The sequence below is a fragment of the Capricornis sumatraensis genome, chromosome 5 (genome assembly GCF_032405125.1).
Source record: "Capricornis sumatraensis isolate serow.1 chromosome 5, serow.2, whole genome shotgun sequence".
Taxonomy (NCBI): Eukaryota; Metazoa; Chordata; class Mammalia; order Artiodactyla; family Bovidae; genus Capricornis; species Capricornis sumatraensis.
The window spans coordinates 116,476,499-116,538,867 of record NC_091073.1 but is presented as its reverse complement, the minus strand read 5'-3'; the positions used below and the strand labels follow the sequence as shown (position 1 = coordinate 116,538,867).

At 48.3% G+C, this 62,369-nt stretch overlaps 2 protein-coding genes and 1 non-coding gene across 3 annotated transcripts; 2 read left to right on the top strand and 1 right to left on the bottom strand.

Moving 5' to 3' along the window:
- Positions 1 to 11,491: 11,491 nt before the first annotated feature.
- Positions 11,492 to 15,664, bottom strand: LOC138079764 (basic salivary proline-rich protein 1-like). Its single transcript, XM_068972447.1, has 3 exons — positions 15,621 to 15,664; positions 11,956 to 12,880; positions 11,492 to 11,917 (listed from the first exon to the last, which is right to left on the bottom strand). The coding sequence occupies exons 1-3, from the start codon at positions 15,662 to 15,664 to the stop codon at positions 11,492 to 11,494; spliced, it is 1,395 nt and encodes a 464-aa protein (XP_068828548.1).
- ZNF777 (zinc finger protein 777) lies at positions 12,076 to 44,153 on the top strand. Its single transcript, XM_068973017.1, has 6 exons — positions 12,076 to 12,144; positions 16,542 to 17,402; positions 18,637 to 18,763; positions 23,746 to 23,859; positions 39,847 to 40,098; positions 42,994 to 44,153. Exons 2-6 carry the CDS (start codon positions 16,557 to 16,559, stop codon positions 44,151 to 44,153), a joined length of 2,499 nt encoding a protein of 832 aa, XP_068829118.1. The 5' UTR covers positions 12,076 to 12,144; positions 16,542 to 16,556.
- Positions 44,154 to 60,483: 16,330 nt separating this feature from the next.
- On the top strand, positions 60,484 to 60,555 carry TRNAC-GCA (transfer RNA cysteine (anticodon GCA)). The gene has a single exon. It is a non-coding gene; the product is annotated as a tRNA-Cys (tRNA).
- Positions 60,556 to 62,369: the final 1,814 nt, after the last annotated feature.

Genomic DNA, 62,369 nt, shown 5'->3' with positions numbered 1-62,369 from the left:
TCATCTTCAGAAAATGTATGGATCAGAAAAAAATGCATCCTAACCCAAAAAGACAACATGTTATTTTGGGCCTTAGAAAGTGGGTGCTGAGACATAGTTTGAAGTACAAGAGAATTATCGGAGAATGATGCCTATCAAGGTAAAAGGAGGAGGAAACGGGGTTTTGCAGGCAACATCTCAGACCAGGACACAGATCCAGCATCTGTGAAAGGAAAGTGAAGAAGCAGTTTTGGGCAGCAGGAATAGACCATGAGGCAGCCTTGACAAAGTTTCAGCCCACAGAACAAAGGATTCTAGAGCAAATATTGCCCATTAGAGGAGTCCTGTGTTGGGCAGAAATGATGCTTTCGAACTGTGATGTTGGAGAAGATTCTTGAGAGACCCCTGGATGGCAAAGAGATCAAACCAGTCAATCCTAAAGGAAATCAGTCCTGAATATTCATTGTAAGGACTGATGCTGAAGCTGAAGCTCCAATACTTTGACCATATGTTGCCAACAGCCGACTCATCGGAATATACCTTGATTCTGGGAAAGATTGAAGGCAGGAGAAGGGGACAACAGAGGACAAGATGGTTAGATGGCATCATCAATTCAATGGACATGAGTTTGAGCAAACTCCAGAAGATGGTGAAGGGCAGGGAAGTCTGGCATGCTGCAGGCCATGAGCCATGACTGAGTGACTGAACAACAACATTAGTAACTGGTCAGTTAACTGCACTTCTTATAGCTGAATAGTAAGTAAGCTCTTGAACAGAGATCTCAGTGGCATGACTCCATGGCTGCCAGAGATGACAAAAGGCTTTCTATCTCAAGCTAAGCTCTGAGCTTAGCTGATGGTTGGATGGCATCATCGACTCAATGGACATGAGTCTGAGTAAACTCAGGGAGTTGGTGATGGACAGGGAGGCCTGGTGTGCTGCAGTCCATGGGGTCACAAAGAGTTGGACACAACTGAGCAACTGAACTGAACTGAACTAAAGCTCTGAGTGATGGTAACGGATGGGGCGATATCTTCCTTGAGAATCCAAAACCACAGCTAGTACATTATGGAGACTGGGATTCAGGTTTATATTACCCTCAGGGCTGATAAATTGACATTAAAATTGGACCTAGGCCAGTGAAAGCACTTGAGGTTTCTGGCTGAAAGAAAGAAAAAGAGGAGGAAACTACCCCACAGTCCAGACCACAAACCTGGCTCAATATAAGCTCACAATCAGAAATTCCAAAATCCACAAGGAAACAAAAGAGCAAGTGTAAGTATGCAAGAACTTGAATTTAGGTAAAATAATTCAAAATAGACTAGAATGTTACTATTTTTATACTTTATAAAAACTAAGGACAGGGAATTCACTGGCCACCCACTGGTTAGGACTCTGCACTTTCACTGCAGAGGATGCAGGTTCAATCCCTAATTGGGAAAATAAGATCCTGAAAGCTGTATAACTAAAAGTAAAGAAACTTCTTACATTGTTATCAAAAAAAAAAAAAAAACAAGGGCAAAAAGGAAGCAGCATAGAAAAAGCAAGGTTAATAGAAATCAACAAACCTTAAGAAAAAACAAGATACTGTTAAAAAGAAACATTTTAAAAAGAAAACAAGAGAAGAAAATAGAGCCACTGAAAACTGAAAAATCAATGGACTTGTTAAGGTTAAGCAGCATATCTAGACACAGATTGGAAGAATTAGTTAAATGAAAGATAGCTGAAGAAAGTACCCAGAATGAAAGCCAGATATAATGATGGACGGAAACACAGCATATGTTGAGAACACAGACTAGGAACATCTACCATACATCTATCAGATCAGATTTTCTCACCTAGAAAGAGATAATTGGGAAATTAGAAGGAAATAAATATTTTCAAGAGAATAACTAACATTCTTCAAGAATTAATGAAAGACATACATCCTCAAATCTAAGAGACACAAACGTAAATCCACATGTATAAACACTGTGGTGAAAAGAGAGCACCAAAAGCAAACCAGAAATCCTAAAAGCAGCCAGAGAAAAAGGCAGAGTGACATCAAAGAGAGAACTATTTATTAGATTGACAATAGGCTCTTCTATGATGAAAGCAGAGGTCAGAAGACAATGGACAAACACCTACAAGAGTGGTGAGGGAAAATAACTGTCAACCTAGATTTCACACCCTGATCAATTTATCACACACAAGCAAAGCCAAATAAAGACATTTTCGGAAGACAAAAATTGGAAATATACCATTTATAAAACCTCACTGAAAAACTACTGAGGACTATACTTTGAGAAGAGGAAACCTGAATGCAGTAAGGACACAAGAAAACTGATGAGCAAAATAAATTTAGTAGTCATGAGTAAATCTCATCATGCATTGACTTTATAAGACAATAATAAAGACAAGTCTAGGAGATACAAAACAAATGGAACTATAACACCAGACAACATGTAAGGAGGATGGAGCATAACTTCAATGAAAGCCCTGGTGATCTCATGAGAAGGGCAGAGAGAGAGACTACATTTAGACTTTCTAAGTCAAACACACATATTTATTATGTTCATAATAGCTGCTAAAGGAAAGAGGCAGAATGGCTCATAGCAGAGAGAGAACAGGTGACTAAAGAAAATCTGATTAATTTAACAGAAGGTAGAGAAAGGGGGGAAGAATCAAAGTTAAGGTAAAATAAAGATCACAAAACAAAATGACAGAAAAAAAAATCCAAATATATCTATATTCACTATAAAGAAAATAAGCTCTTCATTTGAAAGACAAATTGTCAGGGACTTCCCTAGCTTCCCTGGTGGCTCAGGGGGTAACGTGTCTGCCTGCAATGTGGGAGACTGGGGTTTGATCCCTGGGTCGGGAAGATCCCCTGGAGAAGGAAATGGCAACCCACTCCAGTATTCTTGCCTGGAAAATCCCATGGACAGAACAGCCTGGTGGGCTATAGTCCATGGGGTCACAAAGAGTCAGACACGACTGAGCGACTTCACTTTCCCTAGTGGTACAGTGACTAGAACTCCACACTTCTAATGCAGGGGTCCTGGGGTCCATTACTGGTCAGGAAACTATATTCCGCAAGCCACAGCTGAAGAGTTCCATGCCACAGCTAAGAGTTCACATGCTGCAACTAAAGATCCAGCATACTGCAATGAAGATCAAAGGTCCCACGTGCCAAACCTACGACCTGGTGTAGCCAAATAAATAAATGTCAAAGAGACATACTATCAGATTATAAAGCTATGCAAAAATCCAGCTCTATGCTTTGAAGTTTTATGAGAAATATTAACTCACTGGGGGCCTAAACATGAAATAGTTTCCCTTTTTCCAGTGACTGCCCCATAATTGTGTTATGTCAGCCCTTCTTTCCTTACTGGTTATTCAGTACAATAATGACATTTTTTTGAGATTCCAAAATGTTTTAAAAACTTTCTGTTGTCAGAAAGTCTCATTCCAGCCTCCGGTGTAAACCATGTTTGAACTCAGAGCCAGGGCCCCTACTGCTCCAGTTCAGGCTACATCTGTCTGGGGCACTAGTGAGTGGCTTGAAGTGAGGAGAGCACATGTTCTGCTCATCAAACCCTTCCTCCTTTCTCTGTCCTGTCTTCCAGGCTTCCTTTACCCACACTCTAGGTTGCATGTGTGCGTGACAAATCGCTTCAGTCATGTGTGATTCTGTGTGACACCATGGACTGTAGCCGGCCAGGCTCCTCAGTCCGAGGGAATCCCCAGGCAAGAATACTAGAGTGGGTTGCTGTGCCCTCCTCCAGGGGATCCTCCCAACCCAGGGATCGAACCCAGGTCTCTTACATCTCCTGCATTGACAGGAGGGTTCTTACCACGAGCACCACCTGGGAAGCCCACACTCTAGCTTAGACCTTTGCAAAGCCTCACTTTGGGCCAAGGCATGGTGCATTCGGAAGGGAGCTGAAGGAGAACGTGGCTGTGTGTACTGACCAGAGCCCTCCCTCCCCTGGGTTCCACCTGGAGGCCACAGGCCTGTGCTGCTACGGTGGCTTCTAGGGACGCGATAGGGGAGGTTATCTTGGGGCAGGGCTCAGCTTCACCCTGTCCTTCTCTCGCACTGAGACTCACTCCCAGAGGGGTAACTAGAAACGTCTGCCCCTAATTCTTCCAAGGGCCAGGTGCCCGTTACTTGGTCTGTGGCCCTGTGTAGATGTGGACAGTGGCAGGGTCCCTGTCCCACCCCGTCTAACCTCTGCGCTCTACAAGAAGGCGAGGAAGCTGCTTGGGTCTACACTGCACCATCAGGGATTGAGGGGAACTTGAACCAGGTGGGAGTGGCCGCATGTCTTCCTGGTGATGTAGAAAGCCTTCAGAAATTGCTACATTAAACTGTCTGCTTCCACGTTCCACCATTCCCACAGATTTCAGGAAACAGGCATCACCTCCTCACCTTGTCCTCCCTGTAATGGGAGAGAGCCCTGAGACACACTTCCGGGCTCCACAAAAGGGGACCCAGATCTCTCTTACACGGTGGAAGGGGAGGGACGGCCCAGAAACCCCTTCTCTTGCAGTCCTGTTTATGCTGGGGGGCAGGGGAAGGGAGCTGCAGGAGGGACAGGGTCAGTTCGAAAGTGGTGCCTCCTCATAAGTTCTGTAGGTAAGTGACCGTCCCCGTGCCTTCAGGCAGCACAATATCAAAATGTGGGGTGTTTTAATGCCTTTTGTCCTCAGCTCTGGGCCTTAGCCTTGATTCCCAGACAAGGGTAAAACACACTTGATATTATGTAAACAGCATGTGACTAAATACCTAAAGCCTAAGGACACAGTATAGTGCAGAGTAAAGAACTGGGAAGGAAGAAAGGCACATCACCAAACACTGATCAAAAGAAAGCTGGCATAGCGATACGACTGGATAAAGCAGGCTTTAAAGCAAAAACCAGTGCTAGAATAAAAAGGTCACTGTGTTGTGAAATAGTGGCAGGCTTTATTTTGGGGGACTCCTAAAATCACTGCAGATGGTGACTGCAGCCAGGAAATTAAAAGACGTTACTCCTTGGAAGAAAAGCTATGACCAACCTAGACAGCATAGTAAAAAGCAGAGACATTACTATGCCAACAAGGTCTGTCTAGTCAAGGCTATGGTTTTTCCAATAGTCATGTATGGATGTGAGAGTTGGACTGTAGAAGGCTGAGCGCTGAACAATTGATGCTTTTGAACTGTGGTGTTGGAGAAGACTCTTGAGAGTGCCTTGAACTGCAGGGAGATCCAACCAGTCCATCCTAAAGGAAATCAGTCCTGAATATTCATTGGAAGGACTGATGTTGAAGCTGAAACTCCAATGCTTTGGCCATCTGATGTGAAGAACTGACTCATTTGAAAAGACTCTGATCCTGGGAAAGATTGAAGGCAGGAGGAGAAGGGGACGACAGAGGATGAGATGGTTAGATGGCATCACCGACTCACTGGACATGAATTTGAGTAAACTCCGGTAGCTGGTGATGGACAGGGAGGCCTGGCATGCTGCAGTCCATGGGGTCACAAAGAGTCGAACACAATGGAGTAACTGAACTGAACTGATGTTGTGAAAAAAGTAAGGTACAATGTACCTTGGAGAAGGAAATGGCAACCCACTCCAGTACTCTTGCCTGGAGAATCCCATGGATGGAGGACCTTGGTAGGCTGCAGTCCATGGGGTCACAAAGAGTCAGAAAGGACTGAGTGACTACACTTCACTCACTTCATACTTTATCACTGGAGAAGGAAATGGCAACCCACTCCAGAGTTCTTGCCTGGAGAATCCCACGGACAGAGGAGCCTGGCTGGCCATGGTCCACGGGGTCGCAGAGTCGGACACGACTGAAGTGACTAAGCACGCACAATGTACCTAACAGCATGAACTCAAAACACAAAAAGCAAAGAATGAGAGAATGAGGGAAAAATAGGAAAAAAATCACAATGGCGTGTTTCTACATACCTCTTTCTCTACAATTGATAAAACAGACAAAAATTAGTAAGAATATAGAAAACCTGAAAAACAACTAGATATTTTATATTCTTTTTAAATATACATAGAATATTTACAAAAATTGGCTACAAAGCAAATTACAACAAATTCCAAATAATTTTATTCAGATCACTGTTTATAATCACAATGGAATAAAATAAGAAATAAATAATAAAATGATATACAAAATACATATTTTTAAAGATTAACCACTTAAGAAAAAACAGAGACTTCCCTGGTGGTCCAGTGGCTAAGACTCCAAGCTCCCAATGCAGGGAACTTGAGTTTGATCCCTGGTCAGGGAACCAGATCCCACAGGCCACAGCTAAAAGATCCCCTGTGCTACAACTAAGACCCCACATAGTCAAATACATAAACATTTTTAAAGAAGAAAAGCAAAACACATTTTGCTGACATTTTAATACTGCCTTACATGTTTGTTTTTTGGAACAATTCCTATTGTAATAAGTTCATAGCAAAAAACTTCAACTGATTACACAATATTTACTATTAATGTGTCAAATATACAACTGTTAATCTCGAGAGAGAAAATATAGCAGAAGTTTATACAATTATAGAACTAAATTCACAGTGAAAAATATGTGTGTTAGTCGCTCAGTTGTGCCCGACTCTTTCCCACGCCAGGGACTGTAGCCCACCAGGCTCCTCTGTCCATGGGATTTCCCAGGCAAGAACACTGGAGTGGGTTGCCATTCCCTTCTCCAGGGAATCTTCACAACCCGGGGATTGAACCCAGGTCTCCTACATCGCAGGCAGATTCTTTATCATCTGAGCCACCAGGGAAGCAGGGGAATGCAAATCAAAAGCACCATCAGATACCACCTCATACCTGATAGAATGGCTACTATCAAAACAAAACAGAAGATGATTAGTGTTGGCGAGGATGCATAGAAACTGGACCCCTTGTGCACTGTTGATAGGAAAGTACAACGGCGCAGCTGCGATGGAAAACATTACGGTGGTTCCTCAAAATATCAAAAATGGAACCCATATGATCTAACAGTTCAGCTTTGAGTACATACCCCACAGGATTGAAAGCTGCGTCTCAGAGATATTTATACAACCATGTTCATAGCAGCATTATTCACAATAGCCACGGAGGAACGGACGAGCAAAATATGACCTACATATACAGTGAAATATCATTCACCCCTAAAACGGAAGAAAACTGTGACATATGCTCCAACATGGATAAATCTTTTTTTTTAATTTTTGGTCATATGTAGGACCTTAGTCCCTGGAGCAAGGATCAAACACTCAGTCCCTGCATTGGAAGGTAGAGTCTTAACCGCTGGACTATGGGGGATATCCCCAAGGAGTCTGTGCTTATATATTTATTTTTGGCTGCACCTGGCTGTTGGTAGGAGCTTAGTTCCCTGACCAGAGATGGAACCTGGACCCACAGCAGTGAAAGCCTATGTCTCAACCACTGGACCACCAGAGAATTCCCAACAAGGATGAATCTTGATGACGGACATTGTGTTAAGTAAAATAAGCCAACCACAAAAAGACAAATAATGTATGATTCTACTTACATGAGGCACCTAGAATAGTCAGATTCATAGAGACAAAAAGAAGAAAGGTAGTTGCCTAGAGCTGGGGCTGGGGGAAATGGCGAGTAATTGTTGGATGGGTATGATGTGTTAGTTTTGCAAGATAAAAAGGGTTTTGGAGATTGGCTACACAACAGTGTGAATGTACTAAATACTACTGACTTTGAAATGTACACTTTAAAATGGTTAAAATGCTAAATTTTATATCATGTGTATTTCACAGGAATTAAAAAAAAATTTAATGGGCAAAGATTCTGAACAGACACAGCTCCAAAGAAGACGTACAAATGACCAACATGCACATAAAAAGATGCTCAATATCATTAGTCACTAAAGAAATGGAAATCTAAACTACTGCTGAAGGGCTTCCCTGGTGGCTCAGTGGTAAAGAATTCACCTGCCAGTGCAGGGGACACAGGTTCCAGCCCTGGTCCAGGAAAATCCCACATGGCGTGGAGCAATGATGCCCGAGTGTCACAACCGCTGAGCCTGTGCTCCAGAGCCCACACGCTGCAACTACTGAAGCCCGCCTGCCCTGGAGCTCACGCCCCAAACGAAACAAGAGAAGCCACTGCAACGAGAAGCCTGCGACAATGAAGAGCAGCCCCCAGTCGGCACAGCTAGAGAAAAGCCCAAGCAGCCACAGAGACCCAGAACACCTAAAAATAAATTAAAATTATTTTTTAAAAAAGCTAAGTGAGATACCACTCTGCACCCAGAGATCGCTATAATAAGAACGATAATTAAGTATTGGTGAGGATATGGAGAAGTTGGGACCCTCTTACACCGGCTGGTGGGAATATAGAGTGCAGCTTCTTTGGAAAACAATTTAGCAGTTCCTGAAAATATTAAGTAGTTGGTCCAAGTAAGAGTAATCCTACTCTCGGGTTTATACCCAAGAGAAATAAGAATATCCGTCCATACAAAAATTTGTCCACAAATATTCACAGCAGCGTTTTTGATAACAAAGAGTAGAAACAATCTAAAAACCTAGCAAGTGATGAACTGATAACTGAAATTGGGTCTATCCATACAACACAGTATTATTTGGCAATAACAAGGAATGATATACTCTCATGCTACAATGTGGATGAACCTTAAAAACATTCAGTTCAGTTCAGTCACTCAGTCGTGTCCGACTCTGCAAGTATAAAAAGCTAGTAAACACTGACCACATATTACATGATTCTATTTATTTGAAATGTCCATATAGGCAAATCTACAGAGACGGACAGTGGATTAGTTGTTACCCAGGACTGAGTGGGAGTGGTAGGGGCAAACGGAGAATGATTGCTTTTGGGTACAGGGTTTCTTTTTAGAGTAATGAAAATATTCTACACTTGGGCCATGGTGATGGGGGCATAACTCTGTGAGCATAATAAACCACCGAATTGTACACTTTACACGAAGGGATTTAATGCTATGTGAATTATATCTCAGTAGAGATGCAATTTTTATTAAAAGCTAAAAGAATCGATTCTAGATTAAAGGCCTGTATACAAGTTAAACTGTAAACAATTTAGAATAAAAAATTGAGACATATCCTTAAGGCATTGGATAGGGAAGAAAATAAACAAAAATTTAATTATATTTAAATGTAAATATTTGTGTAACATATATAACCATGAAAAATGTTAACAGAAAAGACAGGGACTTCCGAGGTGGTCCAGTGGTTAAGACTCCCAGCTCCCAGTGGAGGGTGCCTGAGTTCCATTCCTGGTCAGGGAACTAGATCCCACATGCCCAAACTGAGTTCACATGCCACAACTAAAGAGTCAGCATTCTGCAGAAGACCCGGCGCAGCCAAATAAATACTTTTTAAAAAGAAAGAAATTTCTTTTCTGAACAATTTAAAAAGGAAAGACAGAGACTGGGAGAAGATATTTGCTATGTGCACGACCAACAATGTAGTATGCTGGTTATAACGTCTAAGAACAACAGCCCAAGGGATGGTGGATAAACTATAAGGTTAAGCACACAGGTGCGGTGGTATAATTTATGTGAAGCAGGCTGTTGAAACTTAAAGATGTATATTGTAAAATGTAGGGCAACCATTAAAAATGATGTATAACTACTTAGTGACTGATGAAAACAGAATTACTAAGAAAAATACTCTGCAAACACAGGGAAAAGAAAAGGAAAAAATATGATTGAATGCATGGAACACAGAAAACAACTATGGTGAGTAAGTAGTAAGATGGAAAACTTAAATGCATCACCTTAAGTGTTTGGTGATAGAATTAATATTCAGAATATGTGTTTTTATTTTTAAGCCTGTAAACCAATAAGACTTTACAACAGAAATTTTGGCAAAGGATATGAAGAGAAAATTCAGAGGAAGAAACCAAATATCTAGCAAACATGAAAAGATGCTCAACTTCCTTACTAATCAGGGAAGTATAAATAAGTAAAATAATGAACTGCCATTCCACACTCATCCTTGCTGGCAAAGGTTTAACGTCCATTATCAGCAAGTGTTGGTGAGGATGTGGACCTAGGCACTGCTGGTAGGTGTGTCACTGGGCCCCCCTCTCTTTGGTGAGCGCTCTGGGGAGTCCGAGGAAGATGAAAGCGCTCCGGGGAGTCCGAGGAAGATGAAAGCGCTCCTGTCCCCAGCCCCGAGTATCTGTGTCCCTCCAAGAGCCACTCTGCCCAGTGGGCAAAGAGACATTTACGGGGATTCCCCTGTGGGGAGTGGAAGGTGAACAAGGTTATTTAGTCAATGAACTACTATACAGTGGTTAAAACGGATGACCCAGGCACGCTTGTTCAAGCATGACTCAATCTCAGAAACATAAGATGCATGGAAATCAAGCAAGCTCCAACAGGATATGGACTGACCTACATTTTCAAGTTAAAGTCCTGGATAGGAAACCAGTGCACGCACTGTTTACTGACACATGGTAGGAAGAGCACCGGGGAAGGGAAGGGAGAAAAAGGATTTCGTGGCCCTGGCCTTCTCTCCACCGGTTATTTTTCCATTTTTTAAAGAGAGATCTGACAGCCGACCAAGTCTGGCTCTTGTTGTCTCTCAGGGCAAGCCCACCGGCCCTGACCACCCCTTCCCCCACCCGGGGTCCCTTTAGGTAAACAAATAGACTCTACTTTTCTCTCTCCTTCAGTTACTTCGAGTTGGGTTTTCATCGTCTGCCTGTACTTTCTTTTCCGTGTCATTTCCCGCCCTTGCTACCTCTGTAGGTACTTTACAAATACGTGTGTGTGTAGGTGAACCTGTCCAGGAAAGAGGGAGTCGCCAAGTCCACGCTCTCCCCCCATTCCTCTTGGGATCGCTCTCCCCCACCCTTCGAAAGAGCATTCCTCCCAGGGACGGAAAGAGGCCCTGGAGGTAAACAAGTCACGTCCCGCCACCCGGCCTCAGTTTCCTCCCAGACGCCGGCTCGGGCCCCCCGCCGCCGCCCGCCAGCCCCCAGGCCCTCTCGATCCTCCCTCCGCATTCCGTCCTTTCAGGTCGAAAACAAACACCCCAGACGCGTCTCACAAAAAAAGCACCCAACCCCCTGGCTCCCCGGGAACCCCGGCTGCACAGAGCCCGGTCACATGAACTCCGGGCTTTTTTTTTTTTCTTTGGTGTGACGGGCTTCTCAGATCCCTTTGTGAGGCGCAGGTTTTTGAAAAGGGAACGACCCGGGTTCTGGGTTTGAGAGGAGCCGGGGGGGACCCGGCGGGAGGAAGGCTGTCGGAGCCAATCAAGCCGCCTCCAGACCCCAGCACGTCGCCTCTCGGCCGCGCGCGGTTATTCCTCCTCCGCTCTCCCGCCTCCGGGTCTCGCCCTAGGGTGGCCGGCAAGGCGAGGACCCCAGGTGAGAGGCCGGGGGGCGAGGGGGCGGCCCACGGGGGTCGGGGAGGCGGGAGGCCCGAGCGGTTCGGCCCGGGCGGCACGACGGGCTGGCCCCGGGGCTCAGGGCGTGTCCGTCGCCGCCCCGGCTGCTCGCTCGACACTGTTCGCTCCTACCGGCTGTAGATGGAGCTGTCTGGGTTCCTGCAGCCTCCGACGAGCCTCGGAGTGTTTCTCTTTAAACGGCCTGAGAGGGACATGCCTCCCAGGATGCAGTTTGTATCAACATGGCAGCTGCTGTGCAGCTCCCCTGCTGAAGAGGCGCCGGGACGGCAGCGCAGCTCGCAGCCCGGGGCCGGGGCCGGAGCCGGGGGGTCGCAGCCGCGGCCGCTGAGGGGCCGCGCGCGCGCGGGCCGGTGCTGAGGGCCGGGGCCCAGCTCGCGGCCGGGGCGCAGCCCGCCGGGGCCACCCGCACCGCCGCGCGCCCCGCTCCGACGCCGCCGCCGGGCTCGGCCGCTCCGTCCCCGCCCGCCCCGAGCAGGCCGGGCCCGACGGCCGCGAGAGCTCGGGCGGGGAAGGCCGGGCCGGGCGGGCGCCGCCTGCGGAGAGGCCGGGGGGTGGGGTGGGGGGGTCCGGCCTGCGTGGGGCCGCGCGGCGGCGGCGGCGGCGGCGGCGGCGACTCCGGCTCCGGGCCGGACAGCGCAGGGCCATGGCCGAGGCGGCCCCGGCTCCGGCGAGGGCGGCCCGCGCTCGCACGGACGCGCGGACTCGGGGCCCTGGGGACGGCCTGCGCGTCCCGGGCTCGGCGGCCCGGCCTGGGGTCTCGGTAAGGGACGGAAGCGCCGCGACGTGGGGGCGGGGGGCCAGGAGGGCTCGCGCGCCCCTGCTCGGGAAGGCGGGGGGCTAGGGGGGCGGCTGCGGGCGCGGAGCCGGGCCGGGAAGCCGGCGGCCGTCCGGGCGCGCCTGCGGGGACGCCCGGGGCCTGGCACGCACGCGGGCCCGGAGGCGGGCGCCGAGGCGGCGCGCCTCGTTCCCTGCGGAGCCGGCGCCGCGTCCGTCGGGGTTGCCGCCGCACGTTTTCCGCAGAGCTCGGCCCCGCCGAGCCTCCCGCGGCCGGAGCGCGGCGCTGACGCGGCTCTCCCCATTTCGCAGAGCGGAGACACTGAGGCACGGACTTCTGGCGGCGACCGGCCCTGCCTGCCCCCAAGGTCACGTAGCGAGTCATCCGTGGCTCGGCGCCCGCGTCCGCAGAAATACCTGCCTCCGGGCCGCCGCGGGCCTGGACGGGGAGGGGGCGGCCCTGGCGGCGGCCTCCTCTGGGGCGGGGGCCTGGGCCGGCGCGCTGGGGCCGCGGCCCGTCGAGGGCGGGGGGAGGTGATGGCCGGGGGGGAGGCCGGGCAGCGCCCACCCGAGCGTCTCCGGCGTGGGGAGCAGGTGACCCTCGGGCTCGGGCGCCTCGGCCTCCAGCCTCCCTGCGTCCGGAGGCCCGGTCGAACTCTGGGTGTCCGGACGGTTGGGGTCTGGGGAAGCGAGCTACTAAGGGTTTGGGGGTTGGTGTGCCCCTATCAGGGGGCCGTTCTTAAAAATCAGTCTCCAGAGCTCCCCGCAGACCTGCTCTTTAAAATGCAGTAGTCGTGCTGGGAGGAGGATTGCTGCATGGGAGGCAGAGCCCTGAGCCTCAGTTTCCTGTTGGGTACAGGAAGGGGTCGGGATATAGGGCTTTTCTGAAGAGCCTCAGGTCTTAAAATAATAATAATGATAATAAAAGCGACGCTATGAAAAATAAAACAAAATGGTTGTTAAGTGCCTAGGTCTCCAGGACTCTTGAATAGTATATAATTCTGGGTGAACCACATTGGGTCATAGGAGACAATGGCACGGCTTTATAAGATAGGTATGATGAATTTTTCTAATGAATGAATCCTGGAGACCCCATCCGTTTAGGATACATGGGGTTGGGAGGGTGGGGTTAAATCCTATGAAATAAGAACCAGAGGAATTCTCTCCCTGTCCCTAACAGTTTGAAAATGTAAGCTTGTTAATCTTACATATCATATTTACAAGCTCCGTTTCCCCCTTTGGCCATTTCTTTTTGCTTAGCGTAATAGCAAGCCACAGGTTTACTGGGACTGATGAAAACAGAGCCCGGGGCTTTTATTTGGGGGCAGTGGAGAGGATGTGCTTCTGTGGCCCCTCATGGCTCTACAGTGCTCAGAATCCGGAAATGGATAGAGACACTCTAATAATAGAGAGCAAATAACTGGTATTTTCCTTTGAGCTCTGATTAGACTACTTAGTAAAGATGCCTTGCTCTAATGGCTTTATATACTGTCCTGAAGCTTTTCTTCATTGTTCCCAGTTAAACCCCTGGATCACACCTGAGAGACTCACTTTGCCCCTGGGGATTTTCCCTTTTTCCTACTAGTTGTAGGCAAATACCCTAAACCCCCGTGAGGACAGGGCCATACCTGTACCTATTGTGTTGTGTTAGGCTCCTCACTTTCCCTGTGTCTGAGACTCCTATCTCAGATGGTTGTCTAGTCACTCCCTCGCCTGTGAAGAGTTGAGAGGTGGCTTAGTTGTTGATGAGCCTTCGGGTTCAGGGGTCTGTGATGCCCTTGAGAGTGCTTGCTGAATTTTGGGTATGTGCTCATGTGTGTTTTTGAGGGGGAGAATCCTCAAAAGAGGAGCTTTTTGAAGGGGTCCCTGACCCCACCATTAAATCGGAATGTCCATGGGCAGGGCCTTCCCACAAGTCTTTGTTTAATCTCCAAGCCTTCAAATTTTAGAGGTAAAAAGGATTCAGAACACACACTGACCAGCTGTCTCAGTTGGTACATGAGGCCCAGAGGCAACCTACAGCTTAGCCTGCAACTCAGACTTTGGAGCCAGACGGCTGTGTGACCTTGGGCCAGTTCCTTAGCTTCTCCAAACCTCCACGCCGTCCTGTGCTAAGTGCGGATAAGAATTCTAATTGTCCCTGTTTATAGGGTTTTGTCGGAGAAGGCAATGGCACCCCACTCCAGTGTTCTTGCCTGGAGAATCCCAGGGATGGGGGACCCTGGTGGGCTGCCGTCTATGGGGTCACACAGAGTCAGACATGACTGAAGTGACTTAGCAGCTTAGCAGCAACATAGGGTTTTGTGAAGAATAAATTAGATAAACCCTGTAAAACACAGTTCATGGCACACAATAAAGGCCAAATAATTGTCAGCTTTTACCTGACTAATTAGCCATCACATCTGGTTCCCTGCGAAGCTGTTGGATTGTACTACCTCAGAAACCTTTTGCCTGAACAAGGTCTTAAATCTTCAGTCCTTGTCTTAAAAGCCTGATGCTGTCTCAGTTACACTACACATGAATGAATGAACAAATGAAAGAAAGCATTAGAAAGTGTAAATAGGTTTAGATGAATCATCTTTGATGATTCAAAGAACTTCATTATTAACTCTGTTTTTCCTACTTTATACTGTACAGTCCATGGAATTCTCCAGGCCAGAACACTGGAGTCGGTAGCCTTTCCATTCTCCAGGGGATCTTCCCAACCCAGGGATCGAACCCAGGTCTCCCATTTTGTGGGCGGTTTCTTTACCAGCTGAGCTGCAAGGGAAGCCCAAGAATACAGTAGTGGGTAGCCTATCCCTTCTCCAAGGGGTCTTCCCGACCCAGGAATCAAACTGGGGTCTCCTGCATTGCAGGTGGATTCCTTACCAACTGAGCTATTACAGAAACCCCCTCATTGTTAACTCTAGTAACATTTTGTAACCCTGTCATTTATACTTTTCATTCAGCAGACATGTGTTGAGCACATACTGTGTTTCAGACTGGACACCAGGGATATGCTAATTTTCAAATGAAGAAAAAAGGAATTTCAGTTACTTTAAAGATAACTTCTATCTGGCACATAATAACTGGCCTTTCAGCAGATTCATTGAAAGAAGAGTGTGCTTGACAAACATAGATAAAGAAGAAATTCTTTTCAGTTCCAATAAACATATTGATTGTCTGGATAGATAGAAACAGCGCTGGTCACTCAGAAGACCTTGGTTTCACCTCCATGATGATACACGCTTTCCTTGAACATGGACATAGCAAGGCAGGGAATGGGGGAGAGTGTGAATAATTGAAACCCCCTTCAAGTAATTGAAGGATCTTTATTTTGGCTCCAGTCCCTACCAACCACGACACAGGTCACGGAACTGGCTGACTTCAGCTCCGTTTCCCATCCTGCCAGGCCTCCGTTTTTCCTCCTTCCCACCTCATGAACCATGGGGAGGACCCCACCAGCCAGGGTCCACCTACCGCTGGGGACCCTCTGCCTGGGAACCTTGGCTCTGAATTGCCATGCCCACACCTGTGTCAGTGTCTTCTCTGCATGTCACAGGAGCCAGCCCGCGTGCCCAGTAGCCCATTCAGCCTCTCCAGCAGGGGCTGGGTCCACAGTGTTTCAAAGGCACACCTATACTGTATCAACTCTGAGAAATGTTATTAAGTCAACAACTCAGCTATTATCAAAAGGTCTGGGAAGCTTAAGGTAATTGTGTGTCCTTACCGTTGGACAAAACAAGGGAAAGGACATGGGTGCCATGACTGCCTGATGATACAAATAGAAGCAGCAGTGGGGCTGGATGTCGAGTTCACCTTGGAGGCAAGTTCCTTTGCAGAACCAGCCCCGCCTTGCTGGCAGTTTTCGGCTGCCCGGCGTTGACAAGAGCCTGCTCTGTTGCTTTTCAGAGCTTTACTCTATATCTAGTGCTCACTGCTTGAAGAACTCAGTGAGGTAGCAGGCGGGTGAGATATGATGACCCTTTCTAATGGCTGAGGGCTCTGAGAACACAGAAGTCAAATAGCCGGGCCAGGGAAACCCAGACAGCGTTGGTATAGACAGGGGCTGAAAACCAAATGTGCCAGTTCAAGGCCAGTATCCTTTTTCCTCTCCCACACCTCTACTCGCAGGATGCCTCCTGCATAGTGTGTGTTGTGAAAAGGAGACGGCTCTATGGAAGCAGAGGTGGTGTTACCATCTTTTATCTGTTGTTAATGTAGTTGTATCATCCACACGTAGATCAGCATGAGGGTCTCAAGAAGAGACTCATGTCCATGGAGCGTATCGTATTGTTACAAAGCCTGAAGCCCCTTTAATGTGGGTGTTTATCTTCGGAATTGATTTGCCTACTGGAGACTCTTGGCCTTCAACACTGTCCTTTCTCTCCTTGAACACAGGTCCAGCAGTTGGACATGGAGACCCAACGCTCCTCCCCTCTGTCATTCCCCAACGTCCTGCAGGAAGAAACTCCGCGTCAGGCCCCGGCCGGACTCCCTCGAGAAACTCTGTTCCAATCCCACGTGCTTCCCCCCAAAGAACTCCCTTCTTTGTCTCCCGCTATCTCCCGGCAAGGCTGCCTACCCCAGACTCCCGGCGCCCCCAAGCAAGAGACTTCTGGCCGAATGCCACCCGTGCTCCAGAAGGGACCCTCACTCCTGTATCCTGGCGCTTCCGAGCAAGAGACTCGGATCCAGGGCCCCTTGACTTCCCCAGAAGAGCCCCCATATCCGCCCCCCACCACTGCTGAACAAGAGATGTCCCTTCTCTCCCACTCCACCCACCATCAAGAAGCCCCGCTCCACTCCCCCGAAGTTCCTGAGAGAGACCCCCTGACCCTGTCCCCCACCGTGCCCGAGACCGACATGGACCCCCTGCTCCAGAGCCCGGTTTCCCAAAAGGACACCCCCTTCCAGATCTCTGCTGCGGCCCAGAAGGACACCCCACTCCCAACGGCGGAGATCACCCGCTTGGCCGTGTGGGCTGCCGTCCAAGCGGTGGAGAGGAAACTGGAGGCCCAAGCCATGCGGCTCTTGACACTGGAGGGCAGGACTGGCACGAATGAGAAGAAGATAGCTGACTGCGAGAAGACGGCAGTGGAGTTTGCCAATCACCTGGAGAGCAAGTGGGTCGTGCTGGGGACCCTGCTGCAGGAGTATGGGCTGCTGCAGAGGCGGCTGGAGAACATGGAGAACCTGCTGAAGAACAGAAACTTCTGGATCCTGCGACTGCCTCCGGGCAGCAATGGGGAAGTTCCCAAGGTAACCTTATCCCAGCTGAGGCTTCCCAAGGAGTGACCAGGACTGGAATGGATTTTAGGAATTTAGTATCAAAGAAAGGGAAAGCCGTGGGTAAGAAGGAAAAGAATCTGATGATGTCTGGTCCCCAACTCCACTAAGAACACGACACACCCAGACCAAATGATTCCTCCTGTTGATGTAAAGCATAGGTTATAGATCAGAGAGACGTCCTAGTGACGGGAGCTGTCAGGGTAGAAGGAAGTTCAGTCGTGACGTCTGGGGATAAAAGACACGTTGAAGGCCAAGTGGTTGAGCTGTGGACAAGTGTGGACCAGTGTGGTTTCCCGTCAGGGTGGAGGGAAGACTTTGTGAAATGTTACAGGGCCCTGTTGTGTGCAACATTTGTATCAGTTAACTTATAAGTCATGTTAATGCCAGTACAAATGTGATTTTCAGAGATGTTCGAAAACACCAGAGGACAGTTAGGTTTTAATATTGTTTCCCAGAAGAGAGCACTTGAACGTGGACTGGTTTTCTTTCTGGTTTTTGTTGTTTTTTTTTATGCTACTGCCTCTCTGTGCAGCCTCAAGGCAGGGCCGGTGTGGGGACTGGGGACAATGCATGGACTGTGTTGTGTACATGAATCACCTGGAAGTGTGTGTCTTAGTCACTCAGTCATGTCCAGCTCTTTACGACCCCATGGACTATGGCCTCCTGGGCCTCCTCTGTCCATGGGATTCTCCAGACAAGAATACTGGAGTGGGTTGCCATTCCCTTCTCCAGGGGATCTTCCCGAGCCAGGGATCGAACCCAGGTCTCCTGCATTGCAGGCAGATTCTTTGCCATCTGAGCCACCAGGGTAAGTGGCTGAATCACCTGGGGATCTTACTAAATGCCGAGTCTGAATCAGCTGGTCTGGCGTAGGGCCCGAGAGTCTGCATTTCCAGCATGTTCTCTGGTGGTGCCATTGCTGGTCTGCAGACCACGCTTTACAGCAGCAGGGTTATCCTGTCAGAGGAGAAGGGGACCAGACAGCCTGGGGCCCTGACTGTCTCAGGCCACGACAGTGGCTGAAGCCTTCTGATTTCTAGAGAGGTCCCTGGTGAAAACTCATAGCTGGGCCTTTTCTGCTCCAGGCCTGAGAGTTTTGACCCAAGCCCAGGGGGCCGGAGCTGTTCTTGGCTTTGGGATCTGGCAGCCCCAGGCCCTATGACGCCTTCCAGTGGGTCCACACTGAGCAGTTGTGTGGTTTCAGGTCCCTGTGACGTTCGACGACGTGGCCGTCCATTTCTCGGAGCAGGAGTGGGGGAACCTGTCTGAGTGGCAGAAGGAGCTGTACAAGAATGTGATGCGCGGCAACTACGAGTCTCTGGTTTCCATGGGTAAGAAGACGGCTGTCTGCCCACGGCTTCCTGCTAGCCTGCTGGGGGCTCGTTAGGAACCTTTGGGGCCTCTGAACGCCCAGAAGTAATTTTTAAGAGCCCAACAAAAAATAACAGGCACCCATATACCCATACACACCAGTGCAGCGTAGATCAGCACAGTTTGTAAACAGAGAAACCACACTGTGGAGAAGCCACAGGGGTCGGGGGACAAATTTGGACATCAGCGGTGTGTGTATACGTATATATATAAACCTTAAAATTAGTTTGTCCAGCAGACCCTTACTGAACAAAGTGTGAGGTGCCTTGTGAGAATGGCACTTAAACAGCACATCCTTCCTGCTCGGGAGTTAGGACAGCCCTGAATACAGCCGTTGATTGAGAGCTCTTGTCCCCCTTGTGCAGAGATGAGGTGTGACCCCGGGGGTTAAAGGAACATCCTAGGTCCCCACCGGGAGGTCACAATTTCACCGAGATCTCTCCTCCCCCCAAATCTGTGTATTCTTGTTATCTTTGTTAATAAGAGTATTTGAGGATGAAGACTTAGGAAGATAAGCTTTACAATTATATGTGTCCTTTTCTCTGATGTGGGGAACTCTTCGGACACACGCCCACACCCACACACAAATGCACACATACAAAATTAGAAAAACATTAAATATGCTGTTGCATAGAAAATTTAATCCTTGCTGGAACTGTTACTTTTATCCATCTATACCTCTCCATGGGGTACCTTTTTTTTCCCCACTTTTCTTTTTCAAGTATGTGCATCCTTGTGTGAAGGCAACAATTTAGGTTTGTATGATAATGATCAGCCGCCACCCTCTAGTCAGTGCCGCTCCCCCAAGGGAACCACCGTGGACCCTGGGGCCTATACTGTTTCTCATCATTTTGTGCACTCATGCACGTGTGGTTTGTGGTTTGCACAAATGGGATCCCTCACTTATTTTACCAACGGTAGTGAGAGACAGCTCCTGTGTCAGCCCACAGGCCCGCTTGAAGGGCAGTGCGGTGTTGCTGGTGAACCATTGTGCTGTTGATATTGAACTATTGATGAGCGGCAGCCTGGATCTGTCTTCTCACTGCTGCAGAAGGTTGCAGTCGGGCTCTCTCTGTGTTTGTGCACTTCTGAGAGTATTTCAACAGGATGGATTCGGGGAGGTGGGCTTGCCAAGGAAAGGTGCTTGTGTACAGCGTCACAGGCGCTTCCATGGGCCGTCCCCAGGGCTGTGTGTGTTCACCTAGCAGTGTGACAGCGCCATCTCCACACCCTTAGCCCAACCAAGGTTCTCCTATTGTAAAGATTTGTCTTTTCTGATGAACAAAATATGATACTGACTTGTATCGGTATGGGAACTTGTGCATCTTTTTATGTGTTTATGAATTACCTATACGTAACTTTGATATTTTTATTTCAGTACCCGTAGAGGTTATATCGGAGAAGGCAATGGCACCCCACTCCAGGACTCTTGCCTGGAAAATCCCATGGACGGCGGAGCCTGGTGGGCTGCAGTCCATGGGGTTGCACAGAGTCGGACATGACTGAGTGACTTTACTTTCACTTTTCACTTTCATGCATTGGAGAAGGAAATGGCAACCCACTCCAGTGTTCTTGCCTGGAGAATCCCGAGGACGAGGGAGCCTGGTAGGCTGCCGTCTATGGGGTTGCACAGAGTCGAACACGACTGAAGTGACTTCAGTTCAGTTGAGTTCAGTTCAGTCGCTCAGTCGTGTCCGACTATTTGCGACCCCATGAATCGCAGCATGCCAGGCCTCCCTGTCCATCACCAACTCCCGGAGTTCACTCAGACTCACGTCCATAGAGGCAATGATGTCATCCAGCCATCATCTTCTTTCGTCCCCTTCTCCTCCTGCCCCAAATCCCTCCCAGCATCAGAGTCTTTTACCAGTGAGTCAACTCTTCACATGAGGTGGCCAAAGTACTGGAGTTTCAGCTTTAGCATCATTTCTTCCAAAGAAATCCCAGGGTTGATCTCCTTCAGAATGGACTGGTTGGATCTCCTTGCAGTCCAAGGGACTCTCAAGAGTCTTCTCCAACACCACAGTTCAAAAGCATCAATTCTTCGGCACTCAGCTTTCTTCACAGTTCAACTCTCACATCCATACATGACTACTGGAAAAACCATAGCCTTGACTAGACGGACCTTAGTTGGCAAAGTAATGTCTCTGCTTTTGAATATGCTGTCTAGGTTGGTCATAACTTTTCTTCCAAGGAGTAAGCATCTTTTAATTTCCTGGCTGCAGTCACCATCTGCAGTGATTTTGGAGCCCCCCAAAATAAAGTCTGACACTGTTTCCACTGTTTCTCCATCTATTTCCCATGGAGTGATGGGACCAGATACCATGATCTTCGTTTTCTGAATGTTGAGCTTTAAGCCAACTTTTTTACTCTCCTCTTTTACTTTCATCAAGAGGCTTTTTAGTTCCTCTTCACTTTCTGCCATAAGGGTGGTGTCATCTGCATATCTGAGGTTATTGATATTTCTCTCGGCAATCTTGATTCCAACTTGTGTTTCTTCCAGCCCAGCGTTTCTCATGATGTACTCTGCATAGAAGTTAAATAAGCAGGGTGACAATAGACACCCTTGACGTACTCCTTTTCCTATTTGGAACCAGTCTGTTGTTCCATGTCCAGTTCTAACTGTTGCTTCCTGACCTGCATACAGATTTCTCAAGAGGCAGGTCAGGTGGTCTGGTATTCCCATCTCTTGAAGAATTTCCATAGTTTCTTGTGATCCACACAGTCAAAGGCTTTGGCACAGTCAATAAAGCAGATATAGATGTTTTTCTGGAACTCTCTTGCTTTTTCCCTAATCCAGTGGATGTTGGCAATTTGATCTCTGGTTCTTCTGCCTTTTCGAAAACCAGCTAGAACATCAGGAAGTTCACGGTTCATGGATTGCTGAAGCCTGGTTGGAGAATTTTGAGCATTCCTTTACTAGCGTGTGAGATGAGTGCAATTGTGCAGTAGTTTGAGCATTCTTTGGCATTGCCTTTCTTTGGGGTTGGAATGAAAACTGACCTTTTCCAGTCCTGTGGCCACTGCTGAGTTTTCCAAATTTGCTGGCATATTGAGTGCAGCACTTTCACAGCATCATCTTTCAGGATTTGGAACAGCTCAACTGGAATGCCATCACCTCCACTAGCTTTGTTCGTAGTGATGCTTTCTAAGGCCCACTTGACTTCACATTCTAGGATGTCTGGCTCTAGATGAGTGATCACACCATCGTGATTATCCGGGTCGTGAAGATCCTTTTTGTACAGCTCTTCTAGGTATTCTTGCCACCTCTTCTTAATACCTTCTGCTTCTGTTAGGTCCATACCATTTCTGTCCTTTATTGAGCCCATCTTTGCATGAAGTGTTCCCTTGGTATCTCTCATTTTCTTGAAGAGATCTCTAGTCTTTCCCATTCTGTTCTTTTCCTCTATTTCTTTGCACTGATCGCTGAGGAAGGCTTTCTTATCTCTTCTTGCTTTTCTTTGGAACTCTGCATTCAGATGCTTTTATCTTTCCTTTTCTCCTTGGCTTTCTGCTTCTCTTCTTTTCACAGCTATTTGTAAGCCTCCCCAGACAGCCATTTTGCTTTTTTGCATTTCTTTTCCATGGGGATGGTCTTGATCCCCGTCTCCTGTACAGTGTCACGAACCTCATTCCATAGTTCATCAGGCATTCTATCTATCAGATGTAGTCCCTTAAATCTATTTCTCACTTCCACTGTATGATCATAAGGGATTTGATTTAGGTCATACCTGAATGGTCTAGCAGTTTTCCCTACTTTCTTCAATTTCAATCTGAATTTGGTAATAAGGAGTTCATGATCTGAGCCACAGTCAGCTCCTGGTCTTGTTTTTGTTGACTGTATAGAGCTTCTCCATCTTTGGCTGCAAAGAATATAATCAGTCTGATTTCGGTGTTGACCATCTGGTAATGTCCATGTGTAGAGTCTTCTCTTGTGTTGTTGAAAAAGGGTGTTTGCTATGACCAGTGCATTTTCTTGGCAAAACTCTATTAGTCTTTGCCCTGCTTCATTCCGTATTCCAAGGCCAAATTTGCCTGTTACTCCAGGTGTTTCTTGGCTTCCTACTTTTGCATTCCAGTCCCCTATAATGAAAAGGACATCTTTTTTGGGTGTTAGTTCTAAAAGGTCTTGTAGGTCTTCATAGAACCATTCAACTTCAGCTTCTTCAGCATTACTGGTTGGGGCATAGACTTGGATTACTGTGATATTGAATGGTTTGCCTTGGAAACGAACAGAGATCATTCTGTCGTTTTTGAGATTGCATCCAAGTACTGCATTTCGGACTCTTCTGTTGACCATGATGGCTACTCCATTCCTTCTGAGGTATTCCTGCCCACAGTAGTAGATATAATGGTCATCTGAGTTAAAGTGACTTAGCAGAGATTTTATATATATATATAATTGTGGATGTTAACCCTTGGCCTTATATTTTACTAATGTATGTGAGATACTATTTTCTTCAAGTTTCATTATCTTTTGACTTTATTTCCAAAGAACTTGAAACTTTTTGTAATGAAAAAAAACCTGTCAGTGTTTTATTTCATGACCTCTAGATTTTATTAAGGTCAGTTTTTTCATTTATAAAACTTTATATGTCTTCTGCCTTTGTCATGAAAATCCGAGCAGGCATTGGCCACCTGAGAGCCACAGATGACCAAGGGCCGGTTTCCATCGGTCGGCAAGTGCGCCCCATTGCTGGTCCCGCCAGGAGGACCTGAGATGGGTTCAGCACACACACACACGCACACACACACATGCGTGCACATGTGCACACTCAGCATGCCCTGAGGAGAAGCGCTGGAAACTTGGCCCTTCTGTTTGCAGCACTCCGGCCTCAAGTAGGGCAGCTGCTCCTGGTGTCACATGCACACAGGTGACAGTTTTGTAGCATCCAGTGCGACCTCACCCCATAGAATATCTTCTTTTCTTCCTCCTGCCCAGACTATGCAATTTCCAAACCAGACCTCATGTCACAGATGGAACGAGGGGAGAGGCCGGCCATGCAGGAGCAGGATGACTCTGAGGAGGGCGAGGCGCCTGCTGATCCCAGTGCTGGTGAGTGGCTGCAGGCGATAGTGGCCTTGGCGCCCGGGAGGCCCGGCGTGGGGTGTGTGGCCCACAGGAGACCCCCGCGGGCTATGTCAGCAGGCCAGTGCAGGAGGGCGGCCCAGAGGCCCTGGGGCCTCCGGGTCACCAGCAGCCCCGGTGGCGGAACTAGGAACACTGTGGTCTCGGGGAGCTTTTGACCTGACTGAGCGTCACCTCACTCTCTACCGGAAACAAAACCAGAACTGACAGAAAGGCGTTCCCTTGTCAGGATGCTGACGCTGGTGCAGCCTCGAGCTCCCCAGAGAAGGGCCACGTCCCTGGGCCTGCGGCCGGTGAGTGGAGGGACTTGACCTGAACGTCCTCCAGTGTGCGGGCGGGGTCCAGACGAGGCGGCGAGGTGGCGGCGGCAGGGAGGTGTAGGCAGGACCACCGTGAGCTCGGGAGCAGAGCCTGCCCCTGAACCCTGGCCTTGATGCGTCCTTGCCATGGTTTCAGTTGCTTAGCCTTCTGGAGGTCTGCTTTCTCATCTGTGAAACAGGACGGGTGCTGAGAGCCAGGGCCCAGTGTGCCGACCTGCAGGGGCCAGCAGCCTGGGCCGCCAGGCACTGTCTATCCTCATGGGGAGCAGTTCATTACACAGAGGTCACTCAGAAGCCCCCACACTGGCACTGCGGTGTTCTTGGGGTACAGGTGGTTTCGGAGCCCCTTCTTCGGCATTGCTCTTGGGCTTGTGTCACTCACCTGAAGGTCTTCTGTGGGGGCAGTCCTTGTCTTTTGTAGCCAGATGTCATTAGTGATCCTGTCTTTTGCAAAAGGAGGATAATCTGGCTGAAGAGCCCACTGGGGTCAAAAGCCGGGTCTTGTATGAAGGAATGTCCCTGGCTCTGGGACCAGTAGGAGGTGGCCACGTGGAGTAAGAGCTGAAGTAACTTCAGGAAGAGGCGGGACCCCGAGGAAAAATAAATGCTGGCGTGTTTCAGAGAAACCCTAAAGCATCGATACTTTCTAGAGATTTGCCTAGAGATTTAAATGGAGGGAAGGGGCTAGTCCTGAGTTCATTCTGGCAGGCAGAAAGATGGATTTAAAAGTAGATGAGGTGAGAGAGGGGTTTGGGGACAAGGTGGGACATTTGTTTGGAGGAAAATAAGTCTGGATGTCAAAGGTTTGAGTGGCCGCATCCAAAACCAGTGTCACTGCAATGGGGAGATGCAAAAGAGGGGAAATCAGAACGAGGACTTGGGAGGCAGAAGACGAGAGGGGAGAGGCGGTCTGCAGTAAAGATCCTAGAACGCCGTTGATGTCTCCGTGGGGTTTTGTAGTCCGGGTGCTGCCTTTCTAGCATCTTCTTTAGAAGTGCTGGGACGGGCACATGGACCCTGTCCACGATCGGCCTGTTCACACCCTCATCACAGGTGGGCCTCCCACTGAGTGGGGCCAGAATCAAGAGCAAATAACTAACCTCAACTGGCTCGGCCCCAGGTGGGGTTGGTTCTGGCACAAGGGCATCCAAGCCGGAGCGTCTGTGGGCAGCGGTGGCCTCACAGAGGCTGCCTTGTGTGGCTGGAATGTGCCATTTGTTCCACTAACCGTCTTCAGCCACCAGGAGCCCGACTGGAGTGGAGGACAGGAGCAGAACAGGAAGCACTGCCCACAGGGCACCCCTGTGTGTGGGGCCCTGGCCTCGGGGCTGCAGGCTTGTCCTATGAGTTCAGTTATCAGAACCCCAAACATGCCAGCAGTTACCTCTTATTCACGTGTCCTCTCCCTCAGAAGGGCGGCCACAAGGCCAGCCCTGGGCTAGACCTGAAAGTGTGATACCAAGGAGGAAACAGCTTGAAGACAGAACTGTCATGGTTCTGAATACACCGAACATCACCATTTTATGAATTGGTTGAATAAATGCAATCCATAAGCTGTCATTTATAGTTCGGATTCCTAAGGGCAAGGAGGCCTGAAGGTGACTCATATTGACCCTGCTCAAGTTCCCCCAAGCTGGGGCTCCTGTTCACAGCCCTGTAAGGGTGAATGGGGGCCGGGGGAGCCAGAGACCACTGTTGCCTGACAGATTAGCAGAGTGAAGCAAACACACCAGAAGCCATGGCTGAAATCCAGGTTCTCAGATATTGTATGTGGCTTCAGCTTTCTTACAAAGCAGTTTGATATTTTTTGGACTTAAAATATGTTTATAAATGAATATTTAAAATATTTAAATATAATAAATATTTAAAATATACATTTACTTAACCTGATAATTTCCTTTCTGAGAGTCTGTAGCCTAGAAAAATATCCCAGAATATGGACTAAGATATACAAATATCAGGGGACCTCCATGGCGGTCCAGTGGTTAAGACTTCGCCTTCCAGTGCAGGGAGTGTGGGTTTGATTCCTAGTTGGGGAGCTAAGATTCCCACATGCCTCACAGCCAAAAAACCAAGACCTAAAAGAGAAGCAGTATTGTAACAAATTCAAAGAAGACTTTTAAAATAGTCCACGTCAAAAAAAATCTTTTAAAAATAAGGATGAACAAATATTATATTACACCACGATAGACGGTCATACAGCCACTGAAATCATGTGAAGCATTTTTGCACCGTATTTTCACTTGTCTGTTTATTATTTAGTTCATCCAATACTTTTTGTACCATGTACTATGTCAAGAGAATGGTGTTAACAATCTAAACGCCCCATGTATAGAAAAATACAGTCGGCCACTATGGCAGTGCGGTGCAGAGAGGCTCTGGGGCTCTGGGACATACAGTGGTGAAGGCCTTACTGAGCCCGTGTGGTTGGCAGAAGCCTCAGCGGAGGTGGGATTTTTAGTGGAAACACAAGTGGGAGTTCCTGGAGGAGAACTCCTCATGTGGAAGAAGGACCGGAAGCCAGGAGGCTGGGACGGACATGGATGTCCGTGAAGTGTGGCTGGTGGGTGTTGAGTACGAGGACAGGGGCTCCTGAGGATGACTCCCAGGTCATGACACGAGTGAAGGGGCAGGACAATGGGAGGCTCTGACCCGGAGGAAAGACAGAACACGTTAGGTGTGAGATCTCAGGACATGTCCAGGAGCTGGTACTGAGTGACGGAGACTGGGGCTCCCAGCAGGAACCTGAGCTAGAGATGGACCTGGGGGCCTCGATCGTGTGGACAGGATCGTCTTTCCCGGCCTGGACGGGGGGAGAGGAGGAACACAGGGTGTGCCCCCAGAGTCCTGACTTTCAGAGCAGATTTGGAATATAGTGGGCCGGGTGGGGCCCAGGTGTTAGCATTTTTCAAAAAGCTTCCAAGGTGATTCTCATGTGCAGCCCAAGGTGGAAAACCACTGTTGTAGGGTTTGGGAAAAGAAGAAACCAGAGGAATCACAGGAAATAGGAAGAGTGGCCAGAAAGGTAGTCAGAAATTAGGATAGTGCGTCAACGTTCAAGAGAAGAGTGTTTCCCTGGGGAGGGAGCAGGGTGAACAGTGTTGACGCTGCATTGTGGTTTAGTAAGACAAAGCCTTCCTTCCTTCCTTCCTTATGGGCTTCCCTGATAGCTCAGTAAGTGAGAATCTGCTACGCACTCCAGTATTCCTGGGCTTCCTGTGTGCCTCAGCTGGTAAAGAATCTACCTGCAATGCAGGGGACCTGGGTTCGATCCCTGGGTTGGGAAGATCCCCTGGAGAAGGGAAAGGGTACCCACTCCAGTAGTCTGGCCTAGAGACTTCCATGGACTAAATAGGCCATGGGGTTGCAAAGAGTCGGACATGACTGAGCGACTTTCACTTTCAAGGCAAAGACTGCCAAGTGTCCGCTGGATTTGCACATTAGCAACATCAGTGGTCTTAGCAAGAGAAGCACTGGTGGTGTGGCCAGGGTAGAGGCCTGTAGAGTGGGCTGAAAGGTAGACAGATGATGAGGAAGTGGAGGTTATCCCAGTGTAGCTGTGAGTGCAGAGCAGCTGGCGGGGTGGGTGGGGTAAGGAGCCTTGTTTGCTTAAGATGAGGATTGCCCACGCCTGTTTGAAGCCAGTTGATATGAGATGTGGATATAGAAATGGATGATGTAGGGAATTCCCTGGAAGTCCAGCGGTTAGGACTCTGTGCTTTCACTGCCGAGACTCCAGGTTCGATCCCTGCTGGGGGAACCAAGATCCCAGCAGCCGGGAGGCATGGCCAAAAAAGAAGCAGATAATGTAAATGCAGTAGGAAGTCAATGATGTCGACAAAAGATAGGGGAAAAACTGGGTGGAAATATAAACCAAATCATATTTCACTATGCTTTCTAGAGTTTTCTAAAGTGAGCGTATATCACTTCTTATTCACTAAGAATAATTTTTTAAAAAAGAAAAACTCCAAGTTAAAGGTGGCAGATTGAACATGTACTTACTCCCACCTCCCCCCCTCCTCCTAAAACAAGAGTGAAGGGACTTTTTAAAGGAATGGACGAGGAGACGGCAGCAGCTGAGTTTTGGAAGGCTAAGAGCAGATGGCTAAGCGGTCACTGATTTAGAAAGCTGAATCCAAAACTGGTGTCAAGGAAGCTGGGAGGAAACCCAATCTGCAGTCTAGCCCAACCCTGCTCAAGACCCGGCAGCTAGCAGCACCAGAGATACCAGGTAGCTTTGGAAATGGGGGTAAAAGTGAGGCTAAAAGCAGAGCACTAGTCAAGCATCTTGAGAGTCCATTAAACACTGCCACTTCCCTCCATGGCCTCACCCAACCCTGCTGGGTGACCACGGCTTATTCTCTGAAGACAGAAGCATCTCTGGACATGGACACCAGGCACAATTGAGAGGATGGGTACCATGTTGAAAACAAGGGAATGAGTGAAGCTTACAGACAGATCTTGAAATCTCCAGCTTTCTTCCCTAACCTGACTCCCAAGATTATGCTCACATCCAGGTTTAACCCTCAGGGCAGGGTACTGGGAAACTCTTATCTGGAGACTGTCAGGGCCAGCCCAAAAGATTTCCCAGTGAAATGACCTAGCCAAACCATCCTGCTGGGAAACCACACCCTACCTGGATGCACCAGACTTGCAATTCACTTTTGAGTACTCAGCTTTTAATATAAATGGATAACCGAGAACCAAACTTATTTTCTTGGGCTATAAAATCACTGCAGATGGTAACTTCAGCCATGAAATTAAAAGACGCTTGCTCCTTGGAAGAGAAGCTGTGACCAACCTGCTGCTGCTGCTGCTGCTAAGTAGCTTCAGTCATGTCCAACTCTGTGCGACCCCATAGACGGCAGCCCACCAGGCTCCACCGTCCTTGGGATTCTCCAGGCAAGAACACTGGAGTGGGTTGCCATTTCCTTCTCCAATGCATGAAAATGAAAAGTGAAAGTGAAGTCTCTCAGTTGTGTCCAACTCTTCGCGACCCCACGAAATGCAGCCTACCAGGCTCCTCCATCCATGGGATTTTCCAGGCAAGAGTACTGGAGTGGGGTGCTATTGCCTTCTCCAGTGACCAACCTAGACAGCATATTAAAAAGCAGAGACATTACTTTGCCAACAAAGGTCCATTTAGTCAAAACTGTAGTTTTTCCAGTAGTCATCGAGAGTTGGACTATAAAGAAAGCTGAGTGCTGAAGAACTGATGCTTTTCAACTGGGGTGTTGGAGAAGACTCTTGAGAGTCCCTTGGACTGCAAGGAGATCCAACCAGTCCATCCTAAAGGAAATCAGTCCTGAATATTCATTGGAAGTACTGATTCTGAAGCTGAAACTCCAATACCTTAGCCACCTGATGGGAAGAGCCAACTCATTGGAAAAGACCCTGATGCTGGGAAAGATTGAAGGCAAGAGGAGAAGGGGACGACACAGGATGAGATCGTTGGATGACATCACCAACTCTATGGACATGAGTTTGAGCAAGCTCTGGGAATTGGTGATGGACAGGGGAGCCTGGCGTGCTGTGATTCATGGGGTCACAAAGAGTCGGACACAACTAAGTGAATGAACTGAACTGAGCAGTGTTTAATAAAATTGAGTATATGACCCGGGAAAATAGAACAAAACAACAGAAATGAAAATAGAGAATAAGAAAATCAAAAGATGGAAGTTCACCATCCAGATAATAGATAAATCAGAAAAAAAGAATAGCAGATTTTCAGGGAGGAGAGAATTAGTGATGAAAGATCTCAGGGAAAACTCCCAGCACTTAAAGACATAACTCTCCAGGTTGAAGAGCCACCAACTGTCCAGAACAATGGGTAAAAATTGATGTCGCCTTAAATACTTGAGCAAGGATTTGCAAAACAGCTGAGGACCCAGGAGATCTGATAAACTTCTGGGAGAAAATCCACATTCATACAAAGGAACGAGAATTAGAATGACTTTGGACATTTCAGCAGTATTGAAAACTACAAGACAGCAGAGCAATGCCTTTAAAGTTCTTTACATTTAAAAAAAATGCAAAAAAGCAAAATGGCTGTCTGAGGAGGCCTTACAAATAGCTGTGAAAAGAAGAGAAGCGAAAAGCAAAGGAGAAAAGGAAAGATATAAGCATTTGAATGCAGAGTTCCAAAGAATAGCAAGAAGAGATACGAAAGCCTTCTTCAGCGATCAATGCAAAGAAATAGAGGAAAACAACAGAATGGGAAAGACTAGAGATCTCTTCAAGAAAATTGGAGATACCAAGGGAACATTTCATACAAAGATGGGCTCAATAAAGGACAGAAATGGTATGGACCTAACAGAAACAGAAGATATTAAGAAGAGGTGACAAGAATACCTAGAAGAGCTGTACAAAAAAGAGCTTCACGACCCAGATAATCACGATGGTGTAATCACTCACCTAGAGCCAGACATCCTAGAATGTGAAGTCAAGTGGGCCTTAGAAAGCATCACTACGAACAAAGCTAGTGGAGGTGATGGCATTCCAGTTGAGCTATTTTAAATCCTGAAAGATGATGCTGTGAAAGTGCTGCACTCAATATGCCAGCAAGTTTGGAAAACTCAGCAGTGGCCACAGGACTGGAAAAGGTCAGTTTTCATTCCAATCCCACAGAAAGGCAATGCCAAAGAATGCTCAAACTACCGCACAATGGCACTCATCTCATCACACGCTAGTAAAGGAATGCTCAAAATTCTCCAAGCCAGGCTTCAGCAATACATGAACCGTGAACTTCCTGATGTTCAAGCTGGTTTTAGAAAAGGCAGAGGAACCAGAGATCAAATTGCCAACATCCGCTGGATCAGAGAAAAAGCAAGAGAGTTCCAGAAAAACATCTATTTCTGCTTTATTGACTATGCCAAAGCCTTTGACTGTGTGGATCACAAGAAACTGTGGAAATTCTTCAAGAGATGGGAATACCAGACCACCTGACCTGCCTCTTGAGAAATCTGTATGCAGGTCAGGAAGCAACAGTTAGAACTGGACATGGAACAACAGACTGGTTCCAAATAGGAAAAGGAGTACGTCAAGGCTGTATATTGTCACCCTGCTTATTTAACTTCTATGCAGAGTACATCATGAGAAACGCTGGGCTGGAAGAACCACAAGCTGGAATCAAGATTGCCGGGAGAAATATCAATAACCTCAGATATGCAGATGACCCCACCCTTATGGCAGAAAGTGAAGAGGAACTAAAAAACCTCTTGATGAAAGTAAAAGAGGAGAGTGAAAAAGTTGGCTTAAAGCTCAACATTCAGAAAACGAACATCATGGCGTCTGGTCCCATCACTTCATGGGAAATAGATGGGGAAACAGTGGAAACAGTGTCAGACTTTATTTTGGGGGGCTCCAAAATCACTGCAGATGGTGACTGCAGCCATGAAATTAAAAGATGCTTACTCCTTGGAAGGAAACTTATGACCAACCTAGACAGCATATTCAAAAGCAGAGACATTACTTTGCCAACTAAGGTCCGTCTAGTCAAAGCTATGGTTTTTCCAGTGGTCGTGTATGGATGTGAGAGTTGGACTGTGAAGAAAGCTGAGTGCCGAAGAATTGATACTTTTGCACTGTGGTGTTGGAGAAGACTTTTGAGAGTCCCTTGGACTCTCAAGGAGATCCAACCAGTCCATTCTGAAGGAGATCAGCCCTGGGATTTCTTTGGAATGAATGATGGCTAAAGCTGAAACTCCAGTACTTTGGCCACCTGATGTAAAGAGTTGACTCATTGGAAAAGACTCTGATCCTGGGAAGGATTGGGGGCAGGAGAAAAAGGGGACGACAGAGGATAAAATGGTTGCATGGCATCACTGACTCAGAGTGAACTCCGAGAGTTGATGATGGACAGGGAGGCCTGGTGTGCTGCGATTCCTGGGGTCGCAAAGAGTTGGACATGACTGAGCAACTGAACTGAACTGAACTAAACATTATAAAATTGGAAAGTATTTTCCAACCTTGTTGAATTTGATATCTAACCAGAATCATCTAATTAGATATGAGAATGAAATCAAGATATTGAGATGTTCAAGGTCTGCCACACTCCCTTCCTCAAGCTGAGGCACGTACTTTGCCAAGTGAGGAAATAAACCAAGGAAGAGGTGTAAGGAGCTCCAACACAAGACAGGTGAAGGAATCCCAAAGGGGATCCCCAAAAGACATTGTGGATCTGGAGGCACAAGTCCAGACTGGAGCATGAATTTGAAGAAAAATTTTCAAGTCGGTAAACCTGAGAAATACCCATTATGCTTGGATATTTTGAGAGGAGAGTTTTAGGAAGGGTCGGGGGAGACTTTGGAGCCGACTGAGTGGTAATTAACAGGTTAATCAAAAGAAGGGGCTTCATCAGTGGCTCAGTGGTAAGGAATCTGCCTGCAATGTAGGAGACTTGGGTTTGATCCCTGGGTCAGGAAGATCCCCAGGAGAAGGAAATGACAACTCACTCCAGTGTTCTTGCTTGGGAAATCCCACGGACAGAGGAGCCTGGCGGGCTGCAGTCCATGGGGTTGCCAAAGAGTCAGACACAACTGAGCGACTAAACACCAATAAGCAAAAGAAAAGAAAACAACCTCCAGGGAAATCGAAAAGTGTTTACAGGCATAGAAAAGTACTTATAAGTGTGCTACATGATTCAGTTTTAAACGGTATTTCATAATCCCATAACGAAAACACCCATTATTAACCCAACCAGAATTACAAACTGGGAAGAATCAGGGATTTGGACAAGATGTGGATGGATGAGGAAGAGATGGTCCTCACCTCCAGCTGTAGGAAGTCAGTAGATAATGTTTAAACTGAAAACTCAGGGAGTAGCAGTGTCATTTTGTTACAGAGAGGTATGAAGGTGAATGACAAAAGAATCAGCTAGAAGGATGGGAAGTGACTGCCTCTGGGAGCAAGTTGAAGGATGGTGGGGAGCTTTTTAAAAGTGAGTTTTTAAGAACTCTTCAACCTTCCGACCTATGTGCATATGTAAACTTTTTAAAGACGATTTTAAAAATTAATATACCAAAGTTTAAAAAATCTAACAGAAATTGTACCCATGAGAAGGTTGGACAGCCCGTGTCAGCCATCATTTCTGTGCTTTGAGCTGGTGGAGAAAGTTAACATGGCAATGCGGGTTTTCACTTTCCAATGAGCTTCTGAAGTTGCATCAACATAATTCAAGAAGAAAAAAAGCTGAAAGAGTGAAAGTTTCCATAATTCTCTCTCAAGAGTCAACAGCTCGGGACCACCCTGGAGGTCCAGTGGTTAGGACTCCACACTTTCCCTGCAGAGGGCCCAGGTTCGATCCCTGGTTGGGGAACTGAGATCCCACAAGCCACACAGCATAGCCAAAAAACGCAGCTTATCCCTTTCAGTTCATGCGCATGTAGTCAAACGCATGTACACAGAGCCTTAATTATGGAATAAATGCTTCCTCATTGTTAAAAAAGTTTTTTTCAGACAGTATAGAAGTACATTGTTTAGCAACTTGCTTTTTCCAAAAATATATCTTTGATGTCTTTATTTGAAAATTACAAAATGTAAATAATTAAATGTTTAACTGTCTCCCAGAATAACATTATACCCACTTCATTAATAATTAAATGTGTTCACAACATTTAATACCTTTGAAAACAATTTGTAGCAGAGATTTTTCCCATCTCAGAAGAGTTCTTATGAAGAAATGTAGTTGCAAGATTAAAAACCAATCACAAATTAAATATTTCTTATCACCAAACAATGTCAAGGCAAATCTACAAATTTTTTTTCCAGAAAATTTACACCAAAAGGTTATGGTTGATTGCACATTATACTAAAGATTATAGTATTGTGCATATTCAATATGTTTGGTGTAACTGACCAGGTAGCTTCTGGAAGGAATCTTTGAAGTCCCAGAGGGTCTCAGAGTAGCCAGTTCCTCAGCTCAACATTGTTTATAGAAAGGAAGGAAGAGGGGCTGGGGGAGGGGGAAAAAACTGTGCTTTTTTTCCCTAATCCTAGTGTGATTTCATTATTTATGTCTAAAGTTTTATTCATCCATAATTTATTTTGAGGTGAGATATGTGAAGATTTTTTGTTTTTTCTTCTAGTCAGGAAGCCAGTTGTCTCCACTCCACTTACCTAATCCCTTTCCAATGGTTTGAAATGCTACCTTTGGTCATAAACTATGTTCCCACAATGTATTTGTCTTTGATTAATTTTTTCTAAATGGGAGAACAGAGTACTGCTTATGAATGCAGTCTGGCTGTTGGTTGTCAGTACTGTTTCTCAAAAGTTGTTCGGTGCGGAGAGAACTTTTCAGTGGGAAGCACTGGCTTCTCTGCGCCCCAGAAAGTAGGGGAGAGGCACAGAAATGTCTACCAGCTGCTGCCCATTTCAAGGGGAAAAGAATTAGATGCCACAGAGGAGCAGACAACGGCTTGGGTTCACAGAGAGTCACACTCATGATGGGCTGAGAGCCGCCTAGGACGTCTGGTGCAGTGACCGTCTTAAAGGAGGACGTGAAAGAGGAGAGTGAAAAAGCTGGCTTAAAACTCAACATTCAAAAAATGAAGATCATGGCATCTGGTCCCATCACTTCGTGGCCAATAGAAGGGGAAAAAGTGGAAGCAGTGACAGACTTCATTTTCTTGGGCTCCAAAATCACTGCGGGTGGTGACTGCAGCCATGAAATTAAGAGACGCTTGCTCCTTGGAAGAAAAGCCATGGCCAACCTAGACAGCACGTTAAAAAGCAGAGACATCACTTTGCTGACAAAGGTCCACATACTCAAAGCTATGGTTTTTCCAGCAGTCACATACAGATGTGAGAATTGGACCATAAAGAAAGCTGAGCGCCGAACAATTGATTGTGGTGCTGTAGAAGACTCACGAGAGTCCGTTGGACAGCAAGGAGATCAAACCAGTCAATCCTAAAGGAAATCAACTCTGAATATTCATTGGAAGGACTGATGCTGAAGCTCCAGAACTTTGGTCACCTGATGTGAAGAACTGACTCACTGGAAAAGACCCTGATGCTGGGAAAGATTGAGGGCAGGAAGAGAAGGGGACAACAGAGTTTGAGATGGTTGGATCACTCAACGGCATCACTCAATGGACATGAGTTTGAGCAAACTCCAGGAGATAGTGGTGGACAGAGGAGCCTGGCATGCTGCAGTTCATGGTGTCGCAGAGAGTTAGACATGACTTCGCGACTGAACAACAAAGGGATGGGAAGGCTTTGTGGTCTTCAGGCTGGAACACCCATGCCCAGAGGGTATGAGTGGCTTTCCCAGAAGGCACAACACAGATGAATTTGTGGGTCCTGTTTCCAAGTCTTCGTCCAACTGTTCTCCTTCATAAAACGCATCATCGAGGGCGCTGGACGCTTGCGGTCCCAGCAGTGCTGTTCCTTAGCTCCTGGGTCTCCCACTATTGAAAATAAAGAACAGGCACCTCCTGCCCATCTTGCCTTACTATGGAGTGTTTCTCTGAGGTATAAAATGCCCTTGGGGTCATGAAACAAAGACACAAGCTAGACTGTGGCAGGGATGGGGACCATAAGTGCATGGCTCAGGGGTCTGGATGGTGAATTCCTTCGGAAGTCAGATATTTGGAATACCTGACTTTCAACAAAATTGAAAGAGAACCTAATTAAGTTGTCAGCTAATAGGTCATTAAAAACAGCTTTTGATGATATGTTAACCATGTGCTTTTGCAGCATTGTAATTCAGAAGTTCACAGAATAGAGGGATGATTCCATAACAAAGCTCCCGCCAGCCCATCTCCAGATCTATGCAAATGAGCTCTCCCAATGGTTATATTTATAAAAATGAAAAGTAGGAATAGAATTTATTCTGAACCCTGTCTCACTCAAGAGATAAGAATATTCACTCTCAGATAAGTGAACTAATTGGGGGAAAAGTCCTTATCCATCCTTGTAAGAGATTCACTTCCTCCAGGTTTTTGGTTTCCCATCTTGAATAATTATTTTTCATTCCACAATAGTAATAACTAAGGATGACTTAAACCAGGCAGAAAAGTAACTCTTAGAGCCCTGTGGTTATTAGAAATGAAAGCAAAATTAATCTTTCCATTTACATGCACATTTCTGTGGCAGAGTGGTAGATGAGGTGATCAGTAAAAGGCATCTGAGCACAAAAATATGTTCTATTAGGATAAAATTCTGTGGGTAAAGTGGGAACGGAAATAGAAGTCCAAGGTGAAAAGGAATGATATTAAAATTTCGAGTATCAAAGAAGAACTTGTTCATGTATTTTTTAAGTGAATAATGGTGGGTTTTAAATTGCCAGAGTTCTAAGATTCCATTGGCAACATTAAATGGCAATGGAAGAGTTTATTTTAAAATATCAATATTTACAATACTCCAGAAATTACATCTTTTGCAGCGATTGAAGCATTTTATGTATTTATTCAGGAAGGTGCAAATGAGTACCTGGTTTTAAAAAATTATCTTAGGGAGAAGGCAAGCAAAATATTTCCAGGAGTTTCTGAAGTCAGGGAAGATATTTGTCTGATGCTGGAGCCACAGTTGTGATGTAGTAGAGAGCGCAGAAGAGGGGAGGCCGGAGGAGGGACACGGGAGGCCAGGCGATGATGTCAAGCTGGAGCAGGAGGAAGCCAGGGTGTAAGTGTGGATGACTTACCTTTTTTGTAAGACAGAGAGTGGGATGAAGACTTCTCCAGCGGCTCATTTCGGAGGGAAAGCGGGCTTGGCTGCGTGGAAGGCTGTCGGGCTGGTTCCTATGCAGTGCACTCCCGTCGTTTGGGACTTAGTTAGGCGGCTGATCAGAGAGGAATTAAAGGATTGCCAGGCATCAGAAAGAACCCAGCTTTAGGCCATGTGCCATCAGTTGCTAGTATGATTAGTGGTCCACTTCATTTGGGCGGGACGAGGGGACATGGCAAAGGACAGTGAGGAGCTTCATCCACTGGGATCCTGGTCCCATTTCTTTTAACACAGCACTTACGCCTTGTAACACACCAGCTAGTTTATTAATTATGTTCATTGTCTTATGTGAGATGTAGGCAGGCAGGGAGCTCTGTTTTGTTCCCTCGTGTGTTCCAGCATTGGAACACGCATGGCACGTGGTTGGTGCTCAGTAAATAGCTATGGGATAAATGTTCAAAGAATGAGTATGTTCATGCATTGTACATTTACAATTTCCCTAATTAACACAGTGATTTGAGGGGATTTATGCTGGCATAGCTCTATCCATATGCAAGAAAATAAAGTGGAGCCCCTACCTCACACTATACACAAGATGAAAGCAAATTTCGGGTGGAATAAAGAGCTAAAGGTAAAAAATAAAATGATAAGGACCTGGGAATAAAATCTGGGAGACCAGATGAACCACCTAGGGCCAGAGGAGACCCCCTGCTTAACTCCCATAAAATAGAAAACCCACAGGCCATAAAAAGGGAAAGGGACATAACCCATGAAATGAAAACTGTAGGAAAGTTTCATGATAAAAGGTAACACAAAGGCAAAGACAAATGATGAATTTGGGAGAAATATTTGAAATGCTAGTAAGAGAAATAGGTTATCTTTAATACAGGAATCAAAGGTCTCTGACCGATTGACAGAACACAGTTCGCAAAGAATCCACTCTCAAAGACCAAGGATTGACACTCACATTACCCTCATCAGGGAAGCAGAACTATTAAAGTATCAGTAAGTTATCACTTTGTACCCATCCAACCGAGGAAAGTTAAAAAGAGCAGTGATGTCTTCTGCCGGGGACGTGGGGAAAGGGCTGGTAGAGATGTGAATTGTCACAGCCCTGTGGATAAGCAGGCTGATGACATCTGTCAGAATCGAAAATATTTTTAATTTTTGACCCTGCAGTCCCACTCCCGCCACTCTCCTAAAAATAAAAGCACTCCTTTTGGTTACAGATATAAATAAACACATGTTTACGGCAGTGCTGTTCACCAGGGCAAAAGCCTAGGAGCAAAAAGTGAATGTTGTCAATAAGGAAATGATTGAACACATTGCTGTATGATCCTCACTGTGGAATATTCTCAGCTTTTAAAAGGCTGCATTAGCTTACAGAAATTGCCGTGAAGGGATTTCTACAGTATATTTGAGTGAGAAAGGAACATAGAGGATTATGTATAAGGCAGTTTTGTTTTTTGCAGCCAATGGCTAGAAAAGAAATGTAAACGTGCTATGATAAATCATTCCATAAGCACAGAGAAAAGTGTGAGGTCCCTTACGGGAGTGACCTGAGACCTTTGTACTTGTCAAGTGAGGAACGAGGGGAAGGGGAGGCAAATTAAAAGGGGAAAAATACTGCACTGAAAACCAGAAATGTGTGCTATAATCCCATTTATGTAAAGTGATGCTTGTGTGTAACAACATTTGAAATTAGCCTACAACAGACATACAAGTAGATTTTTTTTTAAATGTCAGGGCCATGTGTGTAATCAGATGCTATTTAACTAAAAACAACTTGGCAGCCCCCTCTTGTGCCTATAAATGGAGGCTGGGAGAGGGGACTGGGGCGGGGTCGGGGGTGGGGGTGGGGGGCCTCTGGCCTGTCGGTATAGGACACCTGGTCAGGACTTGAAAGGGTGTGCAAATGACCAGATGACTGTTGTCATTGTTTAGTCATTAAGTCATGTCCGCCTCTCTAAGACTCCATGGACTGCAGCCAGGCTCCTCTGTCCATGGGATTCCCCAGGCAAGAATACTGGAGTAGGTTGCCATGTCCTCCTCCAGGGGATCTTCCCCACCCAGGGATTGAACCCAGATCTCCAGCATCGCAGCCAAATTCTTTATCACTAAGCCACCTGGGACGGAGAAGGCAATGGCAACCCACTCCAGTACTCTTGGCCTGGAAAATCCCATGGATGGAGGAGCCTGGTGGGCTGCAGTCCATGGGGTCGCTAGGAGTCGGACACGACTGAGCGACTTCACTTTCACTTTTCACTTTCATGCATTGGAGAAGGAAATGGCAACCCACTCCAGTGTTCTCGCCTGGAGAATCCCAGGGACAGGGGAGCCTGGTGGGCTGCTGTCTCTGGGGTCGCACAGAGTCAGACACGACTGAAGCAACTTAGCAGCAGCAGCAGCAAGCCACCTGGGAAGCCCAACCACATGATTAGCCTTGTCTTGATTAACTTGGTTGAGGTGGAGAGAGAGAGAGTTGGTGTTGGCTTTGTTCTGGCCTAACCTGAGCAACTTCACTTTCACTTTTCACTTTCACACACTGGAGAAGGAAATGGCAACCCACTCCAGTGTTCTTGCCTGGAGAATCTCAGGGACGGGGAAGCCTGGTGGGCTGCTGTCTGTGGGGTCGCACAGAGTCAGACACAACTGAAGCAACTTAGCAGCAGCAACCTGGGAAAAGGAATTGGGGTCTCTTTAAAAGAAACCATGACTACCTCATAAAATTACAAGGGGTCGTGGAAACAAACTGCCTCTATTTTAACTTGACTCCAGTTTATATTCAAGGCTACACGGTGTCCAGAAAATTTTATGCCTACTCACCGCCAACTCGGGATATTTCTTCAGGGTCTCTAAAATAAGGCTTTTTGAAAATATAAATTCTAGGGCTGCAAAAACCTGAGCAGGTGGAATGAACATATTCTGGATTCTTTTGTCCTCTCCCGCCCCCACCCGCCCACCTTCTCAGCTCATGATGGGATCGTGATTAAGATCGAGGTGCAGACCAACGACGAGGGCTCGGAGAGCCTAGAGACGCCAGAGCCCCTGATGGGCCAGGTGGAGGAGCACGGCTTCCAGGACTCGGAGCTAGGGGACCCGTGCGGCGAGCAGCCGGACCTGGACATGCAGGAGCCGGAAAACCCGCTGGAGGCATCCACGGAGGGCTCAGGCGAGTTCAGCGAGCTCAAGCAGATGTTGGTGCAGCAGAGGAACTGTGCGGGTGAGTGGGAGGCGCTGGTGTCGTCAGGCCTGCAGAGGGGGCAGGGTGGGGGGTCCTGGGGGAAAGCCGAGGTCTCCTTCAGAGAGGTCACTGACGCAGAGGGCTCAACAGTTGTGACCGAACCAAACAGGGCCTTAGGTCCAGGTCCCCTGCCCTGGGATTTGAAAGCATCCGTCCCTGGGCAAGGAAAGAGGGCGTTGCAGCCAAAGACCAGGTCAGACGAGGACCTCTGGGGATGGCAGAGATCATCTCTCCGCCCCCTCCCTCGGCAGGCCGAGAAGGTCACACACTGGTGGCAAGGCGAGAACTTCCGTCTCCTGATATGTCTGTCCTTGGTCATCCCTGTGTCACACTAGAAGCCTCAACTGGCTTGAAGATTTCCACCTTGGATCGCACATCTTTGCAAACGGCTGAGACCATGCTGTCTTTTTCTGGCGGAATCTAGGCCTCATTTCTGTTTATTCTCAAAGCTTCGGGGTCACCAGGCTGCACACCCTTGCTCCCTGTGAGGATGTGCGCTCTCAGGAGCACTGCCAGGACGGCTTCTGTGACGCTGACCCGTCCATGCAGGCCTGGGAAAAGCCCCGTGTGATCCTCATGGTGTATTTTTTAAATACACTACTAGACTTAGCTACTAAGTCTACTTAGCTACTGTTTTACTCGCGAATTGTACAACTATATGCATAAATGAAATGAACCTGAACTTTTCTTGAATCATTAAGATTATACTAGACTTATCAAAGTCTAGTATACTAGGAGTCATTAGCCATATCAGTTAATATTTATATGGAGAAATGATTATTTAAATTTTTTTCACTTTATTTTATTCCCTTGCAGTTTGTCTTTTTGCACACAGTAATAAAATATCATGGACATTATTCTTGGTCAAACGATGTGTATCTAACTGTTTATTTTTAAATAATTAATTGCATGATAGTCGAGAAACCTTTTTAACATACCACGGTGTCCTTCATTAGAGAATAGTGAAAGACACAAGGCAAATCGTGAGGCTACCTTGCATTGATTGCCCTGTGAACATTTCCGTTAGTTTTATTAGTACCACTTAGTAATACTCTAAGATTCTTTGTGGGATTTCAATCCCTGAATTTTAGGGCCAACTGTATCTTCTTATTTTGTTAAGAAAATACAACTTTGAAACCCAAGGAGAGTTCCAATATTCTACGGCCCGTATTTCCCTTTTGCCTTTCATAACAACCCTATTTTCAGGATCAACACCAGGGCAATGAATTGCCAACCTCCGAAGCTGCTTCCTCCTTCCTGATCTTTTAAGCATCATGTTCCAGGGATGTTCTGGGTCACTTCCTGCTGAGCGTCCTGACTGGACTGAGGCAGCATTGTCTCATAGCCGGGGAGGCCTGAGCTGGGACTCGGCACACCTGTGTTCTAATTTTAACACTGCCACTTACAGGGTGCAGAGGAGTGGCTGGAGGTGCTGTGGCCTAGCGGTCACTGACAGACTTACAAGACTTTGGCCAGCTCACGAACACTGCCGTCTTCAGTTTCCCTGTCAGTTGAGGGGACAGACTAGCTGGTCCTTCAGTTGCAAGTGCTAAAGAGGTCTCAGTTTATTTACTTTATTTGGAAACGTTACGTGACAGCGGCAAGCTTGGGTCCCGCATGTCTGTGAGACAGGGATAATTCTTGCTTGACGTCTCCTGTGATAGGATATTGGGAACATGAGAGAGTGTGGGTGGAAAGTGTTCTGGAAAAGTTTAGTTGTTTGCTCCTGAGAACTCCACAAATGTCAGACGGTCACATCTTCCCTATCACAGGCGGACTCAAAAGTGAATGCCTTTCTCATGTCACACAAAGTTGGCCACTAAGAATAGAGCTCCCCAACTCTGTTTAGAGAGGGCCAGGTAAGAACAAGGCGCTTGAGAAAATTCACACAGATGCTGGCGGACTCTCCCACTTACATTCTCCAGGAACCCTGTAAAACAGACAACCTCTTAGGCAAGAGGGCAGAGCCCCAGGAGGAGGACATCACCATTTGGGGTGTTCATGGAACACTTACCTGAGACCCCAGCCAGCTCCAGGGTCAGGACCGGTGGAGTCCGCCTGCAGTGAGCCATCCACCCATGGAGGTGAAGTGCTACCTCAGGAGGCACCCCCACGCCTGCTGTGGGCTCAGGAGGGCTTGAGGGATACAGGTTGGGAAGGCCAAGGAAGGTTTTCTGGGGGAGACAGGATTGGGGCTGGGTGTTAAGCAATGGGCAGGATTTGGAGACACCACCGCCCCCCCCCAACCCCTCCTCAGGAGGGTGGATTTGCTGGCGGAGGGGCAGTGAAGGCACCTGAGGAGAAATCTGCAGGTGAGTTCCAGAAAGGAGGCCACCAAGGCTGAGCCGAGTTCAGGCAGAGGAGACCGCAGAGGGGGAGACATTGCCAACTTGATGAGTCAGGACCCTTGCGTGGTAGAAACCCAACCCTCAAGTGGCCAAAATAAGACAGGAGTGTTGATGGGCTTGGAGCGTCGTGGGTCCTGAGGGTGCCAACCTCTGGCTCCCTGGCCCCGAGTGCCTCCAGGAGGGCTCCGCGTGCGGGCTCCTTCTTACCTGCGAGTCCCTGCCCGCTAAAGGTGCCAGGCGATGGGCACACGCAGCACCCGCGTCCCCGCAGAAAATTCCAAAACAGGGCTCCGACCGGCCAGTTTTGGGCCTGGTCTGACGGCCCGAATGGGCACTTTCCTGAGCTTAGCCCCGTGGCTAGCCCGGGTTCCCTGGGCCGTGGGGAGCGAGCAGGCGCGAAGGCTTGGGGCCGGTGGTGCACACGCAGTGTGTGTGGGCAAAGGGTCTGCCTCACCCGGGTCAGGGGCGCCAGGCGACACCTAACGGCATCTTGTCTCTCTCCCCCACCCCCCGTCCCCCGGAGCAGAGGGGATCGTGATCAAGACCGAGGAGCAGGAGGAGGAGGAGGAAGACGAGGAGGACGACGAGCTGCCGCAGCACCTGCAGTCCCTAGGGCAGCTGTCCGGGAGGTACGAGGCCAGCCTGTACCCGACACCACTGCCGGGGGAGCTGTCCCCCGAGGGCGAGGAGAGCCCCCCGCCGCTGCAGCTGGGGAACCCAGCGGTGAAGCGGCTAGCGCCCCCGTCGCACGGTGAGCGGCACCCAGGCGAGAACCGGGGCTCGGGCAGCCAGCAGCAGCGGAACCGGCGCGGCGAGCGGCCCTTCACGTGCATGGAGTGCGGGAAGAGCTTCCGGCTGAAGATCAACCTCATCATCCACCAGCGCAACCACATCAAGGAGGGCCCGTACGAGTGCGCCGAGTGCGAGGTCAGCTTCCGCCACAAGCAGCAGCTCACGCTGCACCAGCGCATCCACCGCGTCCGCGGCGGCTACGCGTCACCCGAGCGTGGCCCCAGCTTCACCCCCAAGCACTCGCTCAAGCCGCGCCCCAAGTCGCCCAGCTCCGGCGGTGGCAGCGGCGGCGGCCCCAAACCCTACAAGTGCCCCGAGTGTGACAGCAGCTTCAGCCACAAGTCCAGCCTCACCAAGCACCAGATCACACACACAGGCGAGCGGCCCTATACGTGCCCCGAGTGCAAGAAGAGCTTCCGCCTGCACATCAGCCTGGTCATCCACCAGCGTGTGCACGCGGGCAAGCACGAGGTCTCCTTCATCTGCAGCCTGTGCGGCAAGAGCTTCAGCCGCCCCTCACACCTGCTGCGCCACCAGCGGACTCACACGGGCGAGCGGCCCTTCAAGTGCCCCGAGTGCGAGAAGAGCTTCAGCGAGAAGTCCAAGCTCACCAACCACTGCCGGGTGCACTCGCGCGAGCGGCCGCACGCCTGCCCCGAGTGCGGCAAGAGCTTCATCCGAAAGCACCACCTGCTGGAGCACCGGCGCATCCACACTGGGGAGCGGCCCTACCACTGCGCCGAGTGCGGCAAGCGCTTCACGCAGAAGCACCACCTGCTGGAGCACCAGCGCGCGCACACGGGCGAGCGGCCCTACCCCTGCACGCACTGCGCCAAGTGCTTCCGCTACAAGCAGTCGCTCAAGTACCACCTGCGGACCCACACGGGCGAGTGAGCGTGGCCCGGCCCGCCGGCCCGGCCCGAGCCCAGCGGGCGGGCACGGGGCGCCCCCAGCCCGTTTGCCGTGAGCCCTCCCCCACCCCCTCTCCCTTCGTCCCTCCTCTCCCCCCTCCCCGCCCCCCCCCCCCCCCCGACACGGGGCGGCCGCGTCTCCCCCGGGGGGGCCCCAGTGCGGGGGGCGGCTAGCGCGGACCTGGGGAACCCCCTTTGGGCTGTTCATTTCCTTGACAATAAAATGGATGAAACCAATCAGCACGGGGGGCGTGATTTGGCCGCCGGCCACTCGGAGGGGCGGGGCGGGGCCACTTAGTTGGGGATAGAACTTTATAATGACATTTTGGATACTGTGGTTCTATTTGATAATAATAGAGTAATTTTTAAAAGACGAGCGTTTCCTGTTTGCCGTTTTTGTTTGGTCGTAAAAGGGGAGGGGTTGAGGAGGTGGCCGAGGGGCGTGTGCCCAGTGTCAGTGGCCAGGTTCCGTTGAGTCCTTTTCTGTGCCGCTTCCTCGTACTGGGTGGCCCAGGGGGCGCGGAGAGGCAGGCCTGATACGTGAATGAGCCGACTGGAGGGTGGAGCCCCCAGCGCACGCCATCCCTGCCCGGGCAAGGGAGGACAGTGGGGCTTAGGTGGGAGGCAGGGAGAGGGGACAGGTTTGGACGAGGCTGGAAGACCAACAGCAGAAGCTGGACGCTACCCTCAGCACGAGGCAGCTGGTGGAAGTGTGGCTGTGGCCCGGGGCTGAGGAGGGGTGTGGGTAAGGGAAGGGGTGCAGAGGCACCTGGTGCCAATTTGGGAAAACCACAAAAGGCACCAATCAGAGCACTTCTCGTGTATGTTGCATCAAAGCTGCTCTCCTCGGACGTGTTAAAGGCGCCAGTGCACCCTCATTGCGCTAGGTATTGATTCCAATCCTCCTCCAGTGGGGCTCAGAAAGAAACTTCGAGCTGGTTACTGGCCCACAGAGCAATCTACTCTCGCTCCCCTCCTGAGTTTGGCAGGGTTCAGGCCATTTGAAGGGACAGTTCATGGAGGCGAGCAGAGTGCCCGGCTCAGCGGTGGGACCTGGGGAAGCCAGACTTCTGAAGGCAGAGAGCCTGAAAGCCCAGAGCTGCTGAAGGTAGAGGACTGAGTCTTGAGTCTGGAAGCGGAGAGCGGAAGATGAGATGCTCTCAGGGCATTCAGAAAGGGGAAGGAAAAGGTTGACTTTGAAGGGGCCACGTGCATTTGCGCTCAGCTGTGTCCGACTCCATGGACTGTAGCCTACCAGGCTCCTCTGTCTGTGGAATTCTCTAGGCCAGAATACTGGAGTGGGTTGCCATTTCCTACTCCAGGGGATCTTCCCGACCCAGAGATCAAACCCACATCTCTTGCGTCTCCTGCATTGGCAGGTGGGTTCTTTACCACTGGGGGTCATCAACACCATCCTTTATAAAGATGCATGAAGTAAGGCATGAGAGAGGGGACGTGCTGGCCCAAGAGCTGGAAAGGATATGATATGTTCGTTTCCACTGAAATTTTCTAAAAGGATGGGAGGACATCAGGGCCAGAAGCCAGAGAAGGGGCAGAGGCCCTGGCTGGCGTGAAGGGCTAGAGAGGCAGCCAGTCGGGCCCTGACCTGCAGAACCGGCTGGAGAATAGATTCAGATCCAGGAACAAGTCGTTAGGTTTGTGTGCGGGAAACACGTGCCAAGCTCGTCATAAATGCACGGCCAATCTTGGGAGGGGACGGCCTAGACACAGCACAGCTCTGCCTGCAGAGGTGGGATCTGGGCTGGAGGATTTCACAGATTTGAGGCAGAAGGAAGGCCTTCCAGCTGTGGGTATTCTCGATGGCTGAAGCATGGAAAGTGAGCCCAGCTGAATCAGGAATCAGTACCTGATGAAATCCATGAACTGGAGAAAGGGCTTGTGAAGAGAAAACGGAGCCAGACGGGCTGGCTGAGGGTAGACAGTGTTGCGGAGGGAGTCTGGGATCTGAACTGGAGAGTGTGGAGTTTGAACTTGATCTAGTAGGAGATGCCATTGCCGACTGCTGAGCAGGAGAGAGACGGGGGCAAGTGGGTATTGGGGCTGCTGCAATGGGGACGGTCTGGAGTCAGACATGACAGGGAACTGGAGGTGGTCAGAGGATGGGTCTGCGGACCATCTGCTGCTGGGGGTGAGCGGCGTGACAGAGGAAACAGGGATGTTTGACGCCTTGAAGAGATGTGAGCAGAGGTGTTCTGGAGAGGTTTGGCGGAAAGCCACTGCTGCTCAACATCTTTACAAGTCTTGGAATTTGAGACCTTGGGGGTGCCTGGGTTGTTCAGGCCTGATTGGGAGACCCCCTCCTCATGCTCATTCCTCCTTGCAGCCCAGCACCCTGGACTGCAGGTCCTTCCTCCCTTTTCCCGACTCCTGGACACCTGTGTGATCCCCACTCTCCATCTGCCTGACAGAAGCCACAGATCAGCATCAGAGGGGTCACTATAAGTATAGACAGACCCTGCAGTTGAACAGAAGTGGATTTAAACTTGATAGCTCTGTCACCTTGAACAAGCTAATTAACTGACCCTGTCCTCACCTGTGAACCTCGGACACTAAACCATTGTTCTGAGGCTTAATAACAATAGAGTAAATATGTAGCAAAGATGCTGGCACATCCCAAGGTCTGAATGAAAGTTTGCTAATTTCAGATTAGTTTATGGCTGTGAAAGTCACTCAGTCACGTCCAACTCTTTGTGACCCCAAAGACTGTAACCTGCCAGGCTCCTCTGTCCATGGAATTCTGTATGCAAGAATACTGGAGTGGGTAGCCATTCCCTTCTCCAGGGGATCTTGCCAACCCAGGGATCGAACCCAGGTCTCCCTCATTGCACGCTGACTCTTTAGTGTCTGAGCCACCAGGGAAGCCAATGATAGCTTAATTTTAGTAAAAGCAGAAGTTTGGGCAGGTAGTGAACTGGTGTTGTGCCCTAAAAGAATGAACCTCTGAGAAAGGCAATTTCCCCACCAGCCAGAAAATTACTTTGGTGGAAAGACGTTCAAGTTAAATCACACAGACAACTGCACTTAGTCTTGAAGTGGGAATGGAGAGGGGTTTGCTCACGTCTCAGCCACACGCCAGCACCTGCAATGGGTAGGACCCACCTTCCTGGGTGGCAGTACCCTCATGGCACTTCCCCAGGACCTTTAACTTATTAGAAAGCCAGACTCAAATTCCTGAATTGTCAGTTGCCATTGGCCCCACTGGGTTGTGTGCCCAAGAGAATAACGGCCATTTATTGAAGTCCTTTCACTTTTGAAGGTTTTACGTACCTTCTAAGGCCTTGTAGCTCAGATGCGTACAGCACATGCTCATTTTCTAAGTGAAGTGTTTGAGGCCCAGAGAGGTTTGGTTGGCCCAGTCACACAGCCATCAAGTGGCAGAGCCAAGACTTGAACTCAAACCATCTTGGCACCAAAGCCCAAGTGTTTGGCCACGTAACCAAATAACCTTTATGGTTATTGACAAAAGAGAAGTCGGAGCCTCTCTTTTCAGAATTACTCCATTTTACCCTCAGATTTTAAAATTTAAGGTACAATCAAGGGGATCCGTATACTGAGCAGAATTTTGGTCTGTGCCAAACGTTTGCAAGAGAGTAAATCACGAACGTAGCAAGAGAGTAAAAAAAATAATCTTAGGGGCCAGAAAGGCCTTAGGGTCAGGGAGCCCCTGTCTGCAGCTGCAGAAATGGAGACGGGGAGGAGCGGGTGGTCGCTGCCCGAGGCTGGCTCACCCAGGAGGGGGCGGTGACCGAGCTGGCCGCGGGGCTGGCACCCGAGCGGGCGCTCGGCAGCACACGGACGCCGTACTTATTAGACACCCCTTGTGTGCAGAGCATTGTGCTGGGCTCCATGAAGAAACACAAAAGGATTAGGAGACCCTGCGCTGCCTTGACAGCACTCAGAAGCCACCGCAGACTGCGGCCTGATTCTCCTGTGAGGCCTGTGAAGGCTGACAGAGACCTTTCGGCCGCTGTTGGGGGCAGGCAGGGCCACGCCGCCATCTCTCCCCTGACCCTCCTTCCAGGCAGGGTAGCTGTAACGAGCCAGGTGTCTGTGGGGACCTCTCCGGGGGCGGTGTTGTGGCGGCTCCTCAGATTAAGGGATCAAGGACGGAGGCCTCCAGGCCCTCCTGTTGCCAGGGCAACAGTGAGTCAGGCCGAGGCCTCTCCTCGGGCTTTCTGGAAAGCGTTTTCAGCTGCTGAAGCCTCTTACTGTTGTCGCCGGGCGTCGTGGGGACTTCTAAATGTAGGTTTGCAATCAGTTCTGCGCTGACCACTTCTCACTGGGTTCCTTGAAATGGGTGTTTTTAGCTAAAACACCAACTAACCCTTCTATTTCTGCTTTCTACCAAAGGTAACTCCAGGCTAAAATAATTTTTCAAGCAAGAAAAGACAGGAAGGAAGAAGGAAGGGGGACAAGGAAGGAAGGAAAGAGAGGGAAGGCGGGAGGGCAGAAGAAAAACAAAGCAAAACACTGAGTTAAATCAAGGGCTAAGAGAGTAAGGGACCTACTGTGAAAACTTCCAGTCAGAAATCAGACCTAGCCTTGAGTTTATTAGGCATTAATAGTAATTATCAGTATGATTCACTGGGTCCTACCACGTTCCCGGCACTGTGCAAAGTAAACGCTTTCATTTTCTCTTTTGACATCGTGTGAAATCAGGATGCATAGTCCCTCTTACAGATGAAGTTCGCAGAGGTGAAGCAATTAGCCCCAGGTCAGTCATGTGGTCAGAATTTAAACGCAGAGTGGGTGCTGCTAACCGCTGCTGTAGCCCGCCTCCCAGTTCCTTCTTCGTGGATCCTCAGGACAGAAGGCGAAACAGTCCTTTTTCTCGAATTGCAGCTCTGACTCTCCCGCGGACATGGCAGACAGGCCAGGCCAGCCCAGCCTGGGGACAGCACCGGGCTCACCAAACATGAAGGCAGAGATGCTGAGCGCCAAGCCAGCCCCCCTCGTTCTGGACCAAGCTCCCCTCTTCTGTGGGGACTTCGGGAAGAGGCTTAACTGCTCAGGTGAGGGGGTCCCTTTCTGTGTGTGTTTCTACGTTGGGACCTATGAAGCCATTCGACAGTCAGAGGAGTTGGGTGACGGAGATGAGCACAGGACCACGCATCTGCTCTACAATAAAACTGAATTCCTGCCCTAACTCACTCGGTTCGGGCTTGGGCTACCTCTTGGTTCCACACCACCATTCCTTCCGCTACAACTGATAAATGAAATTCACTGCTTCCCTTTGCGAAATTATCAAACCAGTTCTCAAAATAACTTGAAGATGAGAAGATAGGAGCATCACTATTGACCGTTATCTAGGATAAGGAAAAACTAATTTTTTTCTTTTTTGGAGGTGCTACATGGCTTGCCGGATCTTAGTTCCCCAGCCAGGGATTGAACCTCGGCCCCCTGCAGTGGAAGCACGGAATCCTAACCACTGGACCGCCAGGACATTCCTGAAAAGTTGAATTTTAGTGACAAAATATGCCAATAAAAATTTCTATCCTTACTAGCAATTTTATTTAAATAATGAATGGTGGGACAATAAATTGTTTCCTTCTAGAGTCAGTATAGTCTAATAAGCATAAAAGCTTTTTAAGAACTACATTCAATCAATACTTTGTTTACAGAATACATAAATACGAAAGTTACGCCCTCAAAGGATTGAAATTCACTGGATTTGAGCTAAATTCAATTAAGAAAATTAAACAGGTTATGAAGCATGACATTTGCTTTTCTCCCACTGAAGGTATGATCCAAGAACCACGGTTCCATGGTCAAATTTTCTGCACATCAAGTATACAAATTCTAAAACCTAAGATAAAAAATGGGGGTAAGTATTATCTTACATGGATTGATTATCATCACTGAAAATCGCCTCATTGATTTTGTCCAAAAGCAAAAGCAGCAAGCTGGTTTGCAAAGTGACACCCTAAACAATTTAATAATAACAAATCTCCAATTAAAGTTATTACTCATTTCCCACTTTATCTTGAATTTATCAGTGCTTTACCAAACCAAAGGTTTGTGGCACATTTTGAAATAAGTTTGGGAAAAAATTAAACCTCATGTCTCATAGTACTACTAAAAGAGCAAGTCAACATCCAAGTAACATCAACCTCTAGTATATTTAATTCAAAGGGTAGACATATTGAGAAGAAATAGACACATTTTTCTTGCCCAGATCTGTGCCAGCTCTTCAGAGTCTAGCAATAAGCATAAACTAAACTGCATACAAACATGCTTGGGTGTTCATTTTACCAAAAGGATTAACTTGCTTTAGCATGTTATTGTCATATAACTAACTTTCAAATTTTAATTTACAACCCTTTCCCCTCCAAATGAAAATAGCATTGTTGTTTTTTTTACTTACTGTAAAGGAAACGTCTGAGTCCCAGAGAATAAAAACTTATCTCAGAATTGAATGAGCCCATTATTTCTCCACGAGAAAGTATTAAGTCTCATCCATAAATGTACCAGAAGAGGTTCATTTTATTTACCACCCAGTAGGAAGACTTGAAGCCATCTCCGCAACTGTGAAATTAAACGGCTTGCTTGGAAGTGTTCCCTCTCTCTCTGTAGATACTAAATCTATATTTTAGAAACTCTTTCAGAGTCAGGACACAAAATCTTCATCAAATTTGTAACGATCAGCCAAGTTTTCTGCACGTCATCTGTCTGTTTTCAAGTTTTTGGTTTTAGCCCCAGAATTCCTTGTTTAAATAAAACCATTTTCAGAAGCTAAATATGTAAAATAGTTGGAGGCAGAGGGGCTGGGGTTGGGGGCGGGGGGTGGGCTGCTAAACCCACCTGTTCAGCCCTCCTGGCCTTGGGGGCTGCACTGAGGAGGTCTCTGAGGAGGAAGCTGCTTTAAACCCCACCCCATGCCCCCACGGCAAGTTCTACCAACTCCCTCCCTCGCTTCAGTATTTCCCAGCCTCAATCCAAACTCTGTGTGTTTAACGTATCCATTGACACATTCCATGCTTACTCCTTTGATAGGGCACAGGGTTTAAGCTGATTTCTTCCTTTTAGGGTACACCTACACCTCTGCTGGAGAAGGAAATGGGAAGTCAGTCCAGTATTCTTGCCTGGGAAATCCCATGGGCAGAGGAGCCTAGCCGGCTACAGTCCATGGGGTCACAAGAGTTTTGGACGCGTCTGAGCAATTCAACAGCAACAGCACCTCTCTAGTCTCTATAACCTCTACGTTACCAGGCAGATGTCCGTATCAGGTTCTGCAGTGAGTCTCTATAAATCTCACCAGAGAAGTCTGGCGGGCTAACACCCACCACGAATTCCTGGAAGGCTGAAGGAAATAGCAGCACAGATGTCCAGAAAAGCCCTGTCAGAAGCTGTAAGGATCCCAGAAGTTATTTTCACAGCCATCACTTATTTCCACTGCAGAGGCAAGGGAGGATCAGGCCAAGTCGCAGCCCAAGGACCTCAAACACACAACCCGACTGCGGGGCGCGGAGCGGGGGTGTGGGGGTGGGGGGTGGGGGGTGCGGGGGCGGCTTTGAGCGTCTCTCTTCTCTGGGCTGTCCTGGGCTCCCCTCCGGGCTATCCTGGGCTCCAGGGCGCCCTGTCCCTGGCATGGGCCCTGGGCAGCCTACATGTACTCGACCTTCTCAAGGGCAGGCTTCAGGTCATCCCCATGCTGGCTCCAGCATCTGGTCCAAGCGAGGCACTCTACTGTTAAATTAAGCAGGGAATAAGACACAGGTGAAAATGTGCAGGAAAGAAACAAGTAAAACGCACAAGTAAAACCCAGAACTTCTGTCCAGTTGGGATGCAAATGATCTCCTCATTCAAGCTAATCCAAGCCTGTAAAAGATGGCACAGAAAATTTATCCTTCCCTCTGATATCTCAGCCCAAATATCAGGTAGAGTCCCCAGGTCACTGCCTGATCCTCTTAACCAGTCGCAGGGTGGCTTAGGGTGATGACAGAAATCCCTCTGGGCTGCCCTGCCTTTCCAAGGAAGGTCACCCAGCGACCCAATAAGGAGTCCAAGGGCAGGCAGGCAGCAGAGCTAGACTGCAGGGGCATGGAGGAGTGCCATCTCCCTGGCATTCAGGGAGGCCTCCCCTCTTTCCGGGGCTGGCTGAGCTGTTAGATTGTCACTCCTGTGTTTGCACAGGACAGCAGCGATTCCAGGGGCAACACGTAACACACACACACACACATTCACACACACACATCGGGACCCCTGTGTAGAGTCCTCTCCCAATCCCAGACCCCCAGCCCCTTGAAGACTTCCCTGGGGACCCTCCGAGCCCGCCGGGCTCCCTAGGGGTACAGCTGCGCCCGTCCTCAGCCTCTCTCTACGGCCTCGCAGTTCCATCAATCTGGGCCCCGAGAGTCAGCCCCTGTGAAATGGGAACAGACGGCGTCTGTCTCCCCAGGGCTGTGAGCGACGCCGCAGGATGATGGAGCCAGGCCTTAATTTTTTTTTAATCTATATATTTTTAAGTTAAAGATTGGATTTTTTATACCTTTATATAGTTATGTTCTAAATAAATGTGTATTATTTTGTAAACTTAATTTCTAGGGACCTGCATTTTTCAGATTCCTCGGTCGACCCGACCCCTCCCCGCTCACCAGCCGGTCCAAACGCCCTGAGCGCGCGCAGGCCACCGCCAGGCCCTGGGCCTCGCTCGGGCGCGGGCGCCACGTGGGACGGCAGCCGGCGCGTGCTGCCCCCTGCCGGCCAGAGCCCGGAGCCCGGAGGCCGCCGCGCCGCACCTGGCCGCCCGCGGCCGCTCTAGGAACGCGGGGGCCTCTCGGTGGTGGCGCGGGGCCGCAGTCGCGCGCCCAGGAAGGGGCCGTGCCCGGAGCCCGGGGTCCGCTGCGCGGGAGCTTCTCTTAGGCGCGCCCGGCCTCCCCTACCGAGCTGGTGGCCCGCCGCCGTCCTGGCGCGCCCGGGGACCAGCCCCCTGGGGCCGAAGCCGCTCTGGTTTTCTTGTGTTTCTGCCCCCGACGCTCCGGCGGGCCCCCGAGCGTCGCGGGGCGCGTTCTTTGTGCGGATCCGAGTGTTGGGAGCCCACGGGTGCGGAGGGGAGGCCTCGGCTCTGAGGAGAGCGGAGCGCCGAGACGTGCCCCACCCGGTGGGCTCCAAGCCGCTCCGAGGAGAAGCGCGGAAAGGAAATTCCCGCAAGTCGCGGGGAACGAAGGAGGAAGGGGTGGCCCCCGCAATGGACCCGGGAATTAGAGATGCGGACCCTGTCCCGCGCGGCGCTCCGTTTCGCCCACTTTTCTCCGACTCGAGTCGCTTAAGCTAGTGGCAGATGTATTTACACCAGGCGGAGGCGGACCATGAGAAGCTGACGATGGGCCCCGACTGGTTATTTGTTTGCTTCTTGATGTATTTTCCAATATGTTTAGTTATTTCCAAAAGTTGGCATTGCCCTGTCAAAGGGTATTGGCCCCTTTTTTAAAAGGCTTTTGATGTATGTTACCAAACCGTTCTCCAGGAGGGACACCGGCTCAGCTTCTTGTAGGGTGGAGGGAAGGTTGGGTAGGGTACCGGCTGGCCAAGCTGGGAAACTGGGAAGGTGGTCCCTTGGGCAGGATGGGGGTTGAGAATCACCCGGCATTTAAGGGCCACATGTGGTTCCCTGTGAGTGATGACCGGGTCAGGCAGTGTCTTGGAGACCCTGCCCTGGGTCATACTGAGGGGCTGACTCTCAGTGGATGTCAGCGCTTCTGGAACACTGGGCAGCCAGAGGGAGCCTTTAAAAGTGCAGGTCCTCTCTTGGCTCTGTAAGTGAAATCCAGAATTCCATCAGGACCCTGCCTGCCTCTCGAGCACTAGGTTGGGAATCCTGTTTCCTAGGGCTGTGTAGCAAAGTACCAGAAACTGAGTGGCTTCACACGACAGAAATTTATTGGCTAAAAAAGCCCCAAATCAAGGTCAGGTGATATGAGGGTTGGTTCTTCCTAGAGGCTCTGAGGGAGACTGTTCCACGCCTCAGTCCTCCCTTCACTGTGGGCAACCCACCGTGTCCTGGGCCTGTGGACACATCACTCCGGCGTCTGTCCTCACCTGGCGTTCCTGTGTGTCTCTAGTTCTGTGTCTCTTTGTATAAAGACAGTCATCATGTTAGATAAAGAACTCATCCGGATCCTGTACGACTTCATCCTACTTAACTATCTGCAAGGACCCTACTTCCAAGGAGTGCCACATCCCAGGTTCCTAAAAGGACAAGTGTTTGAGGGGATGCTGCCCAACCCACAAGAGGCCGTCCCCTCTCCCCGCACTCCAGCGTCCTGCCTTCTCTCCATTCCCCTGGCTCAGCCCCCACCCCCTCGCCCATCCTGGATCGCCGATGTCCACCTCACGTCCCCTCCTCCTGCAGGGTGTTCTGGAGATGTCACTGCCTCGGGAAAGCTCTCTCAAGCTGCACAGACGAGGGTTGCCCTGTTCTGTTTTTCGGACTCCCGGCACTCATCACAAGGACATCTGAGGAAGTGCGTGAGTCACAGCGTGTCGTTCTCCCGTGGGCCTGCTCCTCCAGAAAGTCGCCCCGGTGACAGCAGGAACCAGGCCGCCTGGGTGAACACGAACAGACCGAAACGCGTGGCCATAGGTGCTTACAGACTGAGCTGGGGAGCCTGTCTCAATCGGACAGGCCCCATGTCGGGCCCACTGAAGAGCCCATCAGGAAGGTCTCCGAGGCAGGGGCCCCGGACCCAAAGGGAGACAGACCTGCATTCAGTGCAGACTCCACTCCGACCCCATCAAAACCTACAAGACCTCTGTAGGCTGCCCCTACCCCACCTCGATGCCTTCTGTCTTGTCCCTTTATACTGTTTACATTCCTCCATCCATCCTGCCAAGCCAGCTCCCTCCTTAGGGCCTTGGTGGTCTCTACCCACAGCCCAGAGCGCTCTGCATCCAAATTTCTACACCCTGGCTTCTTACCATTCAGACTTCAGCTCCAATCGTCACTTCCTGATGACCCCATCTCACTACCGCCCCACCCTGTCATCTTCCATCACATCCACCTGCTTTATTTTCCTACAATATTTTCAGTATCGGAAATGATTTTGTTCATTTGTTTGTTTTCCTGTTTGTCATTCTAACCTCTCAGGATATAAGCTCCGTGAAGTCAAGGACCTTGTTTGCCTGTTCGCTGCTGAACCCTCGGTGCCAGACTAGAACCCAGAACACCATGGGTGCTTCCCAAGTGTTTGTTGAATGACCAAATGACAGTTAACCCCTCCAGTATCTGTTTTCCCATCTACAAAATAATCTGAGCTACTTTATAGGAGAAAATAATTGAACCTACCTCAAAGGGAGGATTAGAAGAGGTACGTGCAGTCCCACCAAAGTAGTAAACACTCAACATATGGAGCCTTTATCAATATTTTATATTGACATCCAGCCTAACATGGAGGGGGACCAGAGGGCAGATGTGGTGGTAACTGTTTCAGATCCCCGGAGGTGATTACAGAGGCTGATTCAACCCTCCTGTTCTTTCAGTTACCCAACCTTTGCTACAAAAGGATGGAAGAAGTATGGTTAACAGCCTGGAACTTGGACCAAGAGGTCTTGAAAATGAGTGTCTTGGAAATTTTCTGAGACTGTGTCCTCATCTGCAAAATGGACATAATTTTTCCTTATCAAAGCTTTAGTGGGTTATATGTAAATTATAATGCATATTTCCCAAATTAGTATCCAGATGTTTTGTCTTAAAGCAATTATTGATTAATTATATCATAGCAAATGGTATTGTTTGCAATTACTGGAAGGGAATATGCTTAAATTTGTTTTTCTTTTCTGATTTTGAAAGTAATACATTATATTGCAGAAAATTTGGAGGATGTAGAAAGTATGAAGATGAAAGTTTCAAAATCAGCCATAATCCCCCCTGCTTTTAGTCCTCATCTTTATGCCATGGAATGAACGATGCAAATTTAAATGCATCAGCAAGAGGAACAGTGATGCCAGCAGGTCCATGGACTTGGGCATCCCAGAAGGTAGGTTTGCTTCCCGAGAAGCCATGGAAAGTACCTGCTTGATGGAGTCTCGGGAATGACTAGGCGGGAGAAGAGGTCAGGAGGAGGGACTGGTCTTTTAAGGCTATGGCCTGAGAAGGGCATTTGAGTATAGATTAAGAGGCCCTAATTTGGATTCAGAAATATTTCCATGTCCTTAAAAGAAAAAAAAATATTTTTTACATTTCTAGGTAGTTTATGAAAATAAAACATTACTGAAAATATTTTTACATTTGTGATAATGCTCTCTGTCATTTAACACACAATCCCCTGGCTTTAAAAATATCAGTGACCTTGTCATTCACTCAACTGAGCTGTTCCCTTCTTCCTTGCATTGGGGTTTTTTAAACCTCCCTCGGAGATTCTAATGCTGCTTCCCAGGTGGCTAGTGGTAAAGAATCCACCTGCCAATGCAGGAGATGCAAGAGTCACAGGTTTGTCACCTGGGTCAGGAAGATCCCCTTGCATAGGAAGTGGCAACTTACTCCAGTGTTCTTGCCTGAAAATTTCCATGAACAAAAGAGCTGGACGTGACCAAGTGACTGAGCGTGTGCACACACACAGAGATTCTAATATGGTCAGGACTGAGAAACAGGACAGTGTGTAATTTATGCGTTATTGTGAACTATATGAAATTTAAATAGCTTGTGGTATCTTAGTTCCCCAACTAGGGAGTGAACCGGTGCCCCCTGCAGTGTGAAGTCCTAACCACTGGACTGCCAGGGAAGTCCCAATAGTTTTTGATCATGGAGATATCGCATACCTCACTTAACGACCTCTTTAGTATTCTGCATATCAGTTTCTATTTTATTTGCTTAAATATTTTAAATAACACTTACGGGGTCTTATATATCCTTGAGCCAACATTTGTTCATATTTCAGGTTTTTCTAAGGATGGATTCCAACAAAGGAAATTACTACCAAGTCAAAGGGAATTAATTATTTTAATCTCTGGTTTGACACTGCTGTTCCCCTCAAGAAAGATTGTATACCAATTACAGTCCCAATTTATACTACTAGTTCAGTTCAGTTCAGTCACTCAGTCATGTCTGACTCTTTGCGAACCCATGAATTGCAGCATGCCAGGCCTCCCTGTTCATCACCATCTCCCAGAGTTCACGCAGACTCACGTCCATTGAGTCCGTGATGCCATCTAGCCATCTCATCCTCGGTCGTCCCCTTCTCCTCCTGCCCCCAATCCCTCCCAGCATCAGAGTCTTTTCCAATGAGTCAACTCTTCTCATGAGGTGGCCAAAGTATTGGAGTTTCAGCTTCAGCATCATTCCTTCCAAAGAAATCCCAGGGTTGATCTCCTTCAGAATGGACTGGTTGGATCTCCTTGCAGTCCAAGGGACTCTCAAGAGTCTTCTCCAACACCACAGTTCAAAAGCATCAATTCTTTGGCGCTCAGCCTTCTTCACAGTCCAACTCTCACATCCATACATGACCACTGGAAAAACCATAGCCTTGACTAGACGGACCTTAGTCGGCAAAGTAATGTCTCTGCTTTTGAATATGCTATCTAGGTTGGTCATAACTTTTCTTCCAAGGAGTAAGCATCTTTTAATTTCATGGCTGCAATTACCATCTGCAGTGATTTTGGAGCCCCCAAAAATAAAGTCTGACACTGTTTCCACTGTTTCCCCATCTATTTCCCATGAAGTGATGGGACCGGATGCCATGATCTTCGTTTTCTGAATGTTGAGCTTTAAGCCAACTTTTTTACTCTCCTCTTTTACTTTCATCAAGAGGCTTTTTAGCTCCTCTTCACTTTCTGCCATAGGGTGGTGTCATCTGCATATCTGAGGTTATTGATATTTCTCCCAGCAATCTTGATTCCAGCTTGTGTTTCTTCCAGTCCAGCGTCTCTCATGATGTACTCTGCATAGAAGTTAAATAAGCAGGGTGACGATATACAACCTTGATGTACTCCTTTTCCTATTTGGAATCAGTCTGTTGTTCCATGTCCAGTTCTAACTGTTGCTTCCTGACCTGCATACAGATTTCTCAAGAGGCACATTAGGTGGTCTGGTATTCCCATCTCTTTCAGAATTTCCACAGTTTCTTGTGATCCACACAGTCAAAGGCTTTGGCATAGTCAAGAAAGCAGAAATAGATGTTTTTCTGGAACTCTCTTGCTTTTTCCCTGATCCAGAGGATGTTGGCAATTCGATCTCTGGTTCCTCTGCCTTTTCTAAAACCAGCTTGAACATTTGGAAGTTCACGGTTCACGTATTGCTAAAGCCTGGTTTGGTAAAGCATTACTTTACTAGCATGTGAGATGAGTGCAATTGTGCGGTAGTTTTTGCATTTCCTTTCTTTGGAATTGGAATGAAAACTGACCTTTTCCAGTCCTGTGGCCACTGCTGAGTTTTCCAAATTTGCTGGCATATTGAGTGCAGCACTTTCACAGCATCACCTTTCAGGATTTGAAACAGCTCAACTGGAATGCCATCACCTCCACTAGCTTTGTTCATAGTGACGCTTTCTAAGGCCCACTTGACTTCACTTTCCAAGATGTCTGGCTCTAGATTAGTGATCACATCATCATGATTATCTGGGTCGTGAAGATCTTTTTTGTACAGTTCTTCCGTGTATTCTTGCCACCTCTTCTTAATATCTTTTGCTTCTGTTAGGTCCATACCATTTCTGTCCTTTATCAAGCCCATTTTTTAATTTTTTCCTCATTTGATAGGTGGTAAACGTTAATTTTAATTTGCATTTCTTTGGTCTGAGATCTACCCTGATTCACTGAAAGGAAGCCCAGGTGGCACAGTGGTAAAGAAACTGCCTGCAGTGCAGCAGACTTACAGGACACTTCCAGAAGTTACAAGTTCAATCCCTCGGTCAGGAAGATCCCTTGGAGTAGGAGATAGCAATCTGCTCTAGTATTATTGCCTGGAAAACTTACAGGGACTGAGGAGCCTGGCAGGCCACAGCCCAGGGAGTCACAAAGAGTCAGACACAACTGAGCATGCACCATCAATGCACTGATGGCCTAAGTGGGCCCTTTACACATTATTTGCAATAGTTTGTGATAAATTACAAAAATATTTTCCCAACTTGCCATTAATCTCTCAGTTTTGTTCATATTCCTAAACTCTTCATGTTTATGTAGCCAAAACTACTGATATTTTCTGTTGGAATTTCTTCCATACCTTCCCTGCTGTCCAGACATTAGTTAGGTATTCATTTATATTCTCTTCTCCTATATGTTTGGTTTTGTTATACACAATGCTTTAATCCTCTTGGGCTGTGTTTTGATGTACAAAAAGAAGGTGCGTTGCTACTTAATTATTTTTCCCAAATAGCTAATTAAACTCTCCCAGTTTCATTTATGTAAATAACCTTTCTTTTCCCGTCTGAATTCACGACTGCTCTAACTCTGGGCTGTAAAGCACGGGGTTAAGTGTGTGGGCTCCAGCGCCAGGCGGCCTGAGTTTGCATCCGGCTTACTAATCACGTCTCCTTGGACTGCTTTCTGCACATCCCGGCGCCTCGGGTTCCTCAGCTCTGCTGCCGGGGTACCGATCACAGCCCTGCGTCAGAGGGTTGTTGTGACCGTCATCACTGCTCAGGCACTTGTGACGATCTTTCATCACGTTTGTAATGTTTTCCCGGGTCCGGGTGTCAGGTGTTCTTAGATGTTCTAATAATTACAGTGGAAAAGTCCTCCACTGGCGCTCCTGTTATACTCACAATTTTCTTTGCTCCCTATTTCATTTTTGGAAATAAATGGTCTGTCTTGTATTTCTTAGGCCTGGTCTTCCGATTACTTCTTAAGGAAGGAGTTTGAAAAAAGGGCACTGCTTGATTGGGCTGGAGGAAGGACGACTAGCCGAGGTCTGGTGGTTAGGAGAGCAGAGCCCTGAGGGGCTTGCAGGGCGGTGGGAAGAGGAAAGATAGGCAGCGAAGAAGAGGAGACCGAGGACGAGACCGAAGGCAAAGGGCAGATAGAGCAGGACGAACAAGGCGGGCCGGGCTCGGACCCGAGTTTGGCAGTGTGGGAGAGTTCCGAGCCACCTGCGTTTTCTCCTGGTAACCCGAGAGGGCCTCAACCTCTGCGCTTCTGGGTCAGAGGGCCTCAACCTCTGCACTTCCGGGTGTGGGCTGAAGACTGTGACCGAATCGATCTTCCCACCAACCTGAAGAGCAAGACCGGTTGGATTTCAGAGCAGGAGGACCAGTCTGGAATGACCATGGGTGTTGGAGCCCATGGAGGGGGCTGCGGAGGTTGGCAGGGTCCAGATGTAGCTACAGCAGCATAAAGGTGTGAGGTGAGACCGCCATATAACAGCAGGGGGTGTAGCTCAGGGGTAGAGCATTTGACTGCAGATCAAGAGGTCCCCGGTTCAAATCCGGGTGCCCCCTTCTGATGCTCCATTTTGGAGTTTGGCATAGTCGACCTTCCTTGGGTTCCTGCAACTCTCCCTGTAGTTCAAGCAACCCCTCTACCCTGAAAACAACACCCACTTCTGAAGAGAGATTCCTTCCTGTCTTCGCACTGTCGTTTCATCCCCACAGGAGACCTGCAAGATCAGGATTTGGGGATGACAGTCAATCCAATCCTCTCAGTCCACCAGCCAGGCTGGTTTTCCCAAGGCCAAGGTCTCCACCAGTGCTCCCTCCAGGAACAGAACGCAAGCTACATATCTGAATTTACATTTACTAGTAGCCCCCTTAAATATTTAAAGTAAAAAAGGGAAAATGGGTGAAGGGGGTCAAAAGGTACAGAATTAGATAAATAAGTCTTGAGGAGCAATGTACAGCATGGTGACTATAGTCGCTGTATTAACAATATTTTATTGTATATTTGAAAGTTGCTAAGAGAGTAGACCTTGAAAGTTCTTATAACAAGGGAGGAATGTAACTATGTGAGGTGCCTGATGTTAACTAGACTTCTTGTGGTGATCATTTGTCAATATTTACATGTATCAAATCATGTTGTACACCTTTGATATTACATTGTATGTCAATTATATCTCATTAAAACTGGGGGAAATGTTTTCATAAAAATAAAGTAAAACGACATCAGCAAAATGAATCTCCTTTTGTGGAGGGGGCGTGCTCTGCAGCTTGTGGGATCTTCGTTCCCCAACCAGGGAGCAAATCCCCGCACTCTGAAAGTGCCAAGTCCTAACCACTGGGCCACCAAGGAATGCCCCAACCATCCACATTTTAAAATCCAGTATATCCAAAACATTATCATTTCAGCATATGACCAATGTAAAAATTTATAAATGAGGTAAATCCTTGAAATCTGGCTGCAATGTCCTCTTAAGGTACCTGTTCATCTGGACCAGCCGCCTGTGGACTGGGGGCAGCTCTGCAGCACGGGGAACCTTGCTGGCTTCTTGCCGTTTTCAAGGAAATGGGGAGCCAGGGGCTGGTCAGGGTCCTAGGAGGCTCCTCTTGCTCCCCAGGGTGTGATGGATGGAAAGAGCCCCAGGGAGGAGCCATCGCCCCACCTTCCTCATCATCACGAGGGAAGTTAGCCAGCAGCAGGGAGGGCTGTTCCCCACAGGACAGAGACTGGGGTCCAAGGCAACTCTGGGGGTACATAGGAGACCCATAGGTTTCCAGGTCCCTGGACAGCCTCTTTCAATTGTCTTTTTTCTGCAGACCAAGTATGTTTAATAAAAATACTTCTGATTCAGGTGCTGGAGTAACTGGTAAGCTCAGAGCAAAGTAGGCTAATTGAAAAATATTCTCAGAGACTTCCCCGGTAGTCTCATGGTCAAGATGCTATGCTCCCAAAGCCTGGGTCACAGGTTCAATCCTTGGTTGGGGAGTTATAACCAGACATGCTACATGGTGTATAGCCAAAACACAAAAGAAAATTTTAAAAAATATTAAGCACTTTTAAAAGTACCCAGTTGCAATTTTCTTATATTGCAGTATATAAACATTTTAGCCACAAAATTTCACAGGTCTTTCTTGTCTTTTTGCTTCCCTTCAAAGTACATTTCTTTAATTTTTTTAATTAATGGCCACATCATGTGGCATGTGGGATCTTATTTCCCAAACCAGGGATTGAAACTTCGTCCCCTGCATTGGAAGCACAGAGAGTCTTAACCACTGAACAGCCAGGCAAGTCCCTCAAAGTACATTTCTTCTACCAAAATATTTGTAAGACAGAGCTCTTGAAATGAGTATGATTCTCCTGAATATTTCACCAAATTTAG

Excerpts from the sequence above, each read along its gene's own strand:
- ZNF777 (XM_068973017.1), top strand. The coding sequence starts at position 16,557 with ATGGAGACCCAACGCTCCTCCCCTCTGTCATTCCCCAACGTCCTGCAG. Across the intron at positions 17,403-18,636 it reads GCAATGGGGAAGTTCCCAAG|GTCCCTGTGACGTTCGACGA; the intron begins GTAACCTTATCC and ends GTGTGGTTTCAG. Across the intron at positions 18,764-23,745 it reads CGAGTCTCTGGTTTCCATGG|ACTATGCAATTTCCAAACCA; the intron begins GTAAGAAGACGG and ends CCTCCTGCCCAG.
- LOC138079764 (XM_068972447.1), bottom strand. The coding sequence starts at position 15,664 with ATGGCAATTCAGAGCCAAGGTTCCCAGGCAGAGGGTCCCCAGCG. Across the intron at positions 12,881-15,620 it reads CAGGCAGAGGGTCCCCAGCG|GGGCACACCAACCCCCAAAC; the intron begins GTAGGTGGACCC and ends GCCCCCTGATAG. Across the intron at positions 11,918-11,955 it reads CGCCGCGCGGCCCCACGCAG|GCGGCGCCCGCCCGGCCCGG; the intron begins GCCGGACCCCCC and ends GCCTCTCCGCAG.